The 70656-nt window shown below is 48.4% G+C and overlaps 1 protein-coding gene across 1 annotated transcript; it reads left to right on the plus strand.

Moving 5' to 3' along the window:
- Positions 1–6547: 6547 nt before the first annotated feature.
- On the plus strand, positions 6548–32967 carry NOL6 (nucleolar protein 6). The gene is made up of 26 exons (XM_040091069.1): positions 6548–6587; positions 6673–6885; positions 8207–8323; positions 8558–8737; positions 9312–9480; positions 10204–10338; positions 10483–10646; positions 10845–10965; positions 11294–11352; positions 11507–11608; positions 12174–12289; positions 12643–12820; positions 13218–13340; positions 13496–13644; positions 14383–14458; positions 16680–16820; positions 17103–17214; positions 17435–17589; positions 17820–17983; positions 18421–18573; positions 19737–19834; positions 20736–20860; positions 21018–21107; positions 23142–23339; positions 31359–31460; positions 32576–32967. The coding sequence occupies exons 1-26, from the start codon at positions 6582–6584 to the stop codon at positions 32723–32725; spliced, it is 3396 nt and encodes a 1131-aa protein (XP_039947003.1). The 5' UTR covers positions 6548–6581; the 3' UTR covers positions 32726–32967.
- Positions 32968–70656: the final 37689 nt, after the last annotated feature.

A 70656-nucleotide genomic window follows, 5' to 3' on the forward strand; every position in this document is an offset into this window, starting at 1 on the left:
CTCATGTTCCCCTGACTCATCTTGGGGCTTCTAAGCCAGGACAGGTAACTCCTATTCTTTGAGGTCAAGCAAGGCTAAAGGTCAGCAAAGGTTTGCCAAGGTTCCCCAAAGCTGATGCCCAGCTTTTATTTTGGTGGAAGAACCCTTATATAGGCCTCCAAGATGTCTTCCTTGCTGGGGCAGATGTCTCTGACCTAAGCAGATGACAGCTCTGGCTTGCAGAGTAGCCTTTCAGGGGCTGTAGGGGCCAGGAAAGAGGAGTTCATCCCAGCCCAAAGCCAGAGTGCTTCTCCCTTCCTGCCCAAAGGCACACCAGGGTGTGAGGCCATATGCTGGGGCCTCATCTCAGTGCAAAAGGAGGATTCAACACTCACAGGGTAAGTCTTTTCAAGGTGTTCCTGGAGTGGCAGAGCTTTGAAGCTGGTTTCTGGTAGCACCATCTCAGGTGGAGCCTTGAGTGGCTAGTAATGCCATTCAGAGTCCCTCACTATCTTCTTCCCCATGGTGGAAGACGTTGGTCTTTTTTCTTCACCAAGCTGAGCTGCCAAATTCCACAAAACAGCTCTGAAACACCTGCATCTGGAGGTGAGGCGGCCCCTGTGGGCTGAAAATCACAAAGTAGGAGGGATGTGGCAGAGACACAGACAACACTATTGCTTAATCTCTGTTTCTATGAGAAGCAAAATGGAGAATTGTGAGGGAATGTTCTTCCTGAATTCCTGAATTTGCATTCCAGCAAAACCCTCTACTGCCTTGCCTCTGTTCCCCGTCAGGTGAATGAGGATGTAACATACCTGTCTTGAAGAGTCATTGGAATGGGGGTGCCTGGACCAAAGAATAAAAAAGGCCAGAGCTGTTAAATCTGAGTCAGGTGTGCTTGAAGATTTCAATTAATCAAGTTGTCATCATCATCATCGTCGTCATCATCATCATCATCACCACCATCACCTCTGTTGATGTTTGTTCAAGAATTTGCAAGCTGGGTTTGGATGAAAGGTGGGGAGGGCACTCACATTGCCAGGCGATTTGGCACTCAGAGGTTTAAGCCATAAATAAATAAAACTCACATTTGCATGTTCCTGGCTCTCTCCACTCCCTCTTGTCTCAGGAGCTGCCCTGAAGACTGATTTTCTTCTACTGTGGTTGGGAAAGAGAGCGCTATTCTACTGCAGGGTGACTGCTGAGGGGTGCTTTGGTGGGACAGGCAAGGCATACCAACTCATCACTAATAAAACACAAGACTGTGAGAAAAGGGGGCAGAGCCTTTCCTTTCCTTCAGTGCCTCCAATGTGATTTTTAGGGAGTGTTTCTTACTACCAGAAACTAAAAAGAAAAGGGTTTCTCCTCCTTGTTGCTATGTGTAAAGCCAACCCAGCAACAGACAGGAAGTAAGGTAAATTTGATCTCTTGCCTGTTGCTTAAAGCAAATAAAGTGACCACGTTGTCTTGAGAGGCTACCTAGGACAGAAGCTAGACAGTCTTAAAGGAATAAAGAATTAAGGTATTTATTAAAAAGGCCTTCAAAGTGTACACCTCGGACAAGAGTCCGGCTGAGGCTACACCCAAGATGGCTGATGGGTCCCACATTTTCACACTTATATAAGTTTTGGTCCATTTACATATTGGGGTTAATTGTCCAATTGAAGCTTCAGGTTATGAAGTCCCATCCTCCCAGTTTGTTCTCCTCAATTCGCTGTTGTTTATACTTTTTGGGCCCAAAGCTGCAATGATGTCCTTGGTTCTTGGGCTGGAAAAGGATTGTTTGTCTAACTAAACAATGAAGAGAACTTTCTAACACTTTATATGAAATTCAGAGTTATATACTAATGCAGTACAGAATCTGGAAAATATGAAAGCTAAAACTTAAGGCATCAACCAGAGAATAAAAACAAGGAACACAGAACAATCTATGCAAAAGGCAAATTGGTAATTTAAGAGGAGGTAAATCTGCTAGTACATTTCAAAGCATATCAACTTCCCATTATTTCTCTTTGTATAACTCAGATCACCACAGTTTTGAGATAAAGCTGCCAGAGACTGACTTCAGACAGTCAAAATCAGTCTCTCCCTCTCTGCCCTGATATATATGTAAAGATTGGTTAAGCTTGCCTTTTTTTTTTTTTTTTTCCCCCATCAGACAGGGTGTCCAACACATGATCCCAGCATTTGACCCACCTAGAACAGCTGTGGCTGCTGTACCATCATGTGAACCTCAGTCTGTCCCTTGAAATTGCTGCTTCTGCGGGTGGGGGGAGAGAATGCAAAGCACTTTCCATATCCCAGTGCAGGTGCCTGAGCTTTAATTAACCAGGTAAGACTTAACAATCATCCATCCAAGAAAAGTGTGATGATTGAGGCTTGCCTTAATCAATGAGGCATTATTTTGTCTGGGTGGTCCTTGAGCCCCAGGAAGGACATGGGTATCACTCTTACCCCATCCCACAGGTGGTGTTTGGGCTCCAGCTCTCCTTGGATCTTATTTTTTCAGCTGCCAGGAATGTGCTGAATGTAGGCCTGAACCCAGGGGTGAAGACCACAAGGTTTTGTTTAAAACTTCAATGTTTTGAAGTTAAAACAACAAACACCTACTTTACCCTACCCTTTTGCCCTGATGAAGTCCCCCCACCTCTTGGCCATTGTGAAGACTGCTCAGTGGCTACGTGTTTCTGTGATATGGCCATACCTGGGATGGACAGTCAAACACTATGTGAGTGTGTCATTAGCCTGTGTGCCAGGTTATTTTTTGGGAGCTGCAAATTACTCTGTCATGTGTAATACTTGAGAATTTAAAACGCTTGAAAATACTACAGAAACCAAAGGGAGGAACTATTTAATCCTACAATGAAATGCAGATTTATTGAAATGGGACAGAGCTCCACTCCACAGAAGCAAGAAACTCCATCTAATATGGGTGAAGCTGCTAGGCAGTAAGAAGTGCCATGTCCAATTGTTATCACTGGGATGAGGTTTGGGGGTACCTGGTAAAAAGAAAACAAAACAGCCACGGCCATGGGGTGGCCAAAGAGTGTTGGGGGATGGATGCAGAAGTCTTGGAGGTGGGAGCTCTGAACAGCAGCTGGCTTTGCCTGCAGACACCTGTAGGTGATACCAAGCTACAGGGTTGTGCCAAGGTTTTTGCCTCAAGTTTAGCTCTCCACAGCTGCCAGGGGAGCATTTCCACACCAGTGGTGTTTTTGGGAAGATCCCAGGAGGGCACAAGCTGGTGCACAAATTAAGCAGATACAGTAAGAGTCAGGATCAATGTGGCCGCTAAACCTGCTCGGCAGGAACACTGACCACAGCCCCTTCCTGGCAGCTGCATGTGATGCCAGCAGCATTCCTGAGGCCAGAGCCGAGGGAACAAGGATGTGTGTACACAGGTGTGCGTGTCGGGTTGCACTTGTTCACTTTGAGCCGTGTGCTGAGGGCTGGAGGTGCTTGGGTGCTGCTCCCAGGAGAGACAGCACTGAGTGCTTCGAGTGGTCCCTCTGCCAGTGAGGCATAGTGGGATTTTCCCAGGGTTGCACTGATGCCACATTGCTGTCTGTGCCTCTTAGGAAAGCTGGAGCTCCAAAAGGTCATGCAGAGGAGATGCTGGTACACAGACCATTTAACCATTGTTGAAAACCAACCTCGGAATGGCTTCATCTGGGCCAGGAAGCCCCAGACTTCTAGGTATGGAGTGCAGGGAACATTCCTCCAATGCCCCAGGTGTTTCTGGGCAGCAAGGATGAAGCATAAAAAGACGCAGGAGTAGCTTATTGGGCAAAACAGGATAGGAGGAGGTGCATGATGCCTGCAAGAGCTGGTACGTGGTATGGAATGCAGTAATTTTTTTTAAATTAATATTACTACTATTAGCATTGTAGGATTAAGTGTAATTAATGACTCACTATGTCATTAGTCAAATGCTTTATTAAATTTAAAGCTGAAACGCTTTATTAAAGAACCTGTTCTGGGGCAAGCATCAGTGGTCCTGCTCCCCACTGCAGAGTTGGCCAGGCTGCCCTGAGGTGACACGTCAAGAAGCCGACTTGTCCTGTTCCCCCCGTCCCCTAAAATCTCCTCAGTGCCCCCAGAACAGACCCTGAACTCACTCTTCCACACCAGTTGGGCATTACATGCCACCCCAGGAACAGCTGGAGTGCATAGGGAATGCTGGGGGACACAATGGACACTCCAGCAACCCACTCTGGACCTGCCCCTGAGTGAGTCCCTCCTCCCCTGCTTCTCTCAGGCAATATGAGGATGTGTCCTTGGGGACAGGGACGACCAAACTGGTTCACCCAGTCTTCCTAAAAATCTTGCACAGGGCTGTGATTACCCTTTCCTTAAAAAAAGAGGAGCCTGACATTGAAGGTATGGCCACAGCACCCGCAGGTGTCTGGCAGTGAATCACTGGGGGAGTGGAGCAGAGCTGAGACCTGGCCCTGTCTTGGACTTGGCTCCCCCAGCCAAGAAATTGCATTTTTTTGGTAAGACGGTAAAAATCTCCAAAGTTAGGAGCTGATTCTTACTTGGTGGAATCACTGGGGCTGCACACAGGAATTACTTGCAAAACTGGACAGGAAGTAAATATCCACACTAACTGGAAGTCAGTTTCTGGAGGCAAGTTTGGAATGCAGGGGAGCGTGTGCATGGATGCATATGGATGAAGGGGGTTTGTCTACCCAGCTCACAGTTCAGGGTTAAACCTGAGGAATCTGACCCAGGCCACTAAGGAAAAAATGATTTGGAGGTTATAATCAGCAAAAATCCTTTCCTGGCATCCTCTGGAGGGGATTGGGGAAGTTGCTGCTGGTGGCTGGGATCCAGAGAGGTTGAAATGCAGCAGCCAGGCAGGAACTGCCATGAGCAGCAATGGGTACCAGAAGCCTCATGTCACAATTACAACCACCACTTGCATCCCTGCCACAGGTCCTCGTGAGGGATGTGCTCCCCAAATACAGCAGCTTGGGTCTCCAGACACTCTCCTTGGAAAGCAGGAACCAAATGCCCACCTGCAGGAGTCCTTGTAGCCAAGTTGATGCAAGGCTGAGATCTCACTTCCAGCAGATTTCCCTGCATGGAAGTCATTAGATATGAGAGTGGGATGGGAGGCTTGAGGGAGTCTTGGCAACAATGCTGGTGGCTGCAAGCAGCGGGTCAGATGCTAGCCTTCTTTGGGAACAGAAACAATGCCTTGAGCAGGAGCTTGGCACCTTGATGTCCTAGGCAGAGAGGCTGCAGTGTGTGGAAATGAGCTCTGCAGCTGGGCAGGACACAACACTCCTCTGATTCCCCTGGCAGGGATGGGTGAGAGCCTGCCCTACCCTGAGGGAAGTCAGACACATGAAAGACCCGAAGGGCAGAGAGTATCAGCTGCAAACATCCTCGGAAGACAGCTTGTTTCCCAACCCCTGCTTCCAACTGAGCGGAGTGTAGCTTTTACCCTAAAGCTGCTTGCTTTCCCCCAACAGCCTATGAGCAGTGGGCTGAGGCTTAGGCATCCTGAAGAGGGGGGGTAGAGCTCAGCTTACTGAGTTCTCTGAACTCCCATGTTTACCTTCAGGATAGATGCCTGATCTTCTGCCCTCTGTCTTAACATGCCCTCTGTCACATTTGGTGTTGAAGAGATCCTGCTTGTAGTGTTCTCACAGTGCAGGAAAAAAGTGGTAGAGTGTGCCCAGGGTTCAGGGAGAATTTGCACCTGGCCTGGGGATGACAGACTCCAGGGGTGCTTTCCCAGAGCAGTCTCCCCGGAGGACAGTGTCACAGGAGACACGGCATCCCTGTTTCATGGTACGGCGTAGAGAAGTGAATTAACTGACTACAGTTATGCAAAAGCCATCCAAAGAGCTGGAAAAAGAACTAAAATTACCTGGGTCCAAAATCTGTGTCCTCCTGTTCAGGGACACACATGGTGTGGTCTTTTAAATGCCCTGACAGCCCAAATCTGACTGGACACGGTGTTCAGAGCTGCTTTTGTAAAGGGGTGTGCATATATATATATATGTATGTATGTATGTATGTATGTATAAAATTTATATTAAGGGGATATTCCTCACATTCCAATAAACTGCACGTAGGATGCCGCTGTCTCCTGGTATCCTTCCCAGTCCCTGCGGATGCTGGCCAGGAGGATGATGGCTCCCGGTGCCCGCTCCACCAAGCCAGAAGGATCTTCCTGGCTCCCAGTGTCCTCTCCTGCCGGTCAAGCCGGCTCAGGCTCCCGGCAGTCCACATCAAGGATACCCACCCCAATTAAGCATCAAGTACCACAACGGAGATCTACGGCGCGCAGGCTGCCCCGCTCTCGCCCGCTTGAAGGCGAAAGTCCGCCACACCTCCCCGAGAGCTGCAGTTTTGGGGTGAAAGGCGGTGATTTCGGCAAGCCCGCGGCCCACGCCGCCTGCCAGCGGCGCCGCCATGGCTGCGGAAGCAGAGCGGCGCTGCGGGCACGGCCCCCGAGGGCGGGCACGGGCGACGGGGCCAATGGGAAGCGCCGCGTCGGCGCGCGCGGCCAATAGGAAGAGGCGCCAGGCGGCCGGCGGGGCGAGCGGCGCCGCACGCGGTGATGGGACTCCACGTGAGCGGCGGCCATGGCGGTGAGAGGCGGCGGGTCGGGGCCGGGGGGATCGCGGGGCTGATCTGAGCCGAGCCGAACCGTGCTGTGCTGTGTTCTGCCCGCAGGGCTCTCCGGAGGCGGCGGAGGAGGCGGAGCAGGGCCCAGATGCCCCCGCCGGGGGCGCGGTGCGGCGGGGAAAGAGGGCTGCCCCGACAGCCGCAGCCCCGCAGCCAGCCAAGCTGAGCCGCGCCGAGCTCTACAAGCCGCCGACCAGCGAGGAGCTCACCCAGCTGAAGGAGACGGAGGATCTGTTCCACTCCAGCCTGCTCCGCCTGCAGGTCGGGGGGGGTGGGGCGCGCGGGGGGCTGCGGGACCCCGGTCTCGGAGATGATCTGAGTTATTAAGCTGTGTTAGGTGAAGATCAGCTGGTAACTAGATCGTAGAATCATAGAGCAGTTCGGATTGAAGGGGCCTTTAAAGACCGTCTAGTTTAAACAGTACCCCCGCAGGGTCACTTTCCCTTAGACCAGGTTGCTCAGAGCCTCATCCAGGCTGGCCTTGAACACTTTGAGAAATGTGGCATCCACAGCTTCTCTGGACAGCCCGTTCCAGTGCCTCAACACCCTTACAGGGAAGAATTTGGTCACAGTTTTTAATCTAAACCTATTCTCCTTAAGTTCAAATTCATTGCCCCTTTTCCTATCGTTATATGCTCTCCTAAAAAGTCCATCTCCAACCGTCTTGTAGCCCTTTTAGGCTACAAGAAGGCCACAATATATCTCCTCAGAGTCTTCTTTTCTCCAGGCTGGACAATCCCAGTGCTTTCAGCCTTTCTTCATAGGAGACATCCTTCATCCCTCTTATCATCTTGGTGGCCTCCTCTGGGCTCACTCCAACAGTTCCCTGTCCTTCCTGTGCTGGGACCCCAGAGCTGGCTGCAGAGCTCCAGGTGGGTCTCACCAGAGCAGAGCAGAGCAGAGGGGCAGAATCCCCTCCCTCCCCTGCTGCCCACGGGGCTCTGGGTGCAGCCCAGGACACGTTTGGCTCTCTGGGCTGTGAGTGCCATGGCCGGGGCATGTCCAGCCTCTCACCCAGCAGCACCCCCAAGTCCTTCTGGGCAGGGCTGCTCCATCCCAAGCCAGATTCAACACCTTTCACGTGGTCTTGTTGAACCTCATGAGATTCTCATGGGCCCACTCCTTGAGTTTGTCCAGGTCCCTCTGGATGGCATCTCATCCCTCAGGTGGTTTTAACATTGGTGATTTTTATGCGGAGCAGCTTTGATCTCCTAGCTACTTGCCAGTGTCAGTGGCAGGATTTCTAGGGCCTGGTTTGTGGTGAGAACCTGTGTGGTTGTTTGCTGCAGCTGATTCTCTGTCATACAAACAACCTTCCTGAGAGCTGTGCTTGTGTGAATTACATCAGGGTTTTTTTGCCTGGACCTTGGTTGATATGGAGGTGATTGCAATCTAGCACTCACAGAAAACAGCAGGAACTGATCAACTGCCAGCTTCAGTCAGGCTTATGGAGAATTTGGTGTGTTCCTCAGCTCACTAGCTGCCCTTTGCACCATGTTCATGGTTGGTGCTGGAGGACAAGGTAAGTCAGGAATAATTCCAGTGTTACAGCTTTCTTTGATGGTCCCCTTTCCCCCTACAGATTGAAGAGCTTTTGAAGGAGGTGACATTGAAGGAGACGAAAAAGAAGAAGATTGATGTCTTCCTCCATGAAATTAACAGCCTACTGAGTGCCATCCCAGAGACTCCAGAAACTGAAGTATGTTCCAGGTTATGGAGGAGGTGGAAACACTCTTGTCCTGAATGGAGCAACTACTTGTGGACTGTCTCTCTTAGGGGCTGAAAAAATAATACTTTGCTTTTTCTTCAAGGAAAAAGGGAGGGACACTGTCTTTAAGCTCTGGGTGCAACTCTGTGGGGAACGGGGTCTTGGTCCCTGCACATCTGCTGCAGTTGATGCTCAAAGCGTTTTGTGTGTTATGTCTGTTCCCAGCTCACTGACCAGGCCTGGCTTTCCAAAGATATGAAGGTTCCGTTTCTGCAAGTGCCGTTCAACGTCAAGGGAAGGTTCCACTTCGTCCCCCCAGCTGAGCTGAAGGTGGTGGGCAGTTACCTGCTGGGCACCTGTGTCAGGCCAGAGATCAACGTGGATGTTGCAGTGACCATGCCACGGGTGAGTGGCCATGACACCTCCTAAATGGCTTGGGGCCTGCCAGAGCCCTGTTCTCCATGACCCCTGCCCTGTCCTGCCCACTCCATACCTCAGTGACAGCATCTGGATATGCAGGGTGACTCCCACAGGGAGCTGGGGATTGTGGTCTGGCCTCTTGCTTTATCAGAGCTGTTTGATCTTAGTTCCTCATCAGGATCTTCCTTCTCTCTGCCGGGACCGAACATTGGCAGGGAGATGCATGCTGTCTGTTTTTGTACCCAATTGCACTTCTACCCCAGCTCCCAAGACTGTGTTACAGGGAGGGAGATGTTTGGAGGCTGGTAACTTCCCCTTGCTGCCCAGACTTGCTTGTGAGAAAAGCTTGAGACCAAGCAGACCCTGTTTGGCTGCATGACTGCTCCTGCCGTCCTGGAGCCTGGTGAGCCAGCAACAAGCTCCTGACTAGCTTGGAGCTCCTTGGGGCTGAGATAGGGCTGCCTGTGGGGCCAGGGAGGGCTGTGGGTGGTGATGTGCCTCGAGCTGAACTGAACTTGGCGGCAGGTGAGGTGGAATTGTCCTGTCCCTTTCTTCCTAGGAAATCTTTCAAGACAAAGATAACCTGAATCAACGCTACCACCGGAAGAGAGCCCTGTACCTTTCCCATATCGCCCAGCATTTGTCCCAGAAGAAGCTCTTCGGCAGTGTGAGGTTTGCCTACATGAACAGCAACCATCTGAAGCCCATCCTGCTCCTGAGGCCTCAAGGTGGGGGATGTGATAGGGTACTGATGTTGGGTGGAGGGTAGTGGCCCCATACGATTTAACAGCCCTTTGGAGAGGAATCAGTCTGCAGCTGCCATCACAAGTGGTGATAAATTTTGTGTGCTTCTCAGCTGTTTTCTCTCTTCACCCAGAGTCTAGTCCTCAGGGTCTCTCCCCTTCCCAATCCTCCTCTGCAGCATGGCTGAGCTCTCCATCCTTGGCCTCACTGTCTGGCACATCCTGTGGGTACTTCAAGGAGCAAAAAAATAAACCCTACAAAACACACCTGTACCCAGCACTGCCCTTCCTGCTCTCCCCAGCCCCGTTCCCCACTGTCCTTCTGCTTTCCCCAGGAACCTGTGTACAGTTTGTCTCTGATGAGATTATGTGGGATGCATGAGCTGCTAAGTGCTGCTTGTTTCCAGAGCCCTCAGGAGGGTAGTGGGTTGGGGTCTGGGACAGATGTGGCATGGCAAGGCTGGGGCAGGCGGGAGTGCCAGTCTGGGCAGTGGGGAGGAAGATGGGAATGGAGCATGGGCTGCGTGACCTCAAGGTCGTCATCAGCTCTGGGATGTGGTCACTCTCTGCTCTGAGATCATTTCCACTGCTGCGGAACTTTGCTGGGAAGGTACTTTTGCCTTTGCCCAGGCTGGGGATGCTCCATGTTTTCCCAGTTTAATCTCTGACATCACTTCCTCCTGTACATCTCCCTTTGGGTGCTTACAGGCAAGGATGAGAAGATGGTCACTGTCCGGCTCCATGCTTGTCCTGTCTCGGGTCTCTTCAAACCCAGCCGCTTCTATCCCAGCAAGAACAATGTCCGGACTGCCTGGTTCATAGAGCAGAACACCCCAAAAGAAGGTACAGCCTGGGGCTGGGTTATCATGAAACTGTTTGTTTCAGGCAGAGGCTGCCCCCAGTGCCTGTGGGTGGGTTCACTGCAGCCCTTTCCTGTGGGCAGGCAGTTGGTGGTTGGGTCCAACATGCTGTCATCTCCCCACACAGGAGCCACAGAGCCTCCAACCCCTCACTACAACAACTCCATCCTCTGTGACACAGTGATGCTCTCCCACCTGCATTTCTTGTCTAATGCAGCCACGGACTTCCCAGGCATGAAAGATGGCGTGGCCCTCCTCAAAGTTTGGCTGAACCAGCGGCAGCTCAGCAAGGTATGTTCTGTGCCACGATGGGCTCTGCTTACCTGGGTAACCTGCCTTTGGCCTGCTCTCCTTCCTAGGACGGAAGGGTAGTGCTTTGGTCTTGGTGGGTGGTGTGGTGGCTTGAGTCTTGAGCTGTGTTAGGGTTTCATAGAGGCCCCATCCTAAGCTGTGGGTTGCCATGGGGTTGTGGTGTCTCTGTTTTCACAGGGCTTGGGGTGCTTCAGTGGCTTCTTGGTCTCCATGCTTGTTGCCTACCTGCTGATGAAGCGCAAGATTGTCAAGATGATGAGTGGGTACCAGGTGTTGAGGAGCACTCTGCAATTCTTGGGTGAGTTTCCAGGGGGCTCTCTGGACAGGAAAAGGTCAGTGTCTCTGCACAAAACCTGAACACATTGAGGGAAGAGGCAGAGAGGCCATTGTGGCTTTTCTTTTGTGTTGAGTGCCTGTGGGTGGGATGGACAGGAGGGGATGAGTGGGGCTGGATGGTGCAGCTTGCAGAGAAGTAGGTAAGTCCTATCACAAGGTGGAGGCCAGCGTTGTATTGTAGCACTCTTGATGTGAGACCTTGGTGGGGTATTGACACATAACTGTGCCTCTGTCACCAGGGGACGAGATGTGGATGGTGGTGTGACTTGTTCTTTCCTGTCTGTCCGCAGCCACCACTGACCTGAGCGTGACAGGGATCAGTCTAGCCAAAGATGCTGATCCCTCGCTGGTAAGCTGCCCTCTGAGGGGTATTTTGCCTGTGTCTGTCACTGCTCCTGGGGGCAGGGAAGTGCTTGTTGCAGGGATGGCAGATGACAACAATTTTGGGGTGTCTTGGTGTGTTTGATGTGCTGTAGCTCTAAGGATCGTGTTTACTTTTCCAGCCTGTCCTGGATGATTTCCACCGGGCATTTGAAGTGGTCTTTGTGGATCCCTCTGGACTGGTGAACCTCTGTGCTGATATGACTGCCAGCAAATACCACCATGTAGGTACTGGGCAGGTTGTGGTGGCTTCTTGAGGTGCTGTCTTAGAAGTGAGCTGAGACAGGCAGAGAGTGGTTAGATGTGGTTTGAGGCGGATATAGGATCAAGGGAAGGCATTCATTGTGGCTTTCTAAGCTTTTAACATCTCCAGCTTTGAAGCTTGGAAGGGAATTTGGAGACGTAGAAGTAGTGCTGCCTTTCCAGTCTTGCTTGGGTTTTTGTGTTGCACCTTTGGGTGAAGCCAAGCAGCTGTTAAGCAGATGTAACTGTTCTGAAGGAGAAAAAAAAAAAAATCACCTTTATTTCAGGGATATCAAGAAGGGACTGTCTGGCCATCAGTGAGAGCTGTTTGTTACTTGGGTAACAAGTAACAATGCTTACTTGAGTAACAAGTAAAAAGCAATGTCCCTCATGCTAAGGACAGAGACTGGGATCAGGGTATGCTCCTGACCATGGAACTGGGCTGGCCCTGGTTGATGGGGGAGCACAAATGACCACTGCTGCAGGGATTTGCTTTCTTTCTCCCTTCAAATTCCTGTTCCTGCACTGCTTTCCCTCCTTGTTCAGGTCCAGTTCGAAGCCAAGTGCTCTATGGAGATTTTGGATGACCGGATGGTGGATGGCTTTCAGGCCCTGCTCATGACCCCAAAGCCCATGCTCAGAACCTTTGACCATGTCTTCCAGTGAGTCTCACTGTGCTGGTGGGGTAGTGCTGAGGGAGCTTGCTCAGAGGAGTGAGCTGTTTCTGGCTTTGGTCATTTGAACTTACCTGGTGGGAAGTAAGCTCTGAGACAGACACTGGTGCCTCTTTGCACTGGACTGTTCCACTTCTTCTGTCTAGATAGCCTCCCAGAGGAGGGGAGCAATGTTTAAGCCTTGTAAACAGTGACTAGCATCTCCTGAGATGCTGGAGTACCTTCTTACAACACCCATCCTGGGCTAGGACCCTCAGTTCCCCATTTTTTCCATCTAGCATATCCCTCTCAGAAAGGATTTGGTGGCAGAGGTAGATGACCAGCTTCTCTTCTTCCTGTAGCCTGAAGCATGTCTCCAAGCTGCAGGGTACTTGCAAGAAGATGCAGCTGCTGAATGAGCTGATCGATTGGGGTGGGAACTATGTGGCTGCGGCCCTGCCCTTTGTTGTCTCGCTGCTGGCACGTGGTCTGTCCCGGAGAGCACAGCTTGTGGCTCACTCGCTGCCCCAGATCCCTGAGGTAATGCAGCTTGGCAATGACACTGTATCCTTTGCAGCTTATGGGCTCATTTGTCTCTTGTGGCACTACAGAACACAGGGAGGGCATCCCTGCTCACTGGGGAATGAGATAGGCTTGTCTCCTTTGTTGGGAATATGGAACCTGAGGTCCTGCACTGGGCTGTGGGATAAAGCTGTGTTGCTTGGTCTGGGCACAAGTCCTGGTCCAGTAATGGGGCAGGGTGAGGACAACTTCTTGTCATTGGGGAGACCTGTTACATTTAACTTTGCCTGTCTGTGCTTATCTGGGCACTTGGGACAACACAGCAGGAGGTTCATCTAGCATCCCAATATCCCAGCAGCTGCTGCTCCAGAAACCTCCTCTCTCCTTGTGTTTCATGTTCCTCATTTTCCCACAGTGGCCAATTGATGCAGAGCCCCCAAAACACAAGGATGTTGGGCCCCTGACGTTTGGGCTCCTGTTTGACCCAGAGTTTGCTGCCAGCACACTGGAGAAGGGTCCTCAGGCTGATCACCCCGAGGTGAGGGGAACCCTGCTTGTGCTGAGTCATAGCAAAGCTGATGCTATGTTGTGGTTGAAGACAGCTGGGAGGCTGGCTGGTGATCCTGGGAAGGTTTTGTCTGGCCCAGAAGTGACCTGTGTCCCTGCTCTGGCTTGGTCAATGTCCCCCCACAGGCTTTGGAGTTCCGGACCTTCTGGGGAGAAAAGTCAGAGCTGCGTCGATTCCAGGATGGCAGCATCTGTGAGGCTGTGGTGTGGGAGGCCAGCAATGTCTGCCAGAAGCGCCTCATTCCTGACCAGATCATCAGGCACCTGCTGAAGCTGTAAGTTGCACTGAGCAGCAGCTGCGGGTTGCTCCTTGTGTCAGTCCTTCCATGTATTCTGTTCCTGGTGATCCCGTTGTCAGATTCATGCTTTGTGGAGTGTTGTGAGTTGGTTTGGATTTGTGACATCTGGAAGTTGTTTCAGTTATCCTTATGTTGTGAGCTGCTTCCCAAGAGTGGGGGGGAAGTACAAGGACCTGGTGCTGTAGCCTCTGCTGGACGTAATGCAAAGGGCAAGGAGGCAGCATGGTCCTGCCCTTATATATGGATGGGATGCCGGGACACTGCTCAGAGCTGAAAGAGAAGCTGTCTGAACCTTGCAGGACGTTTCTGTGAAATCCTCTGAGACCTTATGGTGGTTCATAAGATTGGCTCTTCCCCATGGCATTGGAAAGCCTCTGTAGCAGTTTATACCATCTGCCAAAAGTAAGGCCCTATTGCACAGAAAGGAGGGTTTGCCTGTGCCTATTTGTCCTGATGTGAGGATGGGTCTTGTAAGGGAAAGCTGCACATTGGTAGCTTTGGCTTTGCATCATGTGAAGCTGCACAAGTTACTGATCCACTTTGGGAGGATTACTTGGGCAAGGAGGAATGCACAGAGATTTCGTCTTTTCACCACGACTTTCCTTTAGAGAGGGATTACTCATGCTTGGGATGACCCTTGAAGTGTCAATAGTATCAATAGGCTGGCATGTCGTAGGTTGTAGCTGTAATGCTCTGTTGTCTTTTCCCGCATAGCCATGCAGGCATTCCTGAGTCTTCCATCAGCTACACAGGTGCTCTGCTGGAATCTCTGATCAAGACTGGGAAAGAGGTATGATTGCTTCCATGGAGGCGCTGGAACTCTCTCCTGGAAAGCAGCGAGGGAAGGGCTGTAGGAAGGTCATTTGAGTGGCACTAAGGCAGCTGGGTGGTTCCCTAGGGAATGTAGTAAAAGAGAATGTAGTAATCTAACAAGTCTTTCGTGGTAGCTAACACTTAACTGCTGAAATCCTCTAGTTTTAGCATCCCCCAGACCTCATTTTCCCCTACAAGCACCCCACTGTTCTATTCTCTGCTTTTGCCCCTCTGTCTACATGCGTGAGGATATATTACTGTCCCACAGTGCTCCTCTGGCTGCATCTCTGAGGTGCTGCATCCTTCAGGACCTGGGCCAGACAGTTCTGTGCTGCTGTCCCTTAGGTCCAGCTGGCAAACTCAGGAAAAGGATCTTTCCTGGCAAATTACAAAGTGCTAGATTGTGCTCCATCTGAATGTACAGCTAAAACAAAGAAACTCCACTTTCAGACAGAAAAGATGCATCTTGGAGGTTGGGAAATGTCCCTCCTTACAACTTCGGCTTTCCAGCTTGTGAAATTAAAGTCTAGAAATGACCCATGAGCACTTTGGCACATTTTGTTGGCCTCTGTACTAATGCCTTAGGATTTTAGCGTTTTTATTTTTCATATAATTGTAATCCTGCAATTCTTTAGCATATAACTCTAAACTCCATATAGAGTGTTAGCTGCTGTCTTTCCCATTTTGGTCAGATAAAACAATTCCTTTGTAGGCCTGGGAATCAAGGACACCTTACTGTCTCAGGCCCCAAAAGGTATAAACAAAAGTGAGTTGGGGAGGAGCAAACTTGGAGTAAATGACTGTATTACCTGAAGCTGTAATTGGAAGATTAACCCCCAGTATGGAAATGAATCAAACTTACAAAAGTATGAAAACTCATGTCCCATCGTCCGTTTTTGAATGTAGCCCCTGAGGGGGGCTTCGTCTGTCCAAAAATGTGCCTGAAGGCCCTTCTATGACTATAACCACTTTTTGTTCCCTAATTGTGTCTGGCATCTGTTTTTAGGTAGTCCCAAAAAGGCATCAGTACAGCCAGCTCTTTACCTGGTTGTTGGATGGAGGAAGAAATTGTTTCCACTTTTTCAGAATGAAGAGGCGCATATTTGATGGAAAGGATTTCCTATGCCAGGACCAATTGCGGTCTGGGCAGAATTGGGTGTCAGATTTGGGATGAGATGCTGGTTTTCACAGCCTGTTGAGAGGTAGACAGGAAGATCTGTGTGCTGTGTCCCTTCAGGCTGGTCTGGGGTTAGTAGGGCTGATACACCCGAGCCTGACAGGGGATGCATTTTCCTGGAGCCTGAGAGGTGCTTAGGAGTTCCACTGTTGCCAGTCCTTGAAGAACCAAGCAGAAAGTTGCTGTTGAGTGTGGGGTGGTGGGTACAGGGGTGTCTGCTCCTCCAGCTGTTTGTGTGCAGGCAGCCTGGGGAGCCAGCAGTGTGAGGATGTGCAGGATGAAGGCAGAGGAAGGGTGCAGCCACAAGCAGGATGGGGTTTGCCATTCATGGCACATCCCGCAGAGGGTGCTGCTGCTCTGCCAGAGAGCCCAGCTCGGAAAACTCCCAGCAGGTTGGCTCCTTGTGTGACTCAGCTGCCTCTGAGCCGGGTGGTTTGGTGTCACCGGTTGTCCTGCCTGTTAAGGCTGTTACCTGGGGAGGTGGAAGCAGTAAGGGCAACACCAGTTCTCCTTCTGGTGCTTGTCTGCTGCCCTCCACAGGGTTCCTGTGATGTTTTCTATCTTTGCTTCTGCCATGTGCCAGAGCTCTGCCTCGGCTTAGTCAGTGAAATTTTATGTTAACTGCTGCCTCTGTTGGCATCATGGTAACTCCTGGGGAGATAGTAGCAGGGCTGTCACCTATCCAGTATGTGATCCCTTTATTCCCAGATCATTCTTGGCTTTTCCTTTACTATAGTGATTGCTGGTAGTACAGCTCTTGGTGCTGCTTTAGTGTCTTGCAAAAGAAATAATATCGTTTGCCTCTGGGATACCTTTGGCTGCTGGGGAGTCACAGACAGCCTTTTCCTTGTCTTTGCTCTCTTTCTTACCTCCCGATTTTGCTGGGTGCTCTTGCCGGAAGCTGCTCCCTGGGGTGGCAGTGCTGGCTCCTTGGAGATCAGTTGTGATGCCAGCCCATGAGGGAGATAAGGTGAGTGCAGGAGCAGGAGAGATGCCTGAGAGGCTACCTGTGTGTCTGCAGGCATGGGGAACGGGCGAGGAGGCCATGGTCAGTGTTGTCTGCTCCTACGATGACCTGAGCCGCAAGCTTTGGAACCTGAAGGAGCTGCCGCTGACAGTGACGGCTGTGCAGGGTATCCATCCAGCCCTCCGGTACACAGACGTGAGTGTCCTGGGGCATGGCCATGCATGGGGGTCTGCAGGGAGCTGCCGTGAGGGAGGACTGAGAGAATTAGTCACTCTCTGGTTTTGTGGCTTCTGAGAACCCTTGGGGCAGTATGATGCCTCTTCCTTTGCTCTTCCATCCTACGGGCCGGCTGTGCACAAGGTCATCGAACTCTGTACTGGAGAGCTTTGCTGGTTTGGGAGGTTTGGGTGAGGGGATATACATTGACAAGAGGTTTCTGCTCCTTTTCTTAGTTGCTGGGTGACTGTTCTCTTTCAGGTCTTTCCTCCCGTTCCTATGAAGCCAATTTATTCCTTCCATCACAGAAGCAAGCACTTGCTGCTTCCTTCAGTGGGGAAACCCTGCCCGGCCTACATAACCCCTTTGAAGGGTAAGTGGGGCGAAATGTGAGTGGGAGATGATCTGGTGGAGGGGAGTGGATGCAAGCAGCAATGCTGGCTCTGTTATTGCTGTGTTTGGTATGCTGCAGACAGGAGCAGAACCCTGCCTCCTCCTGTCCTCTTGCTGTAACCGTAGTTCCAGACACCTCTATTCAACACCTTGTTTCTGGGGTAGGGTTCGCTGACCTCCTGCTATCCCTTTGCCCCCAGTCATCTGCCACATGGAAGGCAGTGGCCAGTGGCCACAGGACAAAGGAGCCATCAAGCGCATCAAGGCCGCTTTCCACCTTCAGCTGGCTGAGCTCCTCCGGCAGCAGCACCAGCTGGTTTGCAGACCTGCAGTCACCTACACTGATGTATACAAGGTAGGGGCATTCCCAGAACCTTCTTCACGTCTGCCCTTACCGAGGTGGGGGGCTGTGGCAGTGGTCCCACTGGACAAAAACCACTATTTCAATCATGGGCCTAGGAAAGAGTGTGGTGAGACTGCACTGATGTCAGGATGCTGCTGTTGTCTCCCTGAGGGGCAGCATAACACACATCATGCTGCTTGTGTCAACATCAAGCCTGACTTTGCCTTGTGCTCCCATCTCAGGATGGCTACGTTTTCCGTCTCCAAGTAGCCTACCACCGGGAGCCCCTGATCTTGAAGGAAGTGGTCACTCCAGAAGGGATGCTGAAGTACCAGGACACAGAAGAATCTCGGCAGCTGGAGCTGGAAACATTGCATCTTCCCTATCTAACCAGCTCTCTGCATGGGTAGGTGAGGCAGAGGGTGCCTGAGGGGTCAGAACATGGGATGTGGCTGAAAACCAGCATGGAGGTGCCTTTGGATCCTGGAAGGTGATGGTGGGTAGAGGAGCTTGTTGTGGGGAGTGACCCTTCAGCCAACCTTGTGAGAGGCTCTTAGGGAGGATTAAGTGAGGGATGTGGGTGTGGGTGGCAGCAGTTGTCACCCTGAGGTTACTGGTGTGGGGAGACAAATATTAAAATGCTGTGTGGTTAGAGGAGCATGAACCAGTATTTTCCCTTCTTCTCCCCAAAATCTCAGCACCTGCTGAAAGTCTCTGTGCTTGTGATGCTGTGTGAGTGTTCCTTGCAGATTTTTGCCCCTCTCTTCTTTCTTGCCAAATGCCAAGAGGCTGTTGTGGGTCCTGGGGTGTGTGGGCTGAGCAGTGGCATGTCTCTCCTCACAGGCTCCAGCAGCAGCACCCTGTTTTTGGCAGCACTTCCCGGCTGGCCAAGCGCTGGATCAGCGCCCAGCTCCTGAGCGACAGCATCTCTGAGGAGTGTGTGGACCTCCTTGGGGCATTTCTCTTCCTCCACCCAGCCCCATTCACACCACCCAGGTGAGGATGAGGAGCCCATGCTGACCTGGTGGGGGTTTACTGCCTTGCATTACCTGGCATGGAGGAAGGGTGGGATGCTGCTCAGGCAGGAGGTATTGGGAGGTTCACAGCAGAGAGCATGAGGCCCCTGTGCTGCCAAAATAGTGTCCCAAGTCCTGTTGGAAGTTGCTAGAGAAGGTGGAGATGCTTAGCACTGCAGGGCTGTGGCTCTTCCTAGGCTGTGCGCTGCAGAGAAAGGGGGAAAGCATTTAAGGCTGGGAGCAAGTGTCATTGTGGCCTCTGGGTGCTGGTGGCACAACTGCAGGGTGTCTTATGCCTTCTGGAGGACTGGTGAGGCCCCTTGTTCTGGGGATGGTGGCCAGGAGGACCAGGGTGAGGGCTGTGTTGTGGCTACCAGCATGCTGGGGCTCCTGGGTTCCCTAGGAAGGACGTTATGGTGGTGATGGCAGCTTCAGCCTCCCTTTCTCCTGGAGAAGACTTCCAAGGGAAGGAGAAGGGGTCGGGCTCTGAAAACTGAATGGTGCAGTGTGTTGGTAAATAACCCCAGAGAACCAATTGCTTGCTGGCCGCTGGCAAACATGTTATGGGGCCCAAAGGAAGTGAAATGAAGTTACAGGAAATGTTTTTGTTCTGTGTGGAGTCAAAAAATTACTCTGGCCTGCACTTGGCGTGGAGTTTGCTTTCCCAAAGCAGCAGGAACAACAGTCTGATGCCTAGAATGCTTTCTGTCTCCTAAAATAGCAGAATCCCCGTCTTCTCAGCTATCTGGCTTTGCGCACGTGTTCAGGGGAAAAGACACACTGGGAACCTGGCTGGTGTTCAGACCTGCACCAGAGATGGGAGCAGCCCTCTTTCCATCTCCTTCTTGCTCCAAACCCAGGAGTCTGGGTGGGAAGAGCATCAGGGGACGGGGCGGGGAGGGGTGGGGTTATGATTTATATTTTGCTGCTTTCTTTTTCCCGAGGAATGAGGGAAAATACTTTCCCTGGAGATTTGGAGAAGGGCAAGTGTCTGAAATGCGTTCTGAACTTCCCTCTCCCATCACAGATACCCGTTGTTGGGCTGTATGTGGGTTGGGCCTTCACTAAGTCACCCCTAAGTGCAGCCCCTCTTGCTGCCATGAGAGCAAATGCTGATGTTGAACTGTTTTGTCCTGCCTGCAGCTCTCCACAGGTGGGGTTCCTCCGCTTCCTCAACTTGCTGGCAACCTTTGACTGGAAAAACAACCCTCTGATTGTCAACCTAAACACTGGCCTCACAGGTGAGCGAGCAGGCAGCGGCTAGAAGAGCTGCAACATGAGATTCTTGAGCCCTCCTTGGTCAGTGCCTGGATCCAGATCCCCATGATACAGGAAGACATCATAGCTTGTGCCAGGGGCAAGGAGATTTTCCACTCCCTTTCTCCTGTCCTGTCATGTTTCACTTGCCTGGAGGTTGGGTTTGGTTGTACCATGTGTGGTTTTCTTTTTTTCCCTGCCTTCCTCTGAAGAGGTGGATCTCAGTGATGATGCTTCTGGTCTTGTTGAAATCTGTGACAAGCTTGGGTGGTGTTGGATGTGGTGGTGTGTCTTTGAAGCCCTCTGTTCCTGCCCTCTAGTTTTTGCCTGTTGATTGTCTTTTGGCTGGAGCCACAAGAGACCGCGGGGTTGTCTTGGCTCTGCGAAGTCATAGGGGGGGAGATATAGTTATACCCAGCTCTTAAAACTGATTTATAAAAAAAAATGGTAAAGGTGTTTGGGAGAGAATTGGATTTTGAAAACTGGTATTTCCAAAGTGCCCTCCAACTTATTTTAATGAACTGAAGAGCTATTCTTTTCCCCACTTGAGGGGAAATAAAAGAAAAAAGGTAGAACACATTATATTATTATATTATCCAAAGAGGATAATACAAACTGTCACTAGCTTATAATGTGAGTTTCCAGCCTGCGTCAGTACCTACCATGCCTGAGCCCATCTGAGTGGGTTTAGAGCAAAGGTCCATCTAATGGGAGTGAGGTGCAAGCCTGAGGTGAAGGAGCTCTGGTTTCACGTGGACTCTGGGATCAGAGGGTGGGAGAGAATAAATCCTGTTGGGCTGCCCTTTCCTGGCTGTGATGGCAGTGAGGAGATCAGAGGGCTGTGGATGGGGCAGAGCATCTCATCTGTCTGCCTGCTATCTCCAGATTCTGACTGCACAGAGATCAAGAACAAATTTGTAGCAGCTCGCTCTCGCCTCCCCGTCATGTTCCTGGCCACTCCCAAGGACCAGTGGAGCTCCATGTGGACCCGGGAGCGCCCCTCAGCACAGGTGAGCTGGGCCCTTTGTCCCTTTGCCTCTGGTGGCTGCTGGCTTGTGGCAGATCCCTGCTCCTAGTGCTTTAGCCAGCTCTTATAGTCCCATGAGGGAGGGATGTCCCTCTTACATCCAAGACTGCCAAGTTTTATCCTCTGACTTCCCTCTCCAGATCCTGCAGCGCCTTGTTCTACTCGCCTCGGAGTCTCTCCGTGCCCTGGAGGGGCAGCTCATGGATCCGCTCAGCGACCAGGATGTGAAGGTAACCCCCTGGGGCAGCAGCACAAGGGTTTTCAGGCTCTGGCTGAGCAAACTGGACTTTGGTGGTGGTCGCTGGGATGTGTTAGGAGGTTTCAGGCTGTGGCCATGTGGTTGCCCTGGGATGCAGAGCTGCAAGGATGGGAGGAGGGAGGCTCGTGTCCTTCTCTGCCACCCTGCTTCTGGGGAAACCAGCTCTGCACTGCAGCTTAGGGTGACTAGGACAAGTTTATTCTGTATTCTCTGGTTTTCTTGGTACATGAGCAAACCCACAATATTTCTGTGCCACTCCAGTTGTATGTCTGTGACTGGATCAAATGGTTCCTCTGGGAGACTATTTTGGAGTAGCTGTGGAAACCTGGCTTGTGCGCTCAAGTCTAACCGAGCTCAGGATGTTGAAGATTTTGGCAGGACAGTACCAGGCAGTTTAGGACAATGCTATTTTGGTTTGAGTGGAGGAGTGAAGCCCTATGTAGTTTAACTTTCTTCAGTTTCTCAGTGGTTTCATTCTTTAAGTAAACTAAAACATCCATTACTGCTGTGGACCTGAGAGATGTATATTTATTTGACCTTTGAAGGGAGATACTTGTGTTTTGAAGGGTAGCTTATTGGTGTACTGGGTAGTGAACCAGAAGATTGAAGCTCAAAGGACAAAAGAAGCCAAGCAGTGGTTAGATATGTCAGATGCACATTAGGGACAAAAAACCCCAAACTAAAACCAAAACCAGAAAGCAGCATGTACAGTGGATTTTTTTTCTGCCTAGGCAATATACGAAGGATCCACTGACACTGCTTTTCATTCTGCTTTATTTTGCACTGGAAGTATTATGAGGTGAGGATGCACTTGAGGCAGTAGCAGTGTGTGTTCCTTTACAGGGCTGTGAAGGAATGAGGCATGTTCAGTGTGTTGCAGTCACAGTGCTGGCCCAAGACTGAAGTTCAAGAGGCACATTGTGAGCTGGGATGGTTAGCTTCTAAAACAAGCTGTCACCTGGCCATAGCAGCCTCCCAACCCCTTGACTCAGCCTCCTTGGGCCTTCTTCCTCCTTTTAGTTGCAGTGGGAACGTTTCTCATTGTCATAGCATCCTTCTGGTCCATGCCTATGATGTTCCTCAGGGATAAACATGGGATGCTGTTTCCAGGGCAGAGCTTGGGGCAGGCGGGAGGGCCTTTCCAGTTTAGTTTGGAGTTGCCTCCTCTAGAGTTGCCTCCTGTATCTAAGAGAGCGCTGCAAGCTGGCTTTTTTAGTCTTTGCATTTGGGACATGCCTGCTGTCCTGAAGATGCAGGCATGGGTTTGCTCCCAGGGCACGTACAGGAAGTCACGGACTTGGTCACTGGGTGGGACAAGGGTTCTGTGTGGAACAGAGCTAGGAGTGACTCAGTGCTGGTCACTGATGGTCTTCATGTGTGTTCTCCCCAGCCTGGCTATAAACCAGTTGCAGACAGTGGGTTTTCTTCCAGTGCCAAGTTGAGCAGTGTCCCATGCCTGTTCATGTCTCTGCATCATTTGTTCCATTTGAAAATGTACACATAGTTTTAAGTTTTTTCCATTTTAATACAGCTGTATCCACAGCTAGATCCTGCCTGTCCAAATATTTATGTGTCTGGGATTGCTACCCTCCATTAATGGGGTTTTGCTCTCACCCTCTGTCTGCTTGATGGAAGATGCTGTTGCTCTCTGGGGCAAATCCTGGTGAACACATGAGGCCATCCCGTTATTAAACAGCTCCTTGTGTCCCCTGGGTGTTGTTCAGCTCCTGTTGGCTTCTTGATTCCCCCCTTCATCCTGAGACTCTGCCGCGTGCAGCGCACTTATCTATCTCTCTCAGTTGTCCACTCTGCTAACATTTACTCAGGTAGGCTTCCTGGGGTCTGTGGCGAACTTCTAACATTAACCTCACAAAAATTTTGTCTTTGGTTTACTGCTTTCTAAGGACAAGGAGACAAAATACAAAAAAGGACATGGGAAACCTCTCTTACCTCTCCTGCTTGCTTGTGTGCTGTATTGAGTAGCACTGTTTGTTTCTCCCTGCAGATCGTCTTCCGCCCTCCTTTGGACTCCTACGATGTCCTGATCCACCTGAATCCAAACCAGATTCCTCGGCACCTGGAGAATGTGGACAGGCCGGTGAAATCGGTTTCTCGTGGGGTAGTGAAGAACAGCTCTGCCACAAATATCCTCTTTCCTGTGGTGGATTATGACCCTGTGCAGTTGTACCTGCAGGAGCTGAGAGTAAGCACTGTTGGGGAGGCAGATGGGGTGCCTAAGAGGGAGCTCCCTTGTGGAGTTTGGATTGCCTGCCGCTGCAGGACGTGGCTGGTGATGCCTTTAGGTATTTGCATGGGATGGGACATCCCTAAACTAGGACACTACTCCAGCTGAAGTCCTGGCGAATTCGCCACCTCCTCTATGGAAATGGGAGTGCTGCTGCGATGTGAGAATGAGCTCAGATACAAACCACCAGGAGCTTTTGCTGAAGAACTTCGTATTCAGCACAAAAGTAACTTTAAGTCATTTGTCTCCAGTCAGTTAATTCACTTTTTTTGGCTTCTTGCACCAGTTGATGTTCATGACGGGCAGTAACCACACACAATTTCTGGGGGATTGTACAGATATCCATGACATGGTCCCAGTAAGCTTTCTGCTATTAGGCTAATGGTTGTGTGAGCCGAAGGAGATCAGTGTTGGCCACAGAGTAGTTTCTCTGTGTCTGGCTGCGTACATAACAACAGAGAAAGTTGGTAGTGTGGGAGTATGGAGAACATCAGTACCCAAAGTCAATCGACCATGTTCTTTTCTACCATGAGGCCAAGCCAAAGCCTTGGCAAGCTGGGGAGATAGATACGCAAGGTGCTGGATGACAGCAGTGATCCTCCCTGGATCTAGACAGCCTGTCTTTTTAGTTGTGCGGCACATGGCACTCTGGCTCTTCCCAGCTTCAGATGTGGTAGCTGGGTTAAATGTTAGCGTTGGGTGTGCAGAGAGGTGGGGTTGTGGTGCCGTCTTGTCAAAGTCTGCATTGACTTGGAAGCACTATCATCCCTTACTGATAAGAGTGCTATGAGCAGTGTCAGAACTGTAAGCATGGGAATCTAGGCTGGCTGTGGCAGGAAAGGGGCTGTGGGGGTCTTTGGCCCTGTTCCCCACTCAGTGGGGAACAGTTTAGACTGGAAGGTTCTGGGCCCTTTCAGTTCAAGCTCCCCTTTCACCTTAACCAGGAGTTGGGCATTAGGAGTTGGGCAAAGAAAACTCGCAAGGGTTTCTTTGAAGGTTTCCTCATGCTGGGCACAGCCCTGTTACCCGCGAGTTGCATGCCAGCCACAGTGCATGATAGCTTGTGCCCATGGGAGTCTGCTGTGGCTTCAGCAGAGCTGCCAGGTCTGCCAAGGTGCAAGCTTAGTCCTCCTGTCATCCACAGCAGCTTGGGACAGTCTTGGATGGTGAGGAAGTGAGAGACAAGAGATGTGTGAAGGGCCTCTTGAAATTGAGGAAGACCTCAAAGTTGTCACACAATTTCCCTGCAAAAACCACTGTTTCCTTAGCTGGAAGGACATAAGGGAGAGGAGGTGCACAGTGCTCTCCTCCCTTTGAGAAGAAAGGTGGACCTGGAGGTCCTGCAGATATGTTGTAGAGAGCACTGGGGGATTTCTTGGGACAAGAAGGAAGGGCAGAAGCATTATTCAAAAGGGTTTTAAAAGAGAGAAAGGGAGCAGGTTTAGAACTGTTGCTCTTTCCTGGTGTCTGAGGAGTCATATCAAGACCAGCCCCTTGCTTTTCAGTGATGAGTGACCTGCTGCCATGTTACCTCAGCCAGGGGGTGTCAATGTGGGTAGGAAATGGAGTTTTTTAAGTCTTAAATCCTTCTTCACCCAGTGCTGGAAATGGGTTCTAGAGCTGAACAGAGCTTTGCAGCAGCTGCCAGGGTGCTGGAGATCCATGGGGACAGAGCCTCTGTATCTCTGAAGGGGTCAGGGCTGAGCAACCCTTGTGGAAACCTGATAGAGGACCACTTGCTTGAAGAGAAACTGGAGGATGCCGGATGAGCTGATTGGGAGAGCTGTCTCTGGGGAAACCATTAAATGCTTTCAGCAGGTCTAGCTGTAGATTGAGGCGGTCAATCAGGGAACCCCTCGGTGTTTATAGGACATTTTCATGCATCTAGACAAGTTGATGTCAGTAAGTGGCTCTGAAAGTGAAAGGTAGCGAAGAGATTTTCCTGGAAAGCAGCTTTCATTAATCTTCAGGCAATGATGATTTACTTGGTCCGGTCAATAGTGATGACCGAATTCCCTGAATTTTTACTGCTTTTTACTGCCTATTTTTATCAATACAGGTTATAATACATTTGGAATTGGTTTTGGTCAGGTTGCAAATTACAGCTGCTCCTAAATCCAATATGCTAATATCCCAAAGAAGGTAAATGGAAATGAGCAAAGGTCACATTTGCTTTGTTGGAAGCAGTGTTGATTCTCTTGGTTTTCCTTATTCTTTGACCTGAGGATTCTTAGGAGGGAACAGACTGGTGGCAGCTTTCTCTGAAGAGTGAGCTGTAGGGCAGGGAGCCTGAAATCTGCCTCAGCATCCCTGTCTGGGAGGGCTTTTCTTTGTCTTTCAGGCTCTTAAATATGGTTTGTTCTCTTGTGGCTGTCTTATTGGCGGTATCTTGCAGTAACAGTTTGCTTGTCATTCATAGCATCCAGATCAATAGTGGGGCAGTCCTGATGGAGCTGATGAGTATCTGTTTTTCTAGGCAGGGAAACAGGTTTTTCTTTTCCTGGAAAAATCACAGAGGTGATGTTACACATGGTCTCAGAAGATTCAACCGTATCCAATTAAGTTGGAAGGCCTCAAAAGCTGATTTTGCACTGCAGGACCATTGCAAGCCAGGGATGCTGAGCTGTTAGTAGAAGCTACTCCATCCATTAAAAATCATCTGGCTTCATGTCACAGTGTATTGATGTTGTTGCTTAAAGGCAAGACCTTTTCATAGACTTTGGCTTTGCTTGGTAGCCTCTCCAGCACCTTTTTATTTCTCCTTCCCTGGCTCTTGCTGCTCTAAGCAGTGTTCAACTCCTCCTTGTCCTGTGGACTGGGAGCCCCTTGGGGGTGATCCAAACCCTGCAAGAAGTTGTTGCCGGAAAGGAGCATGGTGACAGCAGTGAATCCTTATGAGAGATCTTGGACAAGAAGGCAGTTTGGATGTAGAACTTACTGGCTTTGATTCAGAGTAATTTGCTCTCTCTTAACAGCACAAACCACAGAATTGAGCAACAGGGCTCTAGCCATGGCTGACAGTGCAGCCATAGTGAGTTTAGAGCAACAGAGGGAGACATCTGCCACACAGATGCTGTGGGATTTTGTGTTCTTCTATGGGCAGAAAAGAAACATCTTCCCTTTGCTGAGATTTCTGCATGAAAACAGGATTTAAATGCCTTGGTGTTTCGATTGAATTGAAAGGTTCCCCTAGTTTGGACAAATTCCGTCCAGCCTGTTTGCCCTGTTCTCCTAAAAGCGAAAAGGTTTAGCAAGGCAGTAGTGCTCTGAAACTGAAGGATTGCTGTGTGCCTTTTCCAGGGAGCTTAGTCGGAATAGAAGATGAAAGAGGAGGTGTTGAGTCCTTACTGCTTTAATTTTTCCTGCTTCAAGGAGATGTGCTGCTGGAACTGACCTGAGTTGCTCTGGTGCCTGAGAGGCTCTGGCTGGAGATGAAAGGCTGGCTGTGGGATTCAGGCAGCAAATTCTTCAATTCCAGAACAGATCTGATAGAGAAGGCATGTTCTGTGATCCTGTCCTCATCAGAAGGCTTTGCAGACACTTTTGAAGGAAAGCAGGTGCCAGACATCCTATAGAGAGGGCTTCCCTGGAGATTCATCAACATGCCTCCCTGCGTGAGCCCATCAACAGCCTCCCTGCAACTTATAGTTGAGCAAACCCTGGGTTGGCTCCTGGTCGGGATTCTCCAGCAAGGCTAAATTAAATTTGGGTGTCTCAAATGAAGCTCCTGTTGAGTCTCTGATCTGTACTGTGATGGCTGTGGAGCTGCAGAATGCCCCTATGTTTGCTGGGGATGTAGTGTGAGAAAGTTTAGTCTGTGCCCCTTTTGCTCCAGGGTGACTTGGCTGTCCTCTGGACTTGAGACCATCCAGAGGAGACAGAGCTTGTGGATATGCTTGTCATGCCTGTCTGTCTGCGTTCTGGAGCTCACAAAAGCCAAAGGCTTTGGTCACCTCCCTGAGCTGTTCACTCATTGTGGGGTAAATCGGGTGAAGCTGCCTGTGCCATGTCCATCTGCCTGTCTGTTATGGCTCTTAACAGACCTCACACTTCTTACCGGGTCTTTGGTCTCACCAGATCACTGATGGGATGTGCTGTCTGTCATTCACTGCGATTTAGCTTTCTTGGGCTTCACGTGCCAGAGGAAGAGCTTGTAGCAGAGGAGCTATCCATCTTGTGAGATCTTTTTTTGTGTGGATGAGCAGGAAAATGTTTCCTGCTTTACTATAAATGTCCCTCTAAAGTAATGTTTTGCATTTCTTACACCTTAAGGCAAGATCTATCAGGAAGACTTGGAGCCCTTTCCTTTCTTCCTCCTATGGTGTAAAAATATGTCTCTTGCTACTGCACATTAGAAAGGAATTAACGATAAAAATTCTGTGTCTCCTAAAATGTGTAAGCTGTGATTATGTGATTTAGCTGGAATTGGTGAAATCTTTCCAGGTCAGTCTGTTCCCTTCCTGTTTTGACTGACAGGGCTGACTTCTCCTATGGTGATGCCAGGTAGACAGGGAAGAGCTGAAAAAACTCTGCGGGCTGTCATATCAGGCGGGAGACTTCTTGTCTGAATCTGCACCCTTGGAAGGGCAGAGGTGTCGGGAAATCAGTCTCCTGCTTGCAGAGCTGCCACAAGACCCTTAGCATAGTGCCCAAGGCTGGGGATGAGTACACCTGTGTGTGCCCACTTGCTCACTGGGGCATTAGCCCCACGTGCTCCTGGGGTGAGCTGAGAGGGGACTTGTGGCTGCATTTCGTCTGTGTTGGTAATGCCCTCTTGGAGGCTGTGTAGGGTTTGTCATATTGGAAGTGACAGAAGACTTGTCTCAATGGTTTGGTGGGTTGACATGTTTACTGATGCAGCCAGGAGGACACAGTTGGCTTCTTTCCACATTTCTTTCCTACTACCCCAAATCTCCAGGACAAGGATGTGTGGGTGGCTCTCAGGTGGAAAAGTTTGCTTCGTTTGAAACCAGTTTGAAACCTTTTATCAGCAGAATCCCAAACCTAAGGGTTTCTTTTGTATTTTAAAAGAAAGTCACAGAAGTAGCCCCAGCCTAGGGTTACTTCAACAGTGCTGCTTGCCCTTTTGGGTCATGGGGGAGGCTCTCTCTGTATCACATAACTGGGAGCACCAGGGCAGGTCACAATAGGGTGACAAGAGACCTCAAAATGTTAACCACAAATCTAGTTGTTTGTTAGAAGTAGGTAGCTTTAGTAATAGGGTTTAACAGTGGTGGGTTCCTTGCTAAGAACACTTAAAATGCTCTGAACACTGAGCACGTGTTTATTGATTTGCTTTCTGAGCGGCTGTTGAACCAAGAAGTTTCTACTGTAGGACTCATTTTTGTGTGCAGTTACCTCCCTTAAAGGCTCTTCCAGCAGCTGAGGTGCAATGAGCCTAATCCCTTGCTAGGAGCAGTAAAAAAAATGGGTGGATAAAGGGTCAGATGGAAGAAACCCTATCCCTCAACAACAATGTAGATACTTAAATAACATACTTAACTAGCAACAAGTAGATATCTAACCATGTAGATACCTAACAACTAGTAGATACTTAACTAAATTATACTTAGCTCATTGCAAAATCCAAGTTTCAGATGGGCTGCTTAATCCGGTAATCCCATTTTAGATCCAGGTATTGTTTTACTCACTATATTTCTCTGCCCTTTTCATTCATATAATCCAGATGGTTTCTTACAGGGCTCATTCTAATCTTATAGGTGCCATATACACCTTCTCCGTGGACAACGAGGCCTCTCCAAATTGAAGGTCTGAGCTTGTAGGTCCTCCATGTCTCTGTGAGATGGGAACCAGCTGTAGGTTTTGTTGATGGCAGGGATTTCCCTGGGCCTTGGAAGTTGAATTGCAACCAAACGTAGAGCAGCTTGAGAAGGGATCAAATACAGTCCTTGCCTTTTCTTCCTTTTTTCTGAAACTTTTCCTGGAAGAAAGTGTTTGCAGGCTCAGACAAGTTCAGTGACACTGGGCAGAGAACGTGGGATGTGGAAAGGAGGGTGAACTGTTTGCTTTTACTCCTCAAGCCTCTGAACAAACAGGAGTGAAGTGACTAATAAACTGACCCTTTTAATGCTGCGATTTCCCAAGAACTCCACAGCTTGGTAGGCCAGTTTGAAGCACTGTCACATGGCTGGTGCTGGGAGCAGACCAAGTGCTGGGATTTTGAATTGGGCACCATCCTTTTAACTGCCCTCTGCTTTCTGCTGTCTGGGAATAAAACTGTGCTGGGTGTCAGGCCAAATTGTGGGAAATTAGCTGAACCTGGGAGGGTTTTTTTACTGCAAATGCTCCTGGCTTCTGTCCAGCAAGAATCATCTGTAAAAAATACTGTTCTCATAAGGAGCATCACATGGCACTGAAGACCTCACCCTGCAGAGTAACTGGGCTTTTTCACGTTCTCACATGCTCTGCTCCCCTTTGGTTCAGGAAGCTGCACGTTGGCGGTCAGCGTGCCCTGAGCTTTATTGCTGTTCCTTGAGCTTTCCCTCCCTCCTGCTCTTTGCTCTTTGGCTAAAAGAGGAGTCTTCCCTGTTGACAGGGCTCTGAGCATAACCCGTTGCTCTCAGCTTAGAAATGCCAGGGTGGACTGCATCTTTCTCAATGTATTTTTAGACAGAGGTTTTTCTAGCAGATTTGGTGAAATAATGCCTTGACCAGGCTTGCCCCTGTGAAAGTGGGATAGAGTGGGATGAGTTGGCAGGTCTTGGGATCTTTCTATCTTGATGACCTAATTTTGTTGCCCTCTGTTAGGGCAACAACTGTCCAAACTCAAATCTGTCTCTGAAGATTGCAGACAACGCCACCCCTCCTTCCTTATCAGCTCTGTATTCTAAAAATACCACCTTGCCCTTTAGGGCCACTGGTAACACCAATCCAGTCCACCTTTGCTTTCCTATTGTGATCTTGGTATGTCCATGAAAGAGTCCATCCAAGCTTGTCTTTGTCCATCAGAATGTTGATTTTCTTTTCATTCATGTCCTCATGAAACCTCATGATACAGTGATGCCAACAGAGACCTCTCTTGGTTAAAGCTGGGAAACTAAGGTGATGGAGAAGAAGGCTGAAGAGGGAGCAGAGGGTCTGTATTCTGGGCAATAGTTTGTTCCAAGGCTGGTGAAACCCTGTGCAGAAGCTTCTCCTGTACTGATGCTGGGAACTGTTTGCTCAGCCTGGCAAATTTGTCTTGTTGCCTGATGTTGATCTCCACCAAGGTGAACATGTATCAGGGGGCAGCTACTTGGCTGTCTTGGTCAGCTTCTTTCAGGGTACACGTCTCTCGGTATCAGCATGTTACGTGATGAGCTGTAGGGCCAGATTTTGGGGTTTGAAAAGTTGCTTGCACACAGCATTGTTTCCTTCTGCTGTGATGCTCATCCACTTCCTTGCAGCCCTGGGAATCCAGCTGGTGTGGGCTTGGGAGAAGCCAGACTGGGCTTTAGTCATCCCTTTGTGCAACATCTCTCTTTCATCTGCTGCCCAGCACCACCAAAGGAGATGCTCACTGATGCCACTGCTGAAACATAAGGGGCAAGGAGGACAGATTCCTGCAGTGCCTCCTTTGAGCTTTTTCTCTCTTTGCACCCCACAGAGCATTGTGTTACTTAATACCTCTGGTCTTATGTGTCCTTTATGGATTAAGTGCTGACAGCTCACGTGGAGTTTATCTTGGTAGAAGAAGGAGCTTTGATACCTTGGTTGCACAGTTTGCAGAGCTTGAGATGCTGGCCTCTGGCTTCGGGTTTGTCTTTGGTGCCATGAAATGTACTGTGACAGGACTGCCTGCTGGGTAGAGCCTGCCTCCTGTCTCATGCATTGTGAAATCTTGGATATGGATGCTGGACACTGGGAAAATACAACTTGGTATTGCCAGGTCAACTGATGGAGGACCACAGTGAGGGACACTCAGTGGGTTGTCACCGAGAGGTCACTGTCCTTAACCTGTGCTTGTTTTCTACGCAGGATGCCTTTGATGATCTTGCCTTGTTCTTCTATGACAAGCATGGTGGGGAAGTGATTGCTGTTTTGTGGAAACCTTTGAGCTTTCAGCCTCAGCCTTTTAAGGTGAGTTTTTGCCTGCTTTAAGCATCTTGTTATCTTTATACCCAGAAAGCTTGAAGGGCTTTTTTTATTTTTTCTGCATGGTAATTGCTTTGTCCAACTCTCATCAATCCCAGAGACTTTTGAAAAATGGAGATCATAGTTCTCTTGCTTGGATGAAGGGATGAAGGGATGAAACCAAGACCACAAGGGGCTGTGGCCACAGTGCCTTCAGTCATCAGCAGATCTGAGAAGGGAAATAGACTATCCCATTCTTGTGGCTTTGGGATCTTACCAGAAATACCCAACCCACAAGAAGCCCAGGTCCAGAGTGCGCATGTCCTCACTGATGCATGAGGCTGTTTTCCAGCTGCACTGTGTGGGTTGGCAAACCCTAGAGGGTGGTTAAGCCAGGTGTGAGGCACGTTGGAGTGATTCATGCTGCTTTCTATGAAGAAAAGACGCAAAGAAACCGGTTACTCATGACTTGGAGCTGGCAGCCCAGGCTCTTCTGCTGTCAGTCTCTGGGTGATTTATCTCCCCTCTCTTCACAGCCAGAGGGCATTGGCCATTCTGCCTGGCTGCTGTTGTGAAACCCTGTTATTCACAGTGGTGAAACAAAGGAGGAGATGCTTGCATCGTTGCTGAGTCTGGCTGGATTAAACACAAGGGTTTTGTTTTTGCCACTGCAGGAGCCAAGAATATCTTCCCACCTGAGGTCTTGACACCCACCAAAGAGCAGAGCAGAAGCAGCTCTTACTCTGCTTTGTGCTGTGATCCCTTTTGCATATTCCTTATGCCCTGCTTACCCAGGCTCTGCCATGCATCTGCACACTTGTCATTCCACCATGCCCCTGGCCATTACTTTGCTCTTCCTGACTTCCTTGTAGTCTTCGGACTGTGGCTCCAGGGTAAACCCTAAAAGGAGCTGGAAGGGTCACTTTTGCACTTTGTTAGCTCTGAAAATGAGCAGTGATTGTGTTGAGAAGTAAAACTTGTGGAACTGGGTGCAGTGGTGTAGCAGGGTTTGGATGTGACAAGGCAGGAAAGGAACTTAGTTCTCTTGTTTCGGGCTGGCAGAGGTTGCAATGCAACTCTGAGCAGGTATTCCCATTCATGCAATATTTTCTGTCATGCAGGTCTCCAGCATGAAAGGAAGGAAGGTGACAACTCTGAACAATGAGCTGGTCTGTGTTCCCAATGTGGAGGCAATTCTGGAGGACTTTGAGATTTTGGGAGAAGGCCTGGTCAAAAATGTGGAAGCTCATACAGAGAAATGGACTATCTGAAACCACTGAGAGGTGTCAGAGTGGCCTCTCCTGAAACAGTTTGTTCCCTCTGGGTCTATTCCTTTCTATAAATCAGCCCTGGAAGAGCCTTTTAGCTTTCTAAATCCCAGAACTGTATGTTTTACTTTATTTATCTTTATATATGTGGTTCAGAATAGCAGTGGGACCTGTTACTGTTTTCAAGAATACAAATGCCTTTTTATTTTGAAGAAAATACAAAGATGGGATAAAGTTTTTGAAAATGTTCCTGTTTCTTGTTCGTTTTAGGAACTGGAGATGTGTTCACATGAAAATAGAAAGGTCTGAAAAATACGGCTGAGGTGTGCAATGGAAAGGCAATTTCCTGGTTTGGTAGGGAGTTTATATGAGATGTTGCTGTTGTAGGGGTTGGCAAAACCAAAAAAAGTTGTAAAAAGAATGACCAGATTATTCCCTTCTGCTCAGCCTCAGTGAGGCATATTTGGTATGCTTTGTTCAGTGCTGGTTTTCTCAATGAAAAGGAGACATAGATATTGGAGCTGGTCCAGTGAAGGGCAACAAAGACAATAAAGGAGTTGAAACCTCTGTCATGAGGGGGAGAGGGTGCAGCAGCCAGGCTTGTTCGGCCTGGAGAAGTGAAGGCTCAGGGAGTTACTGCCAGTGTGTTTTAAGACCTGGTGAGGGAGGTGATGATTGGTGCCGAATGCTGGGTGAGAGGGATGAATTGAAATGCAGAAAGTCCTGCTTAAAGTGCTTTTTCTCTGCCATAAGGTTGGCTAAATTGGTAGAGGTTGCCCAGGGGGGTGGTGGAGTCTGTACATTATACTCAAAACCCAACTGGACATAGTCCTGGGTAACCTGCTTCAGGTGACTCTACTCAGAGCAGGGATGTTGGGTTATTTCTCTTGTGTGGAATGATTGTGAAGTCTCCTGATACGGGAAGAGGGGAAAATAAGTTGGAGCAAATGCACCTGTCACATCCCCTCTTCTGGTGGAGGCAGAGCACATACTCCAGAAACAAAGCATGGATGAATCAGATGCAGGACAAAGAAAGCAGACTTCATGACAGCAGATTTTGCAGAAACCAAAAGTACATCAACCCTGGAGGTTCGAGTGGAAATTTAGGCAGCCTGATTAACTAGGAAGTTGTTGCTTGGTTAGGAGCATTTCAGATGGGATGTTAAATGTGTGCTTCGAGACCTTCTGGCCTTTCCAGCTGTTGGCAGTGGGCCCAAGGCTTCATGTAGGAAATTCACAACTTTTTTTTCCGATGTTTTCTCTGAATCATTTTAAAGTGGGCTGGGCTAGTGCTGTCTGCTTAGTGCCCATTGATTGGTGTTGGAGGCACCGTGTGTCCTCTGGGGTAGGAACATGGGTGCAGCACCCTGGTTTTGGGATAAATCTGGTATATTTAAATTACAAGGATCATTTTTCTCTCTTCCCTCTGTTGGTGGCTGAAGGAGGCTCCATGTGGGATCCGTTGCCCATTGTTGCTGGAAACAGCTTTCTGATTGCACCTAAACTGAAAACATCAAAAGCTCTTAATGGGCGAAACAGACCTATCACCTGAGAACAAAGCAGCATATTCTGTTGCTGCCGTGACCCCTGCAGCCTCAGAACTTGCTGACAAGTCCATTAACAAACGATGCAGGCAGTGATTTCGACAGATTTCAGAAACAGCTAATTAGAGATTAATTCTTAATCTTGTCTTTGTTGTGCTTTATCATCCTCTAGATGTTGGAATTGCCCAACCTGCCTTCAGCGTGGCTGTAATTTTCCTCGGTAGCTGGATTGTTCCTGCTTTTTGTGTCCATTTACCTTCACTCTGAGCATGAAGTTTGACATTTGAATATTGTAAATTTGCCAACACAGCAGTCGGACACCACTGGAGTTGGTGCACTGGTTGCTTATGCTAGAGCTCTGCCTGTTCCCTCCATGCCCCGTCCTGCCTCTGCTTTTTTCCCTGCTGTGTGTGTCAGATGCTGGAACATTCTCCCCATTGCATATATCTGCTTTTCCCAAGGGCACAGGTGTGTGCCAGAGCCTGCATTAGCTTCCAGGGCAGCACAGCTCCGCCAGCCACCTTCACCAGGCAGGCTTGAAGGTCCTGCTCCTTCTTCTCTGGGGCTGTTCATGGGATGTGCCCCCTTAGTGGCTTATTCTCTGCCTGGAAATATTATGGGGTGACGGCGTCTGCATTTTCAGATGAAAAAGGCTGTAATCTACTCTGGCCTGTCCTCCCCAGCCCAGTTCTGCTTTTATCTGCTTCTTTTACACTGTTAGGTATTGTACTTCTACTTTTTCCTTTTTGCCTTTAAAAAGGCTTAAAAGTGCCCCTCCACCATCCATTTGCAGTGTGTGGCAAAGGGACAGGAAACATCCAAGCAAATCTTTTTCTGGTCCCAATAAAATGATGATAAATTAAACTCATAAGCAAACCCTTGTACAAGTCCTAACCTGCTGGTGTTTCATAAGGTGGTGCCACTGTGCTCAGCAGCCAGATGTGAGCCCAGTTTTGGTGACAACCATGGGTACCTCAGCAAAGACCTTGTCATGAATTCACCCCAGACTCATCATATTGACTGCTGCTAGGCCAGGTTACATCACCTGGAAGCGATACACTTGTGTCAGCAAAAGTTACCCAGATAAACTGTTACAGGTTTGCTCGCAATGCTCTTGTTGCCAAAGCTATAGCTGATCTACAGGTACCTGCCTCCGCTTTCAGGAAGGATAACTGCATTGCCTTAAATCTCCCAGCATCCAAATATTTAAAAGCACCTTTGAGCCGTTCTGAAGGCTTTGTTCATACGATCAAATACTGCAAATCTTTTGGTTGTGTTTTATTATCTGCTAAACAGACCTTTCTGGGCAATGCACGTGGACAAAGTCACCTTGCCATTTCTCAGCAAAGCCTGGGTATCATAAAGCCATAGAATCTGAGTAGAATGATAAAGATCACCATAAAGATCTTTATGTTCCGGTCTCTAGTTCCAGTCTCTCTGCTTTGAGCAGGGACATTTTCCACTAGGTTGCTCAGAGCTCCATTCACACCTAGCCTTGAGCTTGTGCAGGGATGGGGCATCTACAGCTTCTCTGGACAACCTGTCCCAGTGCCTCACCACCCTCACTGTGGAAGAATTTCTCCCTAATACCTAATCTAAATCTATTCCCTTTCAGCTTGAAGCCATTCTCCCATGTCCTGTCACTATGTGCCTTTTGAAAAGTTCCTCTCTTATCTTTCTTGTAGGGTCCCTTCAGGTACTTGAAGGCCACAATTAGGTCACCCTGAAGCCCTCTTTTTTTCCAGATTTGACAAATCCAATTCTCTTAGCCCTTCCTCATAGGAGAGGTGCTCCATCCATTTAATCAATTTGATGGCCTCCTCTGGATCTCCACTGGTTTCTGTTGGGGCCTGGATATTGCTGTGCTCTGACTTCTTGAGTGACAGTTTACCTAAAGCAAAATTCAAAACACCTTTCTCAGGAGCAGAGGGTCCCTGCACTTCTAAGGGGTCTTGAAAGGCAGGAATCAAAGGAAAGAGATATCTCAGTACACAACAGAGAACAAGTGAGGTCTGTGCTGTAACTTTATCTCCTGTTGCGAGATTTGCTGCTCCTGTTGGAGCATTGTGACTAATTCTTATTGTGAAAGCTGGGGTAGGGCCTGGGTTATTCAGAGCGTGTTTGTTTGACAACCATGCTGAGCTTCTACTTCCAGAGCAGTGAGTGGGCTCTAGCTTGTTTGATTAGATGTGGTCCCAGCCATAAATAAGAGCTGTACAAGCACAGAGCCGCCTGGGGAGCCCATGCTGTGTCATGCTGCAAGATATGGGATGAGGGCAAAGAGAGAGCTGAGGCAGCAGCATTGGGCTTTGATGTATTGGCTTTACAAAGCTACCTCAGAAGCTCTTTACAGGGGCTCTCCTGTGTGAGGGGAGTGAGTCCCAAAAGGGAGGTACTTCCAAATGCAAAATTGGGCTGGAGTGATATTGGGATACTTAGTGTATGGATGGAGCCAGCCAAGACCAGGCTCAAGTGGTACATGCTTTATATAGGCTTTCTGCTTTCTATCAGGGCTTTCCAAAGCTGGTGGGTTCCCCTGAGCCACCCTTTGGATAGTTTCTCCTACAAAGATCAGCTCTTGCTTTACAAGGATGCAAGGATGTCTCAGACAGCTCAGGAGGCTCAGGAGAAGGTGAAGGGGGATATATCCTTTCTTCTGCCACAAGAATCCTGCTTGCTAGGTGCCCTTGACAGCTTTGAATGGCCATAACAAGATTTATGAAAGGGAGCAGGGGAAACAGGTTGATGAAACACAGCTGGGATGATGGGATGACCACAGCAGGTTGAGTGCTGTGAGGTTAACGTGCTTACTCAAGAGTTCAGACTTTGATGTTCATTCTTTGGGGCTGCTGAGATCTTTTCAGAGGCTGTTTGCGGTCTCTGTGGGGTTGTCTGGTGTGAGGCTGACCCCTTGAAAGCAAGAAGCAGATGTGTCCTGGAAAGAGAGGCCTTTTAAAGAGGCATCTTGCTCAGGCACCCACAATTACTAGTGATTTTTGAAAACCCTTAGGTTAAATTTCCATGGCTGGCTAGTGAAGGAGTGATTATCTGGGTTTTTTTTGGTGTAGAAAGGGAATAATCTACCCTAGTTTGTCTTCCCAGAAAGGCCATTCTGCTGGGGAATGACTTGTTTGCCGAGGTTTCTGTTATCAGGAAAATGGTCTGGAGCTGAAGTGATTTTTCTCAGCCAAGGCAGCAGCTTTCTGGAAGTACTGGTTCCCAGGCAAAGCAGCTCTGGCGGGTAGCAGCTTTTAGTGCTTATGTACTCCTCAGAAAGGCAGAGTGATGCAGCTGAAGGGGTGAGGGTGACATTTAGTAAGTGCAGGGTGCACCACAGTGAAGGGAAAATCGAGATATTGTGTGGGGGGAATCGCAAAATGGAAGAAATGCCGTTTGGGAAGAGGGTGAGGTTGGGACACAAGGGGTAGTGGGAGAAGCAATGCTGGTTGCTGGCATCTCAGGGCTGTTGGGGGGGGAAGCAGAATGGAACTACAAGTTGCTCAGACCATACAAGCTGTCACAAAGATGTATTCTCTGGTGCTGTGAAGCTTTTGCACTAGACTCAAGCGCTAGAGGCTCAGCAGCCACCAGAAGAAAAATAAACATTGGCCAAAAGCACAGTGGGGAGGTGCTGAGTAGGTGGTGATGCCACGGTGGGCTCTGGCAGAGGAATGGACTGGGGGTGTATCAAGGATCTCCCCATTATTCCACTTCCTTACTGAGCATCGTGACCAGGCTCTGCAAACTCTGCCTCTTCCCACCAGAGAGCAAGCAAGAAAGAGGGAATTTGTTCCCCAGGGTTCCTTTGCTGTCACAAACTAAGGTGCTGGGAGCTTGTGTTGGCAGTGAGCCAGCAGAGAAACACTTGTGCCTTGTGCTGGTGGCTCCTGCACTGCTGAAGGTGCCAGACAGACTGTTCCTGTTAATGTTGCTCCTGGATATGCATGAGAAGTCTAAGGGAGGTGCCAGAAAAGGGCATGGCAGGAACCTCGTACTGTATTGATTTATTAGATTTGCGTCTCTTCTTCTTGGCTACATCACATTGTTTCATACATATTAAAACACTGAGGATCAGAGTGTCTGGGAGGCAAACTACAGTGGTGGCCCCTCTAGGTTTCAAGTTCGTAATTTTCTGGCTTTTCCCTGCCTAGTTATCAAGGGAAGACAGTTGATGTAATCTCCCTGGATTTCAGTAAATCTTTCTATACTGTTTCTCATAGTATCCTTCTGGACAAAATGTCCATCCCACAACTGGATAAAGACATCATGGGGTGGGAGAGCAACTGGTTCCCAGGTCAGGCACAAAGGGTTATAGTGATTGGGGCAACATCAGACTGGGGACTTATTACTAGTAGGGTTCCTTAAGGCTTCATCGGTGGCACTCTGCTCTTCAACATCCTCATAAATTACCTGGATGCAGAACTGGAGCAAGTTCAAAGATGATGCAAAACTGGGAGGGACTGCTGACTCCCTCTAAGGCAGGGAGGCCCTGAGAGAGACCCTGTCAAATTAGAGGGCTGGGCAATTGCCAACCCCATGGAGTTCAGCAAGGAAAAGTGCTGGATTCTGTGCCTGGGATGGGGCAACCCTGGATGTACACACAGACTGGGGAATGAAAGGCAGAAAGCAGTGCCAGGGAAAGGGACCTGAGGGTCTTGGTTGATGAGAAGTTGGTCATGAGCCAGCAGTGCCCTGACAGCCAGAAGGGAGATCCCTGTCCTGGGGGGCATCAGGTCCAGCACTGCCAGCCGGGCAAGGGAGGGGATTGTCCTGCTCTTCTCTGCACTGGGGTGGCCTCACCTCGAGCGCTGGGGGCAGTTTTGGGTGCCACAGCATAAAAAGGATATAAAGCTGTTAGAAAGTGCGCAAAGGAGGGCAACAAGGGTGATGAAGGGCCTTGAGGAGGGCCAAGGATGATGAAGGGCCTCCTCTGTGAGGAGTGGCTGAGGTTACGTGGCCTGTTCAGCCTGGAGGAGACTGAGGGCGGACCTCATCAGTTACAACTTCCCCATGATGGGGAGAGGAGGGGCAGACACTGATCTCTGCTCTGTAGTGACAGTGACAGGAAGTGACCTAAAGTTGTGTCAAGAGTGGTTTAGGTTGGGTATCAGCAAAAGGTTCTTCGTCCAGAGGGTGGCTGGGCACTGGCTCCCCAAGAATGTGGTCACATCACCAAGTCTGGCAGAGTTCAAGAAATATTTGGACAATGCTCTTAGACACATGGTTTGACTCTTGGGGTGGTTCTGTGCAGGGCCAGGAGCTGAACTTGATGATCCTTTTGAGCCCCTTCCAACTCTGCTTATGCTGTGAACACACATGGTAGCCAGGCTTGGTTTGGTGGAGTGCTGACCTGGTTTGTGTAAATGCAGGGCAAGACCTGTAGGCTGGAGATGCTGCCATGGGGTAACCATGTCATTCTGAATGATGGGAGACACTAGCAGTGTTACAGGGAAGGGATGAGGGGCTATGTATTGCAGGTGAGCAGCTAGCTCTGTAAGGATACCAGTGATCAGCAGACCCCGTCCCAAAACAAGGCTGTGCCCCAAACCAAAAGGAAGATCAGACGAGATGAGTGGTGCCTCTCTGCCATCCAGTGGGATGAGGGCTCACAGGGCAGGACTGCAGGACTGCACGGTGCAAGGGGTGTCCTCCAGTGAAGAGCTGAGCCAGCCCTTGCTGTTAGATCTTGTCAGTGGGGATTATCTTTGCTAAAGGCTCAGCCAGGTGGAATAATTGGTAACCAAATCCCATGCTCCCTCCCAGTACAGCCTGGGGCTGTAGATGGTTAACATTCTTGCTGCTGCCACAGCACCAGGACCTCTTCCCCACATGGTCCCATCCCAAGGAAATTCCCTTATGCCTTTCAAAGTACATTTCATGTCCCTCTCTTGCATGGTTACAGGGCAAGGTACTGCCCTGCCTTATACCTGCTCCTTACCTGGTATTTATATAGGTATGCCTTTCCTTCACTTTTTTGGGTACTTGTTGGGGGGTGGTGAGGACTTGGGGAATGACATAATCTTTCCCTGGAATATGTAGATGGGGGATTGGCAGCCTGTGCCAGGTCACCACTGTCCTGTATCAGAGAGCAAGTGAGGCAGCTGCTGCCCCCAGCCCTTTTTGACACAGTCAAATACAATTTCCTGAGTGAGTAATGTTCCCACCTCCTGCCTCATGACAGTGATGATTTTTGGCAGGAACTGCAATTTGTTTAGCACCAGCAGTTTGCCACAACCCATTGAAAGGAGGCAAAGAGATTCTTTCCCTACCCTGAAGCACTGACGGTTGGAGGCAGGTAGGCTGAGACATGGAGGGTGTGAGCAGCACATGGGGAGGGAGTACTGGGGGAAGCACAGGGTCTGGGGAGGGAATGGGTGCGACATCACAGGCATTGGTCTGGGAATGACCCTGAAAGGAGGGGAAGCCTATCCCTGTTGTGCAAAGCAGGAGGATGGGTGACAGGATTCCTTCCCCTGTTCTTTTCCATGTCATGGACACGGATCTCAGCTATCAACCAAAGCAGCATCCAAAATTGCATTTGGCACCCCTGCTCACCCCAGTAATGTGGTGTCCAACCCAAGGTGGGGCTATGTCACTTATGCAGCCACCATGGGAAAAAGCATTGGCCTTTTCCAGACCTGTACTCCTGGCTGGGCTTGCACCATTTCCCCAGTGCAGCAGCTGTTCCCTCACCTGTCCAGAGTCAGGCTGGGGGGCTAACCTGTTGGTTCCCTTTTAAGGCTGCAATCTTTACCACCTGTCTGTGTAAAGTGCTATAAAAATGACTGATAGCCATGGTCTGGCAGTGTGGGGACATGGCTGCCTTTATCTTCCCACCTCAGCTTTTGTGGAGCAATGGGACTCAAGTCACAGGATGAGTCACCAGCAGTACTGGAAACAGGGACATGATTCCCCATCCTCCAACAAGACATGTTCCTGAGCATGAAAATACTGCCTTGTGCCTGCTGCTGTGCTTGAACAATAGTGTTCAAAGCATCCAAGAGGGTTTTCTTCCAAGGGCGGAGGGATTGCCAGTGCTCAGGAGTGATGCAAGATAAACTATCAGCCTGTAACACACTTCTTCAAGGCCTCTCCTGCGCTTCTCCTGCTGTGAGGCCACTCCCTGTAAATGGGATGCTGCAAAGCTGCCATCCCTCCTGTGATGAAGACAGAAGAGCCCTGCCTGACTGCAGGGATTTCCCCCACAAACCTATTGCCCCTGGAAATAGGGGGTGGCTTGTCTGTAGTTTTGCATGGGCAAAAATCTATTGGTGGTGGCAACTGGAGAAAGCAGCCTGCTCAGTAGCAAGCAGCCCTGAATCCACAGGCTGAAGTTCTGGAGATGCAGGATCAGAGATGGAGAGGCGAGAGGAGGCTTTGGGTTTGCAGCTCCCGGTGGCAGGCTGCTGACAGGTATGGAGAGATCACTCAGCATGGAGGCTGCCTGAGGTCCAGTAATCACTGCAGCAAGCCAGGCTGGTGATGGAGGTGTGTGAGCTGCTCACTCAGGTCCCAGCTGCCTTGTGTGGCTTGTGAGCCAGGTGCCACTCACACGTGCCCCTCCTGTGTCCCTGCTGTGGGCTTTAGAGGGCTAGGTTGCCTCCCTACCACATTTTGGGGAGTGAAATGGAATCCAGACCTGAAGGCTGCCAGGGAACACTGGGTTTCTCCTGTCATTGTGGGTGGAGGGTAGACCAGCTCCCCTCTAGCTTCTGAACCAACGCACTGCTCCAGCCTTGGATGTGCTGGGGATCTGGCAGTGCTCGTAGCCCAGTATCCCAGTGTCCTGCTGCTGAGGTGACCCTGAAACCCAGTGGTGAAACTTGGCCAGAGGACTCACATGTCTTGAGTTTCATCTGAAACCACAACGCTGTTGGTAGGTTTCTGTGCAAAGCTCAGCAACATCCTGCTGGCTTGTGCCAACAGTTCCAGCAAACCTTCATTTATTAGTATTAGCTTTTCTACCGGAATTTTGGCTGGGCCAAACATGCTGGCAGGCCTTGCTCAGACTGGGATTTATGGCTGGAACTGGTACCCCTGGGGCAAAAAGGTCTCAGTGTGAGTCAGGGCAGACCGCGGCTGTGCCAGCACATGTGCTGCTGCTCTCCAGAAGGTGTTGATCTCCTAGGAAAAAGATCAACACAGCCTCCATTGGGAGCTGAGGTAGACAACAAAGGTGAGTTCACTACCAGAGCAGCTCTCTGGGGATCCCAAGAGTGGAAATATATTTTCCTTGTCCCTGAACTGCTGAGGTTTTGAGCATTGCTGAGGTGGAGCTCAGTGTGTACAGCAGGAATGTTGCAACTGGTGCCAGAGAATCTGAGGTCTGTTTGGGGATCACCCAAACAGAGTTCTTGGGAAAACAGGATCTGGCTGTGTGCACTGTCAACAAAAATAACTAACCTGAGAGGTAGATGTGCATGGATGTAGCACTGAGAGGAGCATAGGGCTTGCACTACCCTCTGCTTTGCCCAAGCTGTCTTCTACAGTGTGTCCATAGCCAGTGAAAACCTCAGGCTTGAGGTTACCCTTGCACTGCCCTCTAGGACAGCCTGAACCTGTGTTACCCTAAAAAGGGCTGCACAGCCCTCAGAGGGAAACTCTCTACACAAACTGTATTTGTTCAGCTTATGCCTTCAGCTCATGCCCTCAGCTCATGCATCTGGCAAACCAGCTGGGAGGGTTGGAGGGCAGCATCGACCTCCCCAACAGCTCCTAGCGGGGCTGGGTGACCACCACCTGGTTCTGGAATGGGAGCAGAGAGGCTCGAGCTGGGATCCTGAATCTAGTGGGTCCCACAATCACTGTCATCCTTAGCGCTTAGTGCTTCTGTGCCATGTTACATCTCCAGGGACACACAGGGAAATGTTGGAAAGGGCAGAGCATTTGGAGGCTTCTCATGCTGCTCTCTGTACAGCAGCATAAAGTGCATGGGCTGACCCAAGGGTAGATTTTCCTTTAGTCTTTCCAGTGGGATTGTGGCACCAGAGTGAGAAGTTCCTGTGTTCATCTGGGGATTTCAGCAGTAACACATTCAAGGAGTCCTCTCCAGCGGCTAGTCAGATACCAGGTGTACTCTCTACGCGGAGGTTGGATCCTGGCCCTGCAGGGAGATTTGACTTTACCCCATTAAGCTGGGATTTCACAGAATGGTTTGGTCAGAATGGTTTGATCAGAAGGGTCCTAAAAGATCATCTTGTTTCCCAGTGGTCTACCACAGGCAGGGACAGTTTCCACAACACTTGGAAGGGATCCTGCTGAATGTCACATAAGACAAGCAGCTGAGAACCATGTATCATGATGTTTGCTCCTCAGGCTGAGCTTTGGCTTGGGTGGTCCCTGAGGGCTGTGTATCTCTGACCCTGTGGGAGATGCTCCCCTGACATGGAGTGCCAATGCCAGACTGTCTTCCCTGTTCCAGTCATGGGAAATTTCAGCCCTCCTGTCCTGTCCCAAAGCAGAGATGGTTTACAGTGGAGCTGTGCTCATTAGCACACATTCTATGGCTTAAGGAATTTTTTTTTTTTTTCTCTTTCTCTCTCTCTCTCTTTTTTTTTTTTTGCCATGTGAGGTGGAACAACTCAAGTAAAAGGCGTGGGGAGCCAATTCCTCCTCATTTCCACCCATACTCCATCTCTCTGTAACCCTGTGTCTGGGTAATCCCCTGCTCCCAGGCCTCAGCTCCCTGAGTCTGAAATCCCAGCTGTGGTCCTGCCATACCCTGTCCACGTGTGCTGTGAGAAATGGCCATGCTGGGAAAGGTAAGACTGAAGACAGAGGTGGGATGGTGGAGAGGACAACAGCAGGGAAAAGTACAGAATCCTAAAGGAACAAAGGCCGGGAGTCAGGGTTAGTTAAGCCATCCTTCAGAGCCCTGAATACCCACAGGCAGACCCTGGCCAGCAAAAGTTCTTTTTTGGATGCCTTTCTGAGGTGGTGAGCACACTACTGCCTTGCCAATGAGCTCACCAAACCCTAGCCGTGAGGATGGCCAGGCTTAGGCTGGGAACTGCAGGGGATGGCGGGTTGACCCTGGCTAGAAGGCAGGCACCCACCAAAGCTGCTCTGTCACTGCTCGGCTGGGCAAGAGAAAATATAACAAAAGTTCATGAGCTGAGATGAGGACCCAGAGAGATCATTCATGAAACACTGTCATAGGCAAAACAGACTCAAACTGAAAATGTTAATGGAATTTATTACTAATCAAAATCAGAGCAGGATAATGAGAAGCAAAATAAATCTTAAAACCACTTTCCTCCCACCCCTCTCTCCTTCCCAGCTCTACCTCCTCTCAACAGTGCTGCTTGGGAGATTGGAATGGGAATTATCACACGTTCCTGCTGCTGCTCCTGAGAGGAGTTCTTTCCCTGCTCCAGCATGAGGACCTTCCCACAGGAGACAGTTCTCCATGAACATCTCCAATATGAGTCCATCCCAGGGCTGTGGCTCAGTCTTCCGTGGCTGCAATCCTTCAGGAACGGGCTGCTCCAGTGTGGGTCCCCCACAGGGGGAGTTCTACCAGCAAACCTGCTCCAGCCTGGGCTCCTCTCTCCACAGGTCTTCAGGTCCTGCCAAGAGCCTGCTCCAGCACAGGTTTCCCACATGTCCAAGGTCTTCTTTCAGACATCCAGCTGCTCCAGTATAGGTTTCCCATGGGTTCACAGCCCTCTGTCAGGCATCCCTCTGCTCCAGTCTGGGCTCCTTCAGGGGCTGAGTTGAATCTCTGCTCCCCCCATGCCCTCCCTGTGCTGCAGGGGCACAGCTGCCTCACCATGGGCTGCTCCAGGGGCTGCAGGAGATTCTGAGCTCCAGGGCCTGGAGCAGCTCCTGCCCCTCCTTCTGCACTGCCTTGGGCGTCTGCAGGGCTGCTCCTCTCATATGTTCTCACCCTGCTCTTCCCTGGATGCAATTACATCTGTACAATAACTTCTTTTCCTTCTTAAATATGTTATCACAAAGGCATTACTGTCATTCCTGACTGGCCCAGCTTGGCCAGTGCTAGGTCCATCCTGGAATTTGTTCTGCCAGACCAATCTTCCCCAGATAGGGGAAGCTCCCAGAAACTACACACAGAACCTGATCCTGTAGCCCCTCTGCCACCACAAGATGAACATGCCATTGGGGCACACAGGGTGTGGAGCTCTTCAGCTCAAGTGATGCCAGTGGTCAGCTTTGGTGGTTACTGTCCATCTGCCTTGAAGATCTCTGAATGTCAGAGTTTGCTCTGAAAGGTCAGCAGCAGTGGATGGGGTACAGAGAGGTGATCAGGCCTGGGCTAAGGAATCTGACCCAAGAGCAGGTTCTCCTGCTCATGTTTTTTGCTGCCCAAGTTGTTGCTTCATCCTGCTGCTGTCTTGCCTTGTAACCACTCCTTGAAGGTTCCTAAGACGTCCTTTTTTTCAACAATGCCCTGTGCAGTGCAGGTGAAATGGGGTACCACCTGATTTACTGAGTGTCCTCCCCATCATAGCCCTTCCTATGAGAAGATTCGGGTGACTTCCCATGGTGCAGCTTCCCTACGGTAAGGAAATGAGTTGGTGAGACTAATTGCGTTACAGTGCCTGGAGACCCAGGCTCCATAGTGAGGGTTTTTTCCACTATTGTAGTTGTTGTCAGGCACAGAGCCCTTTTCTGCTGTGACTCCCAAGAGCTCTTCCCAAGATGATGTTTATGTGGGCTGCAGTGTGAGGTTCTGCCGCTGGGCTTGCTGTGCTAGGCAGAAGTTGCCACAGGGATTAAGTTATTCCCTTCCATATGCAAGAATGTGACAAGATAAAAAGGCATGTTTCTTCCCTCACTTTCATCCTGAAATGCTCCCTGACAGGATGGGCTAATGAGGACAACAGATCTGCCCCTGTTGATGCTTCCTTTCTCTCCAATTTGAGAACTGCCCTCGGCCCAGGAGAGGTCTGGGCTGTGCTGTTCATGATGCAGCAGCAGATAGCAGTGCTCACACCCAGATACACAGGAGGTGGTTTTGGCCAAGAGAATCCATCAGTTATGAACAAGCTCTCCCCTTGGAAGAGGATCTCTATCAGTTCCTGTTTGCATGTTACAGGATGCTTTCTGGATGACTCTAGCATTTGCACTTGGCCTGATGAGCTGATCTTTCTCAATTTACTGTATTTTTTTATTCCCTGCTTTTATCACTGATCTTGATGTGAGATGGAGCCAACCCCCACAAGCAGAGAGAGTACACAGCAGCAGCTGAATGTGCAAGGTGTGTTTGACTCAAGGACAGGAAGGTGAGTGTTCCCATGTTACCTTCATGGTCTGTACTCTGTCCATGTCTCCAAGATGTCAGCTTCTCTTGCCCCTGGATATTTTCATTGCCCTTGAATGAAGAGGTCATAGAGAGGAAGATAAGGAGATGTATGGGCAGCAAGTAAGTGGTGCCCCAAAGCTCTCCCAGCAGATAAGCAATAGAATTAAAAAGGTAAAAGGCTGAAAAGGATTACAAAGAAGAGACCCACTTACTGAACTGCCTAACAACCTGCCTCCTCATGCCCTCAGCACTGTGCTAGTGTTTCTCCCATGCTTTAGAAGGAAATCAGCAAAAAAAGGTAGTAAAAAGGTAGTGCAGAAAAGCCTTCCCTCTCTCAAGCCATACACACAGCATTGCCAGGTTGGCTCTGCAGCACTTCTCACCTGAGTTCTGGGTCAACACTTCGTCTTCTGCTCTGGCCAAAACCTGACATGCAACCTTGTTTGCAAAAGGTCTCCCCTGAGCAATGAATCCCTTCTAAGATAGAGCTTTTGAGCATCAGAGTGTCACTAAAATCAGAGGTCTATTGGCTGAGTTGAGCCAGGCAGACCAGCTCTTCCTTCGTGCAAATCACTTGGGATCCTTCCTTTCACATGGTATAGATTGTTTCTCTCACAGCTTCATGCTGTGTCTGAACTTGTGCCTATTGATCAGACCCCGAAAATACCTTGAGTTTCATGGCAGCTATCAAATATGACAGAAAAGTGCTGGCAAATATTTTACTCTGGCCCAAAGTATACAATGATGCCTGTATAATTAAGTCCAGTGATAGCTATCACTCTGATTGTCACTGCCACCTGCCTCCCTCAATATACATATATCACTCCCTACTGGCATTCCTTAGCCAGGCGTGGGACACCCAAAACAGGGGGAGGAAGGACCAGGTTCTTTATCATGATAGAGCCTGGGGAGGGGTGGACTTCTCTGTGGGGCTTCTGGGGTACATCTGGTACATCAGGCAGGTGATGGTGGGCCCCTGGGACACATGGGGAAGGGCACTGCTATGGGACAGCACCTCTAACCCCAGTGGATTTTCCCACATAGAAACATGTTATTGACTGTCTTGGACTCTGTACACTGCATAGCAGGGGAATCCTCCACATTCCCAAAATACTGCAGGCTGGGAATACAGCTCTTTCAGCCAAATACCCACCATTTATATCCATTTTTGTTCCAGCCAGAGGAAGGTATGTAGTCCTGGTCTGTTCCCTCTTACAGCTGGCTTCCTTTCCTTCCCTGCCCATCTTCCTGTTTTCTACTTTTTAAACTTTCTATTTCATCCTGTGGTTTCAGGAGATCCATGTCTGGCTCCGTTGCCTCCTACAGAGGCTGGAACACAAGCCTTTCATGTATGCTTAAGTGAGAGGGCACCAGCTCTGCCATGCCCATGATGGAAGTGATTTGTGTGTTCCCTTTCAGATTGTTTTGTGCAAAGTGAGAGAGCTTTCCAAAGGAGAGATATGGATATATCACCTGTGTCTGTCTGGCACTCACAGGAGCTGTTAGCACCTCAGTTTTTTGTCTCATTTCTTGGGGGAGAGAAGGGATTCGACTATGGGATCCCCTGGTCCTCAGGTGAAGATCATAGCCTGAAGGAGGTCAGTGCTGACTCCCCTACATCATATCTGAGGTCTGACAAAATTTTGAGGGTTTGCCTGATGGGTCAGGGTGCTGCCAGGAGCCCTAACTGTGCAGTGCCTACCTTGTACCAACACAGCTGTTCCTTGGCCAGGAATGTGCCATTAGTGTTTTCTGTGACTTGGCTTTGGCACATGGTTTGACACTGAGATTAAGCAGAGTTCTCCTCTAAGCCTCGTTCTTTGGTGCAAAGTGTATTCATCCCCATCCATTCCCTGGCCTGGGAATTCCCTGGTGCTGCATGCCTGCGGAGGGCTCCTTCTGCAGCCAGAGGGTTTCACCTCCCTTTTGCATCTGAAAAGTCCTGTGCTGCAATCCTCTGCTATAACCCACAGTGACAAAAAGCCTTGTGAGCTGTCAGCCTGTGCATCAAACACAATTCTGGATTGCCTGACTGTAACTAAAACTTGCCAGGACCAACTAGGAGACCTTTTGGTCAAATTCTGTTTTCTTTCACTTGTCTTTGATGGGACCTTTGCGTAAATATAAGCTGCAAAGCCTGATCTTACTGCAAATTCTGTGAGTGATTATCTCCACAGGTCACGGTGCAAAGTCTGTTTGTGCTGGGGATTATTTGGGATCCCCTGAACACACAGTTTGTGTGGGATAGAGGTGTGGGTGGCAGTGACTCTTTGGAGAAAGCCTGAGTGGAGGCACCTGTTTAACACTGTTTCACACAAAGGGAGGATTTGGTGCAGGCATTGCCAGGACCAGGTTTCCCTGGTCACAATGCAGAACCAGTTTCACAACCGGACAAACAGGAGGTGTAGACAGCCCAAGCGTCCCATGGGTTGGCATCTTGTGTCTACCCAGGGAATTTTACGTGGAGCACTAAAGCCCATAGCCCTTGGCCAGGTGTGGGGCAGTGATTGTTGGGAACCCAGCGCCTTGTGCAAGAGCCCTCTCACTCTTGCATTGTAGGCATTATCTCCCTTGTGGCATAGGTTTGCTTTTTGTCTAGTGACTCAGAAATCTCGCCTTGGCACAGAGAGCCTTTGTGTACCGAATAACCCCTAAATAACACCATTTTTGGAAGAAAGGGAGAACGGGTGGAAGGAGTAGCTAGGACCAACTCCCTATCATCTTCCTCCAACCCAAACCCATTGCTATTGCAATGGCTTTTGGGCACAGGCAGGCTTCAAGTTTAAATTTCTCCTAATGCCGCATCCAGGTTTCAGCATGTTGATCTGTCTGCAGAATCCTTGACTCCTGTGGACCTGTTTGACCTCACCTGTGGAGATCTTGGCTGCAAGAAAGGTCTCCTTAGTTATGCTCCCCATTCCCATCAACCAAGCAGGAAAGCTGCCTCCCTGTGCACACCTGCATGCCCTGTCATGTCTGTGGTAAGCTCTCCTTGACTCATTCTTTTCTGCAGAAAATATGGTGGGAACTCCCTCCCTGGGAATGGCTGGTCACAGGGAATGTGCTCTGGCTCCCTTCTCGCTTCTCATGATTTCTCGTTGGATTTTATTACACAGGGCAAGGTGTAATAAAGGCGTATGTTTTGTTGTATTTTCCCCCCAAATGTGCTGACAGCAGTGTTGGGAAGTGCCAGGGAGGTGTTACACCCCTCCACCTATGTGCCATCCAATTGGCCCACCTCTTGTATTCTCCTAGTGACAGCTGGTGCTCCTGTGACCAAAGGGAAAGGTGACAGAACACAAAATCCTATCTCCTCTTAGGTTCCTTTATGGCCATTCTCATGTGAAGAGCTATTAGAAGCCATCTGCCTCCAAGACTCAGAAACGCTCCATGAAGATTCCTATGCACTGCCCTTGCTGTTTCCCGCATCTGCAACTCTCCTTTCAGAATTTCACCTTCCATGAAAAAGCCCAGCTGCAAAATCAACCATCAAAGAGGGCTTTTTTTCCTCCTCTTGCAACTTTCTGCCTCTCCACTGATACACAAAAGTTCTCTGCCTGTCTGGCACAATGGACCAAGCAGTTCCCAGCACTTCTTTGCCTCTAGGCCATTCCATGCTACTTCAAAGCACAGCTGAAACCTCACTATTTGTTTTCAGCATAGCCACCTATGGATTTATTGCTTTTCTTATTTAATGGGTGCTATTATCACTGAAACCTGCAGTAGTTAAAACGATTTTCATTGACACCCCTGCTGATTCAATCCGATTCTGCAAGACATGGTGGGAACTTCTGCAGATGTTTCTTACCCTGAAGAGCTTGCATGCTCAAAATCCTGTACAAGACCTGTTGAAACTGATTGAAAGAGTTGTATTAAAGCCACAGGTAGCCTCAGGGATTTCTGAGAGTGAACTTTTCCAAGAGAAGGAGCAGGTCCCACCTGCCAGCCCTGTGGTGGATTGACTGGAAATCCTGTGACTAATTTAATGTCATTCTTGGGCTTTAAAAACTATGAAACCCAAATTCTTTTTTTGTGGAAAAACCTGTGTAGTAGCATTGGGAAATGGGACCTCTGGCTTCTGTTCTGTATCTTAGGAACACCTCTGGCACCAGATTCAGCCCAGAATTCCCAGTTTGTTTTGGTTTCCATCTGCTGGTGTGAAACTTCCTTCATCACTGTCAGCATTGAAACATTCCCCTTGGCTATTTCCTGCTGATTTGAAATCAAAAGAGTGTCAGAAAAGAAAACCAGGCCTTTTTGAGCAATGTATTCATGAGGAGTTTCTCATTTTTCCCCTTCAAGGTGCATTATAGTGGTTGATGGACATCCTGTGCCTCTAGGTCATCCCATTAGAGCCAGACGAGGTTAATGGTGAGGTGGTTGTGATTATGGGTCTGTCTTCTGAGGGATGTATAAATCTCCGCCCCTTTCAGGTACCCTGCAGGTGGCCTTTGAGCCAAGAGCTAGAGTTTGGCTGGAAGCTGCTCTTTTGGGCTAGCTTGGGGATGGAGGTGTGCTCAGTGGGCCCGTGTGCCAGGTGTCATGCTGTATGTCTCCTTAAGAGAGGCGGAGCATCTTCCTCTTCCTCCCCCTTCCTTGCTGCTCCTCAGATTAATTTTTCTTGATGTAAGAGAGCTGAGTGCTGGTTGATTAAGCCATGACCTGAGCTTTATATAATACCTTGTGCAATGTACTTTATGTAATCAGTGATTTCTTATGTAATTTATTTGTAGGGCACTTCACCAAATCAAGGACCAGACCTGATTCCTGTTATGTGGATGGGTTTGCTCTTTCTCGGAGGGTGTGTTTTTAGGGGCCCAAGAAAGCAAATGCATGCAGCTGTAGTTTGGTTCTTTGTCCATGTCCATCTTCAGAAAGATCTCTCCAAACTCCTTAAAAAGGAAGAAGGCAGGGCTTAAGATTTTCCTTCTCTGGGCCAGGTTTAAAGGGGGCTTATCTGCACCCATGTTCCACCAGTTTTAAGGGGACTCTCAGGCACAGTTTCCCCTTTGCTGTATCCGATGTGCATGAAATAGTCCTCACCATTTCCTCGCCAATGAGGCTGGATTGTGCTAGAAGGTGGGTCAGGAATGTGAGGTGAGGATGTGATTCAGGCTGTGAGCTGAGGATATGACCCATATTGGCATGAGATTAAAATCCAATTCCTCCTGGCAGCTGAGTGCACAAATCATGCCTGTCATTCATGTTGCCTACTGAGGTGGTTAATCCATCCATGGGGCTTCATCTGTGCCCCAGGAGTGGAATCCTCCACACCTAGGCAGTGACAGAACAGCTAATGGGCTGGAAACAGCCACTGCAGATGCCAAAAGAAAAAAAAATAACTGTGGGCTCCTCTTGCTCTGGCTTAGTGTCACTACTGGCTCGTTGTGTGGCCAGTGCATGAGTTATCCGAGGGGATGATCAAACAGGGGTGATGCAGCATCCCAGGGCCTCACAGATACTCTCATCAACCCTCTCCAGCTTTCCTCCCCTTCTGTTATGGGGGAGATTGGGTTGTTCCTGCTGAGATTGCTGGGGATGTGGTGCAAACATTGCTGTGGCCTGGCGTCATTTGCACAGCCTGGTGAGCTGGGGCTGCCCCATGCACCTCACTGAGCCCTGGGGCCCTTGCAATGCTCTTCCATGCTACAGAAGCTCTGCCTGTGGAGAGCTTCTTTGGTCTACCTTTAAAATACAAGTATTTTGCAATGGCTGTGTGTGAGCTGGGAGGCTGACTGCACTGCCGGGTGTATGAACAGTGTCCTGCGTGATAAACTACAGCAGGGAAAGCTGTAGGGCACTTGAGTGCTAAAGCACTCACTGCTCAGTCATAGAATCATAGGATGGTTTGGGTTGGAAGAGATCTGAAAGGGCCACCTTCCACTAGACCACGTTGCTCAACCCGACATTGAAATTGAAGTGATTAATATCTACACTGCTGCCATCAGTGAACCAGTTCATGGCATCCCACCTAGTCTGGCTGAACACTTCTAGGAATGGAGAATTCACAGCTTACCTGGGCAACGTGTGTCATTTCCCCACCACTCTCACAGACAAGAATTCTGAGTATCTAATCTAAATCTGCCATCTGCCACTTTATACCCATTCCTCCCTATCTTATTCCTCCATGTCTCTGTAAAAAAATCCCTCTCCAGCTCTCTTGAAGTCTCTCTAGGTACTGGAGGGTGCTATCATGTCTCCCTAGAGTCTTCTCCACACTGAACAGCCCTAACTCTCTTGGCCTGTCAGTTGAAGTCTAATAAGTGAGGGAGATTGTAGTGATTAGGAGATCCTGATATGAAGGGAAGAAGGCATGCAAAAAACCTGACGGACCCTTCCTTCATCTTTATCTGTGATCTGAACTACCTGAGGTGCTTGATGCCTGTTAAATTTTCTTCTACGTGAAGAGAAATTAAAGAGGACAATTTATTTAAGATGGGCATTACCAGATCCTTTATGGATCTGCTTGGCTTGTCCTCACCCCCCTATAGGGGTGGGGTGTCCTGGCCTTTCTGGGGAGCAGGGTCTGTACCACCCTACATGAGGCACCTCACACACCTCTGGCCCATGGGACATTTCGGAGTAAACTTATGAAGTCAAAATCCTCCAGACTTTATCCTTTCAATTAAAAAAGGATACATACTATAGAAAATTCCTGACTTCCCTTTCATCCACCCTCCTGCTTCTTGCTGCTATTTTGCCTTGAGTTTTAGCTCTGGCAAAGGTGCATATGAAAGGCCAGGTACACTCCGATGGGTTTCCTGGTTGCTGTTGCTGAGAGATGCCATGACCTGTTTTATCCACTTCACCTGCCAGGCAGCTGAAGTGTAAAGCCCCAGGTAGCTGTTAAAACTCTACCTTGTTGGGTGCTCACAGGTTCGCTTCCCTCCACAGATGATATACAATGTCCAAACGGGTATTTCATCAGGAGGAGATTTTTGCAGAAAGGCAGCTTGTTCTGGGTATGGCTCCAGACCTGGGGAAGCTGTACTTTTCACTTTTGGTTCTGGGAATTCCTGTCTGAACTTCCTTGTGCACTCATGGTAACCGGAGCTGTGTGGTGCTAGCATTGCAATCCACCCTCCTTTGTCCAGACTGTTGTGAGAGATGCGCTGTTTGGGCTGTGACTTGCAGAACATCAACAATAGGAGCCAGGAATTGTTGGGAGAAGTTCCCAGATGGAAGCAGAGATTTAATTAAAAAATAAACAATGTGGCTGATCCCTGGTAGAACAGATGTTGCCAGTGAGATGTCTACTGTGGTGGTCAGGTCTCCCAGCACAGAGGCTGAACTAAGCCTGTTTTGAATAATTAAAATATTTTATATTTCAGTTGGCAATATGGAGTTTTATTTTCTAGCATTGCAGGCCACATACTGTCCCTCCTTGCTCACCGTGACATGCTCAGCCCCGTCAGCTCTTTGTTCACTGTATTTGTTAGCTCTGACGAGAGAGAAGGGTTATGTTTCAAGGAGGATGGTGCAGGTTTTGGTGTGGAGGCAGGAACAGTCCTTTGTACAAACAAGGGAGAGGCAGACATGGGGAGGCAGCAGCTGTAGGACTTCGCAGGTGCCTGGAGCAGTTATCAGCTGGCCATAAGTCAACAGAGTCATGGCATTGCAAAAAAGAAAGGAAAATTTATTCATCCTTGGGATGTATAAACAACGGCATTGTTTGCAGGACACATGAAATAGTTCCAACAATTTTTTAGTGTGGATCATGCTTACATGGAAGTAGTACGACCACCTCTGGCCACTGCCCTTCAGGAAGGTTATGTACCAGTGCGTGAGGGCTCAGAGGAATGCAAGAGAAGTGACTCGAGGGTTAGGGAACATGATCCATGGATAGGACAAGGGTATAGAGCAGCAACTTCTGAAACTGTGGCCTATTGTCTTCTGGTCTATTTGTACATGGTCTGGAAAAGGTGAGTGAAAAAAGCTAGTTTCTATATGCCTTGGGGCCGTCTACAGATATAATATCTCTAGAAAGATATTTTTGTCCTTGCAAAAGAGCTTGGGACCCAACACTGAAGTGACAGACATTCCTGTTTCATAGAGAAGAGTGAAAGGGGCCCAATGTCAACTTTTAAACACATGAAATAGAAGGAAGGACCTGTTCTCTTGGTTGGGGAGGTAGAAAGTTAGGAGAGTGCATTATAGCAATGACAATGGAGGAAATCTTAGGGATAGTGGGATCTCTAAGTGCTGGAATGTGTGATCTAGGCAGACTTGCAATTCCCAGCATGGAAATCTTAAAGAACAGGCTAGATAAACATCTTTCTGTAATCACAAAGTTAGGGATGACCCCCTCTTGGCTCTCTCTGTGTCACTTTGCATCCCAGCTCTCTATGATTGTGTAACTAACTAGTGTTAATTTATGGTCATTGCTACTTAATATATCCATAAACACAGCTGAGAAGGGTGTTGTCATCTAACTGCTCACTTCCTTTTCTGGATTAGTAAAAATATATTGAGCAATACTAATCCACTAATCCAGCCCCAGGTATCTATTAATTGCTAGGCAGACATCCCCAGCTCCATTTTTCTAAGATTCTGCATCACAAGCCTGGCATGTTGATTCTGGGAGGTGAATACAGTGGCCTCAGATTTGATCCTAACTTTTCACAATGCTGACAAACATCCTGATTGTCATCCACCTCTCTGCTAATCTTCACTATATTGAATTTTACCTGGTAGCAGCAAGACAAAAGGTAATTCCAGGAAGCTTGGCTGTGATGCTACTGCTGTTGTTTGACAAGGATCTGATTCCTCTAAAAATACTTGCAGTGGCTTGAAGAAAGCAAAAGCCACAATTACTCACTATATTATCCCTATTTACTAGCGAGGAGAGATCAGTGAATCACAAAATCACAGGATATGTTTGGGAACTGGATAAAGTCTTGCAGTATGTGTAGCTTTTTTTGAGAGACCATGCTTCTGAAGGGTCTCACTGAAAGGGAGGAGAAACAGTGGAAGAGATGATGGAGTTGGAAAGTGTTTTGAGGACAGGGATCTGATGAGGACGTTCCAGGTGAGGTGAGACACTTGCACTTCACCTGGGCGGATCCAGGTTCTCTGTAATTTCAGTGCAAGGGCAGGAGTTTTCCTTTGTCTTGCTGTCTTGGTTTTATTCCAGTTCCATTAATTGCAGTTCATTTACAGTTTTAAAACGTTCTTGTCTCTGAAACCCGAAAGGCTTGATGTGCCAAAAGGCTTTGGTAATTCAGAGCACAGTTTGGAAGTGGGGCAGCCATTGTCTCTGGAATGCAGTAACTCGTCGACCCACTTTACCTTCCAGCATCACACCTCAGTGTGGGCACCACTCAGGCCACTGACATGTACTGCCTTATCTTTCCTAACACACTGTCTTTTAACTGTGGTTTGTGGAGATGGGCTTTCCACTCCAGGGAGTTTCCTGCATGTTTATGCCCAGGGTTTTTTCAGACAAAAGTATTTTTTTAGGATGTAAAACTAAGCAGACAGTGAAGCATATTTCATGTTATCTGCAGCCCCTTTGCAGAAAGGCCTTGCAGGGATTACAGCTCAAAGTGGGCTCACTCTTTTGCCCAAATTAGCAGAAAAGCTGCAAGTATCAGAAATGGATAGGAGGCTTCACCATTTCCTTGTTGGCAAATCCTTATGGGCATGTCAAGGATAAAGGCTCACAGGCTGAATAGACAATCACATGTGATATTAATAAGTTCTATGAAATCAAAGAAGTCTTCTAAGCCTATTATTCAGAAGAAGTCCTCTAAAGCCTAGTCTTGAGACCTCAGTAGCTAGCTAAAGCACAACCAAATCCTACTGGGTTTCTTTCTCATTGAAATTTTGTTTGTGTTTCATCTTGAGGAAAATGTCCCAATCATGAGATTAACAAGGATATGCTGAATTAATGAGACTGTTTAAAAAAATCCATTAACATCTATGAAGGTGACAGTCTGATTTGTGGGTAATGTTTTAAATGCTTTGCCCCACCCAGAACACAGAATCCTCTGATATGTCATTTTGCTAAAACTTTGCTGAGTCTAGAAGTTGTGCTATGTGATAAACTCCTTTATTTCAGTTATTTGTCTTGCTGAGGTTGTTTACAGAGAGGGTGTGATGAGTGCTGAGAGATGAGGATAGAGGACACATTTACATGTTCAGTTCAGAGGTTTTTTTATGATCACTTCTTTTCAAAGACCTAAATAAGAAAGAAAGTGCAATTATTTTATACTTGTCTGGATCTGAAGCAGGCTGTTTTTGCTGCATCTCTGTCCTTGTAATGAATGGAGTTAATTTGTTGAAATTTTCAGCTTAAAGCTTTGTGGAGTTTTCTGTTCCTGGAAAAACTATTTTTACTTCTCCTTTTTCTTAAATTACACAAATTATCTGAATGAATTTCAACAGGTGAGATGACATTTTAGGTTATTCAGGGTCTTGCAGAAGTGAAGATTTTGTCCCAAATAAACTGGACAAACTTTGCTATGTGTATAAAAGTCCTTGAGCATTAAAGTTGTTTTTAATTACATTAATCCTTGAAGCAAATCTTGACCCTTATTTTATTTTTAAAAATCCCACTAACTCTTTCTTACTAATATTCTTTTGGTCTTTCTGAATTTCCTAAGGGGTTTGTCTATGTGCTGCCAAACAAATATTTCCTGATTCTTGCAAATATTCTCTGTTTTGTGAATTACCATGCTGACAGTATGGGTGTTTGTCATATGAAACATAAACTCTCCCAGATTAATGCAAAAAAAAAGGTGTGAAGGGATGATTACACAAAGGTTTGTATAAGGTGAAGAAAATCCACGCTAAATTTCTTCAAAGAGTTTTGTCATTACAATCAGTTAGGGAATAACCTAGGCTAGTTAAAGTCCTGAATCAGAAAGATAATCAATATCCACAGAAAGTTTTTTGGACATCTATCAGCTTGAGATGCTTCGGCGATAAAAAGTGTTTCTGTAGTCCTTTTCATACTTTAAAAAACCTGCAGTGCCTTTTTTCTGAACTTACACTGCTGCCTTTCTCTATGTAGCATATTTCTCAAATCAGCATCTTTCTCAAGGAGAATGTAGGCTTGTGTTTTTAGGACATATCTAATATCTCTAATGGCTCTAATAACACCCTCCTACATCTTTGCTTCCAGCCAACAAGATATGCAGTATTTCTTGCACAATAATTTCTCATTGAATGACATAAATACCTCACAAAGCTTGCTTTCCTCATGTACATGTTGGGTCTACACTAAATCTGATGTCTTGTATGTGTAGGAGTTGCTTTCCCATAAGAAGACATTAATTGTTTCCCTGCCTCTTGGACCAGAAGGTCCCTGGTTTTACAACTGCCTCTGTAAAGCAGGTTTATAAGTTGCATGTAAATTCTATTTTCTGGCTTGATAGACCCAGGTGAATGCCTTGATCTTGTTTTGCATCTAAATTACTACGCAGTCCATCACCATGTCAGACAGGAGGTGGCAATTAGCTGAGAGTTTCCTAAACCACACAGCAGACTGCCTGTGGTTCTTTGGGTTTCCTTGTACACCCTGCTACAAAGCAGCTTGAATTCCTTGTGGTTTCCAAAATTCCCCACCAATATGCAAGGGCTGGGGTTTTAACCCTTTCCCAGCAGCGTCCCAGTTTGTGTGTACCTCTGAGCTGAGCACAGACTGGTCTCAAGAGAATCAGCCAGAGCAAGTCTTAGCACCAGAGATCCAGGGAGTATCAGGTCCTGATGGACTCAATGCAGTGGAGGCAGGAGTTCTAAGGGAACATCATTGATCCACTCATGGTAGGGCTGAGCTGGAGACAAGGTGCTGTGGCTTCCCTGGGAAGTGTGAGCAGTGGAGTGCAGTCTCTCTGCAGGAGAAGTTGGGAGGGTTGGATGTGGGTGTGTTGGTGGAGTGCATGCTTGTGTCATTAGCAGTTTGCTGGGGACTTTGGGGCTGGCGGCACCAAGTCCTGCCTCTGTGCAGGACATGGAGGGAGATGTTGAGCTGGGCAAGGAGAACAGGGAAAAAGTTAGGGTGGGTCTGATTAGCTCAATACTTGAGAGAGATTCCAGCAGCCATGCTAACTGGCTGGGTTGGGTTGATTTTTCTCTTCCAGTTTAACAAAAAACCCCTAAGTCTAGTTTTAGGCCATATGAAGAAGAAAGTTCCTAACTCAGGTGCAGGGAGATGTGGAACAGATGTCCCACTCTTGCTCTGCCTGCACAGTGGGGGAAGAATGAGGAGTAATGGAGATGAGGTACTGGCTGCTTCCACCTCATGAGCAGGGGCAGAGCAAACTGTATAACTCTGTGCTGAGTGCCCTGTTGTGGCTGAGAGGGCTTTGCTGAAAGATGAACCCATCTCCAAAGGATCCTCTTGTACCAGTAGGTGATGTGGGGGAGAAGCTTGAAGGCAGGCTGTTTAAAAGAAGTGGAGAGGTGGTGGGTGGCTCACATGACTCAAGTTGTGGACAGATGTCACTGGGTTTGCCCTGAAATGTTGGTGTGAATCCATTCTTTGGCTGCATGCCCACCTGAATCCGTTCAACCCATAGTGGCAGCAGTCCAACATGACTGTGAGCACTGCTAGCCTGGGAAAGCATCCATCAGATTAAGGAAGATGGGATTCCTTCATGATGGTCCTGGTTTATCCTATGCACTACCAGCTGCAGAAGCATCCCCTGAGGCAGGGAATGCTGTAAAAAATTAAATTCCTTGTGAAAGTAAACTTCAATGTGGCTGTGCTTTTCCGCACTGGGCGGACGCGGGCCCCTGGCTGGCTCAGATCTGCGCAGCGGCCAGGACGTTTTCAGTCCGGATATGCAAGCAGGCTATCTTTACCTGCTGGACTCGGCTTCTCAGCAGCAGCTGGTCCAAATAGTGTCGTGACTGCGGTGGTAGATAAAAGGATGGCTCTTGGCTAAGCAGGTTTAAAGATGGTTTTATTCAGGCCGAGCTGAGGGAGGTCCGCAGCTGGTCCAAACCCAGGCCAGAGAGAGTTTGAATCTCCCTCTCTCATCTTATAAGTGGGGGAGGGTTCAGGGGAGGTCACAACAGGATAGCAAATCGGGGAATTCAGGGGGCAACAAGGGGTGTCCAACTCCAAGCCTCTGACCACTGACACCGAGAGAAAAGGAATTCCCCCAGGGCGACCTATCACTCGACGCCCTCCCTGGGAATTTCCCAGTCTGGGGAGCGGTCCCGAAGTGATAGACAGGATGCCCCAGAGCCGGGGCAGGAGAGGGGATTGTCAATGATAGGTGGGGAGTGGGATGATTGACATACAACACCTTGTTATACAGAAAACTCAAAAGGGGATGGACTGTTACAGAACTGGGGGTACAGTGAACTGAACCATAACATAAAACTTCTTATAAAAACTTAATAAAACAATTCTTGCACCGCCACACTTCAAGTTCCCTTTCTCCTAGATGCTGAGGAATAATGTTTTCATGTCAGGAGTTGTTGAGGTCCCTTAGGTGTGGAGTGACTGAGCACAAGGTGAGGTGACACTGTGCTGGGGAGGGGGGAAGTACCTGCAAGCAGGCTGTCCCTCAGTGCCAGGTGTGCCCAGAAGGGTTTGGCAGCAGAACTAGAAGGGCAAGGGGGACAGGGACCCTGTGGTGAGCTAAAGCAGAGGGGGCTGCTTCCTTCCCTCCTTGCTGCCTCATCTACATTGTGTCACCGAAGAACTGGACTGAGGGGGTTTACCTTTACCCTACTTGTCTTGCTCCTGTGGGTTTTCCATCAGCTCCTGTTGTTCTCTTTCTGTCCCAGCCAGTGCCTCCCATTCTTTGGGTTTATTTTGCCCAAGCACGGAGACAAAGGCCCATGCTATAGGCGGGTCGGACTCGAGGAAACCATGAAGCCCAAGTCTGTGTGGGGAAAACCCAAGCAAAGGCCTTGCACACACAGTGCTGTTTTCCCCTAAGTTTGCAAAGACCCCAAAGAATGTGGGCATAAAACCCTGGGGTGGGCTTAGGAAAGGGGATCAGTCTTACCAGAACTTTCTGGAGCTGAGACACCACAAATCCTGGGATCAGCACCATGGTGATTCCTGCAAGACTCTCATTCTCTTAGGCTTATGTGGCTGCCCAGCTCTGCCCCCAGGTCCCTGGTGTATGCAGTGCTTGTGGTCTTCATGCTGGGTTTCTTCCAGCTGGGAGCTGTGCCCCAGAGAGGTCACCACTCACACCAAAACTCTCCCCTGGAAACTTCCAACCCTTCTCCTGCCCTGACTCCCTTTGATTTGTAAGGGCAGTTGGACACTGGATTCCAGCTCCAGCTCTATTGACAATGGAAAAAGCAAAATAATTACTTTCCATGACCTAGTTCTGGCTCTCCTGTCCTTACCAACCACATGATAGCCAACCTTTAGCACTACAGACTTTTAGTTTGCTTTAGTAAGGCAATCTGCATTCTACCTGAGCCTGTTCTCTGGAGCCCACCCAGACTCACTGTAAGGCTCCTTTTTTCCTGCCTTAGAATCAGTAAAAGTACAGACCAAAATGATGCCCAAGCCTGGCCCCTCTGTGCATCCTTTTGAGGAGTTCCTGTATTTGAGAGCACACTTTGCGGAAGAAAGTTTCCAATAACAAATCACTTTTAACCAGAACTGCAGCTGTACTCTGCTGATTTTGTATTAGGATTTCATGCTGGAGAATGTCAAGAGTTGTACCTCATCTCCCATCTCCTCCCAGACCACAAGATGATCTGCCAGGAAGCAGGTTTGTTTTGATGTCTTGTCTCCTCAACAAACCGTCTTACCTGGACCAATCAACTCATTATGTTCCCAGCACTTACAAATGGATCAATCAACGGGGAAGGCGGGGGGTCTTTCCTGGTACAGATGGTGGCTTGACTGAGCTGGGATTCCTGGTGTCCTCCTGGGCCTGCATTTTAAAGATAGATGTTGTGTTTCCCCTTCACTTGTCCTATGGGAATGTCAAGAGTTCTCAAATATAATTACTAATGGGTTTGAAGTGCCTCTGACTGCTTCCTTAAGTATCCCTGGTTTATTAAATTCTGCCCACTGGGCTTCAACCCTTGCTTATTCCATTCTGGACTTTTGTTCCAGCCCTTCTTAATGTTTTCTGTTGTTAATATGTCCCAGTTTAACCTTTTCCTGCATCTGGAGCACAGTATTGGATGTACCAGCTTTTACTCAGTCGCACACTCATTCCATGACTAGAAAGAGTCTGGCCTCATCCTCTGACACTTTTCCTTAAGGTATTTGTGAACATTGAGAGATGTAAACATCTTCAGGCTAAACAGGTCCAGCTCCCTCAGCCTTTCCTGATAAAAGAGAGGTGCTTCTGTCCCCTCACCATCTTTGTAGCCCTCTGCTGGGCTCTCTCCAGTACTTCCCTGTCTTTCTTGAACTGGAAAACTGAGTAATGAACAAAGCACTTGATATGTGGCTTCACCATTCCATAGTAGAGGGGGAGGATCAACGCCCTTGACCATTTGCCACACTCGTCCCAGTGCATCCAGGACCACTTGCTGTGCGTTCTCATTTCCTGCTAAGAGTAGATTTGCATTTCTTCAGCTTTCACTTACTTCCAATATAATTCAAGAACATATTCCATAGAGCCCCTCATATATCTGAATAATTTCTAACATTTACAGGTTCTTAGGCCTATCTGAGTTTATCCTTGTCTTTTCAGGCCTTACTGTCATGATCATCGTTCCTCATAGGACAGCATTTCCATTTGTTATAAAATTCTTTTCTGATTCCCAGGTCACTGGTTGGTGTCTGATGCTGTCAGTGTCATCTCTCACTGCACTTCCTCTCTCCTCTGCTCGTCGGTACAGATTGCCTTTGTGTGCTTAATTAAGGGCATGTTCATGTGATTGCAAGAGAATTAAGTCAATACATCATAAGAAATGATTACCTGTCAGATGAAACATAGTAACTGACTCGCTTCTTCTGTTTGAGCCTGTCCTCGTTGTGAAATTAGATGGTTGAGTTTAAACACCTTCCTGGCTGTGTTAAGCAAACTCTTTTTATCGCATTTGAAATTAATTAGTCTTTTGCATATCATCAATTATTACATTATTACAATTATTACATATAATTCCGATGCACTAATTGGTCTCTTGTGATGAGTAAACACATCCAGAAGGCACTCTGGTGGAACAAAGGCTCTCTTGCACTTGCATTACTGAATTAGATTTTTTTCCTAACGTGAATTCCCCATGTTTGCTGGTTATTCTTTTTGTTGAAACCTATGATCCATGTTTCAAATCTTCTTTTTGGCAGCCACTATTCTTACTCCATTACTGCCACACAGGATCCAGTAGTACAAGTGTGGTGGGAAGGCTGTTGGAGGACAGTTAATTTTGAACAGGGAAAAAAACTCCACACATAACCTTTTCTGCTATGGCCTCCTCCAACCTGAAGAACCCAAGGGAGTGTTTCTACCTGGAGCCCCGAAGGCAGCTGTTAGTCCTGTCCCTTTTGACACAAAGGCATTTTCCAATGTGAAGTCTTGGTCAGAGCCAATAGGAATCTCAGAGAGGAGGAAGTTGTGGGATCTGATAGATGGTGAAAGATGAGAGTTAAGTGGTTTCACCTTCACAAGTCCATTTGCATTTCCTTCCTCCTTTTCTCATTGTGGCATGCATCTGCATTACAACTTTCACTGTGTTATGAAACCAAGCTAGAGCAGAGATCCATGTCATGAGGACTTCAGGTTTTTGCAAGATTCCAGCTTATGAAGGAGTTTAGGACAGTTTGCAGATGTCTTTTGATAAAATGTGTCCAGGTTGGGTCTCACCACATGAGCAGATTTGTGGTGGGGAGCAGAGAAATGGTAAAAGTAGGCCCCTATTAGCACTGAATTTGTAGCACCAGTGAGACCTTTTCTCTGGTGGGTGCCCTTGCAAGGGTGGCTGGGATGTTCAGCTTCTCTGCTATGAAGAGAGACCAGCTGTTCCACACACACAGGGTGAAGGAAGGAGAGACAATGCTGCAGAAAGAGTGAGAGAGTGTGAAAGTAGTGAGTGTGGGGGCCAGGACAAATAAGACAATAGATCCAGATGGGGTGGAGTTGCTCAGATAGAAATCAACATCCTCTTAGCTAAAGATGCATAAACAAGAAGATGCTGTGACTTATAATTTATTTATTTATGCTTCTTGTTGGAAATAAAAGACAGATTGAATGTTTGAAATATGATTTTTGACTCTCCATTCATCAGGGACCAGGAAAGTTCCTGCCTTTAAAGATGCCTGACATAACCTCTAGTTCAACACCCTGGAGTCAATAATGTTTATGGCTACTGGTGTGTCTCCTCAGAGGACTTCAAGGCAGAAGAGACAACATACAATCAGACTCCAGGTCTAGAGTGAGGCATAATACCTACCTTTTAATTAATTTATTTCTGGTAAGCAATTTAGTCCTTTTTATTCTGAAGCCATTAAATCTGTTGGTTTAGGTCTGATGAATAAGCTAGTGTTACAATGTGGACATAATTCAAATTAATTCATGGCTATGAAATAGCTCTGACAAGAGGCTGCAGGAATAAAATCTGCTTGTTAAGACTTAAATTTTTAGTCCAAGCTGTTAAGTGCACTTATCACAGAGATAAGAAGCTGCTTTTTGTAAGAAGGCAACCCACTAAATGTGCTCCACTTTTTTTTAGATCTGGGTCCAGACATGGTTTTTAAGGGTTTAAAAGTTGGTTAGTGGATATATTTTGGAAATACATGGTTCTAGAAACTTGGGAACAGAAAGGGCTGTAAAATCATTCTTCTGAAAAATAAGTCTATATTTAACTTATTTGTTCTCTCTGAATGGTTGAAGTCAATGGAGACTTGACCGTGCAAGAGCCTTAGCAGAATCTCAAAGGGATGATTGAAAGCACGAAGGAAGGATATTGCCCTTAAAAACCATGTTGCTACCAAGTGCAAGGAACGCTCCAGAGAGCACTCAGGAAGCAGCAGGACGAGTCGTGATGTTCAGGCTGTGCAAATTGACTCCACCACAGCCATGAGTTGTTGGGAAGCAATTCATGGAGAGGAGAATGGCTATAATACACTCAGACTTACCAGTGTGGTGGTTCAGGCGTCAGACAAAAGACATTTGAGTTCCTGACTCTCTGAACAGCTTTGGGCAAGTACTTGAACTGCTCTGAACTTTAATCTGCAGTATAAGGGGGAGAATTCCCCATCAGACTTGGGTCTTCCAGACTGATCATATCTCAAAGACACCCTGAAGCTTAAGCGTATTTTCTTAGGCTAGACCTCTTTACTCCAGATGAGGATATAATCAGGAGCTAGATCCTGACACCAGGATTGGAGGGGAGCAGTCATTACATCACTGTGTCTCAGAGCACAGCAGTGATTTTCTGATGAGAGCTGCTCGCTGTACATCTCTCTTGTGGAGTCAGGCAGAAGCCACAAGTCAGCAGCAAAATTATTTGATGGTTGCCTTCAGATTGGTTCTCTACCCTGGTGAACAGTGGATGAAACACAGAACGGCTGCATTATCATCTCCAAATAGCCCAAAAATATGGGCTCTAAAGAGTCCTCTGGCCTTGCTCTGCAGCATGTGGAAAACATTGCATCACTGCACATGTTGGATTAGGCTTGTTTGATTTTGGGCTCTGGGTAGCAGAGAGGGAACAGTTTAAGGACCCCATGGACTTTGGGCCTAAGCCATCTTTGTCCTGCTGATATTTCTCCATGTGCAGGGAGCTGCTGGCCGCTGCCATTGATCTATTGTGACCATATACACATTCCTGCTGTGCATCTAGTCCCATGGCACATCAGCTGCCCCATCTTTCACCTCACTGAGCAGCATCAACTTGCATAACCTCCTTGGACTTGTGTGTCAGAGGCACTTATATTAACTAAAGACCCCTGAAAGCAAGTGTGCTTGGACTTCTGGATCCTGCTTTTGTAGCTCATAACCGTTCTTGTAGTTCTAAGGACCTATTTAGGGAAGTGTATCCAGCTCCCCTGTGTGTCTTTCCATGGGTGTGTGAGTGGTAGAGCTGCTCTGGTTGCTGACAATGGACAGACCTGGCTCTGAACTGACCTGCAGAGAAAGTCAATGTGGCCCAGAGGCTCCTAGCACTCTCCAAGTGGCCAAGCAGGAGACACAGCCGTGGGCTTTCAGGTCACTCTTTCAAGCCCGCACAGGGAAGATAATTTTGCATGTCAATGAAAATGCTAGGCTACAGTTTGAGATATTTAAGGATACTAGAATACCTAAGGGATTTGGTAGGTCCTCTGAGGTCAGATGGCAATTTGAAGACACCTGTAAATGCCTGGAAAACTATAATGTTAAGTTCTTCATCATCTATGGCATGGTTTTCCCAAACCCAACCTCTGCTCTCATTTTTCCAAAACTTCTATGTTCCTCCATGTTTTCCTCTCCTTTCTTCCCCACTGCTCCTTAAAAAGAACGGTTCCACGAGAACTCCAGCAGTGTGAGCCCTTCACCCCTCTTCTGAGACCTCAGCAAGCTACACCAAACTTAGCGTCCCTCACCACTCTTCAGGGTCCTTCCTAAGCCTCTCTACTGGAGGCTAGCTGGAACTGTTGCTTTTACAACAGAATTAACCCCTTTTGCTTCATTAACGTGGTCAGCTCTGAACTGTTAATTGGAGGGTATCACCTCTTTGGCTCTTGTTTGTGGAATAGCCATCCTCCTCCAGTTCTCTGACCACCAGCTCATTCAAAGCTCAACCCAAAACTCATTTCTATCACCCCGAGAGGGTTTGACGAAGTATGACAAAGCATTGAGCTCAATTTCCTCACAATCTGCCGCCAAGCTCTCCATTCCTGGATGTTGTTCTCCCTACCTCTTTGTCTTTTGCCCCTTGAGCAGGGTTTGGGATCTTTGACAATGAGGTTTTCAAGCACAGCAATTTTTTTAGTCATTCACAGTAATTCATTACAGCATTTACTCTTCTAATTCTCTGTGACACATGGTCTCTTGTGAGCATAATTTTCAAACACGTGAATCATTGCTAGACATCCGTTTTCCCATCTGGGTCTTTGGCAAGGTGAGTTCTTGCTCATCTTCCTGGACTTTCAGCTTGCACGTCTTTGTTGTGGGTGTAGCCTGCTTTGGCCTGGTCTCTGCTGTGTCAGGTGCCTTTGCACATGCACTCACAAACACACACACACACACACACACAGACAGACAGACATACACGTGTGTCACTGTACAGGATTAACTGGACTCTGCGCCTCTATCTTGATCAGCCATCATCCTCCTTCTGAATCATGGCTGAGGAAGATAAGCAGCTGGTTTTGCTATTGGCTTCATGATAAGTAAACAGTAATTATTATTTTGCAATCATGTATGCCCTTGAATTGGATGATCTGAAAGCGCTTCATTAACATTAATTAGTCATCATTGCATAGCCCACATGATAAGGTTTTATTGTGCAGAAGGGAAAACTGAGGTGGAAAGAAATACCAGATCAGGCAGGTCTAACATCTGTCAGAAGGGTTTGCAATGCCTTGGCACTTCTCAAAGCTGAGGTCTGCTGCAGCCTCATTTTGAAGACACTGATAGCAAAATTGGGGCTAAAATGCAGTGGGTGAAATCCTAAATGTTCAGAACAGACTCCCACAGGACTTATCAAGACCTTGATTCCTCAGAGATTGTGCCTGTCCACTGCCTTGGCTCTTCCTTGTTTTGCTGCTGTTTGATATTGTCACCAAGACTCCAGTGCAGCAAGTGAGATGGGCATCCAACAGACCCAAAGCAGTGGAGAGGATCTAGACCTTGTCTGGTTCTGGTCTGATATCTTAGAGACATTTTATCAGTTGCCCAGAAAACATCCAAATTACTTGCAAAAGCACTGTTGGCCAGCTGGAGGCCAGACATAGATCAAAGCATTTGGATAAAGGGAGATGTGTCTAGACACCATATGGGGTTTCCAAACCCACACCAGTATCTCACATCAGGAGCTTGATCCCATTGCCTAAATGACCTGGAGCTGTCCTCCATCCAACCTCCAGACCTCCAGCTGTCTTTTGGAAGGACAAGGGTCTCCTGAAGGTCCCAGGTCACATCTGCCGACTGGTTCGGGCACCTCAGGGCATCTCTGAGACCTCCTTGTTTTGGATAAATGAGCCATGCCCCAGTTTTATGGCCTGTGTTGGCAGTGCATGCCCAGTATGTTTCATTAGATCCAAGTCTTTCTCTAGACAGGTGGCCCAATGCCCAGACACTGAATAATTTAATCTGAGCCCCTTCTGAAAAAAATCTTTACTGTTCTCTGGGTAATGAGCCTAAGTACTCTGTTGCTTCCAGTTCCTATGTTTACCTCCCACTTTCAGGCCCAAGTTATTTAGGAACTTTGGAAAAGATCTATATCTGCCTGCTGATGCTACAGCTGTGCAGTAGGAACAGGGTCACTGCAGAATTTACTTCTCTCCTCAGAGCTCTCAGGCCCCCGTTATCATCCCTAAGGCTTTCTGCACTGGATGTCTCCCCTCAGTATCCTTCTCACTCCCGCGCTGGCTCTGTAGAAATCAGTATCACCAGCAGGATTTAAAACCAAGTCAGACTCTGTTGTCCCAAGATCTTTGGTCATGGTACAAGTCTCCTGTAGAGCCAAAGGATTGGATTTGATTTCTTGTGTTTATGTCTTTCCCAGTTAGAGGAGGTCTATATGACAATGGTGTGAGGAGATCAGGGATAGCCAAGTGTCCTCACACTTCATAGCTGAGCACCCACAAGACCCGGGTAGATGTGCTCTCTTTTCTAGCATCTTGGTGGTCCCAACCAGACCAGAGGCATATACCAGGGGACCTAACTGCTGTGGTCAGGCTCTGGCTACTTCCTCAGGTGTTTTATGCGACCTGTACTTTATCTGACCTCAGTGATTTTCATGACTGACCTCCTCCAAAGTTAACATCTCTTTATGTTTCTAGTCTGCACTGTCAGTGATCACTGCTGGATGTTCAGATAAGCTAGGCTTGAATGTACAGCACTGGGATACAATGACATGGGAATGAGGGGCCTATATCTATTCTGGGCCCAGCTGAAGAGGGGATGATGGCTCCCTCTCCGTCCAAAGGAATGAAGGGAGTTGAAGGAACTTCTCCAACTGGAGGGGCTATGAAAGATCTGGGAAAGCTGAGGTGATTATATTGTTCTTTGGAGTGGAATTAAAGAGTTTGAAGACAGGTGAGGAGCAGCAGGAGAGCAACAGAAAATACAAGATCAGTTCATCAGGTGAGAACTGCCTGTTTTACATCCCAAAGGAGATATAGTGGGGACTATATATTAATGGGTAAACTCAATGGTTTTTTAAACTCAGGACTGTGTGGGTGAACTTCAGATTGGCTTTCCTTGGTGGAGGGCTGGACTTAAAAGCTTCAACACAATTCTTTAATGCACATGTGTGGAGAAGTTCTCTGTGCTTGAAAAAAGCCAACTGCTCAAACCCCAGATCTTATTCAGTTCTCATTATTCATTACAGCCCTTCCACCAGCTGGAACAGAAGGAGTTCCTCTGCCCCATTATGAAGTAGGATTGAAAACTGTTTTGCCTGAAGGTTTTATATGGGTATTTGCTGAAAGCAGAGGTCAAGGGTGAGACTCACAGATCTTTTGGGTCTCATGGCAGAGCTTGTCATGGTTGATTGTCCCGGTTTGAAAAGACAGATGTCTGCTAGGGAGAGACAGGCCTCTCTAGGAATGAGGAATTTAAATTCTTCCTTCTGTGTTATTATAATTTGGAAGATTAAAAAAACTTTTCAGTCAGAGCTATGGGGAAAGGAATAACAGTCCTTTACTAGTAACTATAACAGGACAGACAAACAACAACAGCAGTTATAATAATAGTAGAACAGAACCAAGAACCCCGAGGGGCAAACGGTGGAAGCTCTGGTGCTAATGGCTGGAAGCGGTGGATTGTCCCCAGCAGGCAGGGGGTGTCCTGGCAGGCGAAGTGAGCAGTGCCGGAGAACCCGCAGCGGCTGGACCCGGGCTGACCCAAAATCCAGCAGGGCAGCGAAGAAACTCCGAATTCCTGGGCGCTTCAACAGATGATAGAATTCCCAGGACCAGACTCCTCCGTTAACCAGGAATCCAGGCAGTTACCCATCACTTGACCAACTGTCCTCCCTGGAAAACCAAGAGCAGAATGAGTCCACCCACCCTCAGCTCTCGGGAGCCTTCTCCCTCCCCCAAAACTAAGTGATCAACTTCCTTTGTCCTGGTTGAGCACCCTTTAACTATCAGTATTTAGTCTCCTAGCAACTTGTGCGGGGGTGGGGGTGGGGAGGGGGGGGGGCGAAATTCTACAGGAAACTTAACCCTCGGCATTGATACATGCTCATTTCCCTGGATTCATTATTTTTTTCAAGAATCTTCTCTTGGCCACTGGAGCTTTTTCCCTTCCCAATGTCCTTCTGCCTGGTTCAAGGCTCAGAACCCCCTCAGACCTAAGTTAGTTACCTTTTCTTTGCCTGTCTGCAGAGACATTCCCTCTCTCCCTCTCTTAACCTCAGGCCCTTTATCTGCTGTCTTAGCTCCCAGCTTAAGCTCCCAGTTTAAATTGCCTCTGCACACAACTCTGTGGCCCCCGTCCCTCTGCAGCTTCTGCGGAGTCCTTATCGGCTCCAAACATGCCTCCTCCCTTTCACTGTTGCAAATGCTGTGTTCCTGATACCAGGTCTCTCTGTGGTGCTCTCATTTGTCTCCTGTCCCTCCTCATTGTCCTCCACAGGCTGGCAGTCTCTGTCACCAGGTCCAGCCATCTCTGGGTTATACCACCTTCCTGTCTGTCTGGGTTTCTCTCTGGGGAACCACGAACTCATCTCTTCAAGAATGGATTTCCATGGCATCATACTCAAAACACTCTCTCTACCCACTTTCTTTCCATCTCCATGCCTTGTCTTCACCTCTTAGCACCAGAGCTTCCCTCTACATGCCCAGTTCTGCTATGACTAGGGTTCATTTAATGTTGAACCTCCCCCTCCACTCCAATCTGGGATTGTTCCCTCTCAGATAACCCTCCTTCTATGCAGACACCGTCTCACAGAGAAAACTATGGTCAGGGAATGTTGTCGGTCCCTGGTTTTCACTTCTGGTACCCGCTTTCTGCCATGAAACCGTCAGAAGCTGTCAGTACGAGGTGACGCTACTTGAGCAGGTAGCTTGGGGCATACGACCCACTGTGGTCCCT

This window comes from Hirundo rustica, chromosome Z (genome assembly GCF_015227805.2).
Source record: "Hirundo rustica isolate bHirRus1 chromosome Z, bHirRus1.pri.v3, whole genome shotgun sequence".
Classification (NCBI taxonomy): domain Eukaryota; kingdom Metazoa; phylum Chordata; class Aves; order Passeriformes; family Hirundinidae; genus Hirundo; species Hirundo rustica.

Excerpts from the sequence above, each read along its gene's own strand:
- NOL6 (XM_040091069.1), top strand. Across the intron at positions 13,341-13,495 it reads CTCAGGCTGATCACCCCGAG|GCTTTGGAGTTCCGGACCTT; the intron begins GTGAGGGGAACC and ends GTCCCCCCACAG. Across the intron at positions 18,574-19,736 it reads GCCCCATTCACACCACCCAG|CTCTCCACAGGTGGGGTTCC; the intron begins GTGAGGATGAGG and ends TCCTGCCTGCAG.